Raw genomic sequence first — 72,089 nt, 5'->3', positions numbered from 1 at the left:
CAACGTACCCTGAACATTTGTCAGTGACAAGTCAAGGAAAACGTGCACTTCTATGAAAAAAAAATTGTTAAATTTTCTTTATATTTTCCTAATATCGTTCTACACATGTGACAATCATATACTGTAGTAGTCTTCTCATCCAGCAGTGACTGCACAGATATATGTACTTGAAAAATTCATAACTTTTGAAAGGATTGTCAGATTTTCCCTGAACTTTCACTGATGTGTTCTACTGATATTGCTGCATTCACTCAATCCACATTTATGTGAATGTGGACTTGTCCTTTAACTTCTCATATTTGACTCGGCTTGTGCTTGGAGTGGAGTGTCCCCTGTAATCCTGCAAGTGTCATCCTAACATCCTTTTCACATTGTATGGAAATATATTGCCCAGGTACTGAAATAGTTAAGCCAGAATGAAAAGGGTGAACCTCCATGGTGAAGAGACTTTCCCTCTCTGTTAAGCAGAAATGCATCATAGCCTTGCTTGCAGCTTTACCTACCGTCAAATTATGACATATGTCAGATCTCTCTTTGTGTTTTAATTTGTTTGTTATGCTCTGACAATGTTGCAGTGGCTCTAAAAAAATTGCACTGCATACAGGCACAGTGACAGACAGTCAGACAGTGATAAATGACATGATTGCAATGTTCCTTTAGAGGGCTATCAATCTTTCTAGTAATCTGTTTGATTCTGCAGAAAGTTGTATGTTCACTCAATGCCCAATAAGGAGCTCACCAAGCTTGCCATTGTGATTTACATTCCCCAACTTTCTTTTTTCCCCGCCTATACAATGTACTGTATATACATGTATGATGCTTTTACTGCAGGTCATATTCACATACAATTGATGTGACTTGTACTTATACATTTATTAAGTTGATTGTACAATACATATCTACATGTATTAGTAGAGGTTTACTAGGAATATGCAAAGTTGTAAAACACAGTTTGTATCAGTGTGAGGAAATATGAGATTGTCAGATTCCTGGCCGTAAGTTGGATGTCCTGAAGCAGAGGCGGATCCAGGAATTCCGTAAAGAAGAGGTGCGTTTAAAAATTAAAGGGGGGGGGGGGATGCACACACCCCTCCCCCATTCTTTTCCTTTTATTTCTTTTGTTTCAACAAAAAAATAAAGGGGAAGGGGCGTGCACCCAGTGCAGTCCTCCCTGGATCCGCCACTGTGAAGGTGTCTTGACATCAGTCCCAGAGACTCCAACCCAAAGCACCTTCTGATCTGGAGATTCTCCCGCCTGAAACCCCAAGCAAACGGGAGACTCCAAGTTGATGTGTGCGAAGCGCGAAATTCCCAGGGTTCTAGATGCTCTCTGGTGCTATCTAAGGCTTATTTTATCAACATACGATAGAAATAGGTAAAAATCCTTTCCAACGGGAGACAAAGAGCCAGGGCGGGAGAAATTAAATCTCAAGCGGGAGAACGGGAGATTTTGCAAAAATGGGTTTTCGGCGGGAGATCTCCCGTCGAAAACGGGAGAGTTGGAGTCTCTGCAGTCCTTGAAGTCTTCTTCCCATTGTCTCAATGAATGTGATAAAAGCAAGGTTTACCTTTCTGTGTGTGTACAGTGTAATATGACAGTTCTTCAAAGAGTGTACTGAAGTTGTGCTTGTGTTCTCATTTGTTACTAGAATAAATGTACAAACAATACAGCAGATATTTGTGTGTTCCATGCAGTATAAAGTACCGTACGAGCTGAAATTTTTGCGGTGGTATTATTTTCACGAATTTCGCGAATCGCCTTTGAACCGCGAAAATAACAACGCGCAAATAAGTAAGTTCAGTTAGACCCTTGCAACCATGAAATTAACAACACGCGAAAATGTCCTCCAAGCAGCAATTCGCGAAAATATCTGTACGCAAAAATTTCAGCTCGTACAGTACCAGCCAATTATTTGAAGTTGATACATTGTTATGTATCTGTCAGAGCCAATGGAAGCATCCAACAAATCAAGCTTATCACACAAAAAGAATCTCATTTGACAAGTTATGGCAACATGACAAAGTCAAGAAATATGAGGTAATTGCATAATCAACGACTACAGTATGCACTTTTACCATGTTTCTGGTGAAAGGTAAACTGAATGCAGGACACATAAATGGGTTTATGAACAGTAAGTTTATGAACAGTACCCGGTAACATTTTCCACCCATAATAGATGTACACAGTGAGCCCCAGTTCCAGGAAACTCTTGTCCAATCAATAATCTAGTGCATGCACAAAGACAAGAGAACAAATAAGAATACACATGTACAGTACAAGGATTTCTTTTTATACCATTCTTTTCTCTGTACAGTACAGGGCTGTTCCTTTAATCTGTATCCGTATCTGTAAAACATCCACTGAAACACTGGAAAAGAGTAGTGGAGACTAGGACACGCACTTGATAATACAGTCAACCTTGTATTGCCTACATCATATCTACTGGGTGTTTCAAAAAACATTTCCCACTTTTGATCATTAATAGCTCAAAAACTATTCATCCGATAAAACTGTCATTGATATAAATAATAGCTGAATAGTGTACAATTTGGTTGGAGGTAATTTGAATGTGACAGCATAAATCAGTTTCATTAAATCTAAGATTGATTTTGAAGTAAGGTTTCAGATTTTGGTCAAATTTTAGCCCTCTGTACAAAAATGAACTTTGCACAGGAACCAATGATGTGTATGTGAGTGTGTGCTGACAATGGCCCTGAACAATAGACATGCCTGAACCACCTGTTGACTAGGCGTCAGTCTCGTGCTCCCAGGCACATGAATGCTTAATCAATAATTCATGTGGATTGCCTTGGGCACTGCTAGTCTGGATTCATGCACGGTAAAGGGTAAACTGCATGCACATGGAAAAAGGAAGCACACGTTTCCATGTGCTTGCAAACACCACATTCCGTTCCAGCTGTCAATCATTTGCAATTTTTGCTTCACATATCACTAAATTTGGGATATAGATAAGCATAAATGATCTAAAGTTCCTCATTTTAATGCAACTGTCTACTAATTAAATAGTCTGACAAATTTTTCGCTTTTTGATAAAAAGAAATCATTTTTGGTAAAGAGTTCAGCAGCATTTATCATTGGGGCGATATGTTTCACAGTACTGGTAGATTTATTTAAGGCTCTATTTACACAAGTGTATACTCTAATTGATTTTCATTGCTTCCTGTCACCATGTTTACGATAGAACAGAAGGTATTCATTGTAATTTCGTTTTTCAGAAGTAGGGAGAGCACTGTCGAGACTTTACACAGATACTGCCAGAGGCTGAATAAAGACTAGTTATGATAGTGGAATTTCTCGTGAATAAATAATGAAGCATTCAAACCCTAACCATTGTTTAGGACCATTGTCAGGGTGTTAACCACACACTCCCATACACACCCATTGACCCCTGTGCAAAGTGAAATTTTGTACAGAGGGTTGAAAATAGAGCAAAATCTGGAACCTAACTGTGAAATTAATCATGGATTTCATGAAACTGATTTATGTTTTCATATTCAAACTACCTCCAACCAAATTGTACACTATTCAGCTATTACTCATATCAATGACAGTGTTATCTGATATATAGTTTATGAATTATTAAGAATCAAAAGTGGGAAATGTTTTTTGAAACACCTAGTATTTGGACTGAAGAAAAAGCTTTGACTTACAGAAAATTCAACTTATGAGAGATTAAAATCATTAGAATATTAACCCATAGAGGACGGTTTGATTTTGCTACTACATGTACACACATTTCCCATAGACGCTTGCCCTAATATACTCAGGACTCATCCTCAACGGGTTAAAAAGAGGAATTGAAAAGACCTTCGACTGCATGATTATTCAACTTATGAGAGGTTGACTTTAAGCAAAGTTGACTGTACATGTACATGTATCTTGTAATACATGTAGTTGTTTCGGAACACATAACTCAGAGAGTGACCCTAGATACGTGTACATAAATAAAACAACATTGTTTTTTGCTGTTGTTTTGTTTTGTTGTTTTTTTATTCCTTTGATATACAGTACATACGCCATACAATGCACTCCTATTAAAACAAACAGGGTTATAGTAAGAATTCTGGCGACAACGAAGTAAAAATTCTATGTTTGGTTATTACGAAATTTCGATATGACAGCAGTCCACTGTATACAGATTATCCCTGTCATAATGAACACAGATACGTATGTACAAGATGTAGTATGAGAGGATTTAGCTGTAAAACTCATTATTTATCCTTCCTTGTCAATTCTAACAAAATTTTATTGTGATAAAGCTTTAGGGTCCTAACTAGCCCCGGAGACCCGCCGCTGTGCGGCGGGGTCCTGGCGGCTACCCCGCAGTTTCGTTCAAGTGAGAATCACGAACAACTCCCTATTGCCACATATACGGCAACTTCACAAATAAACCATGGCTAAATGTCCATCATAAACACAGTAACAATATAAAATGAAATATACACTACCCCATTGCCTTGGTCCTTCTCACCAATTTATCTGGAAACTGCATAATTTTCCACATTTTTTAGGAGTAGGCGGTCTGCCCTAGTGGAGAGCTTTGCTGCTATTTTGAACGTGTATATCCATCAGTATGCATCTACGCATGCGTAAACAATGACGTCGCTGTCAACGTTACGGACGCAAAAGGATATGAATAATGCATCATCGCACGGTGAATATGCATCATGTAGCGAGTAATACAGCTGTCAATGCACTGCACTGAATGCATTGTGTGCGCATGTGCAAGTGATTGTGAGTTTTAGTGAGCATCGGTGAGCTGAAGATATTTGCCTTATAAGACAGCATTTTCTGCATCATAAGCAATGAAATGCATCAAACAGTCGCCGATGTGAATCATTTCTGGTTTAGTCGACCCATGTAAGTATTCCCAGTAGTTTTTGTTGAAAAATTAAGGAAATACAGCGCCGGAACGGCACCCGTTTGGTACAACATTAAAATATCGATGCCAAAACGGCGCAGCCCCAACACTGTACGTTGTACGTTGAATTGGGGCTGCTGGTCGCAGTTAGGTCCTAACTATCTTGCTGAAACAGGGTTCTTCAAACCTTGGAAACGATATAAATTGCATCTGTATTACACATGCCAATATTTTTGGCACATTGTTCATTTCACAGATGCTGGTTTAAAACCGAACCCACCATGGAATATTTGGATTAATTATACACAACAGTATTCTCATCAGTTACCAGTGTATTGTACATTGTATGTCAAAATATCAGAATCAGATTCACTTCTCTGTTTCTTTGTGTAGACACTACATAGGTCAGACTGATTTCTACACCTTATGGCTAAAACTGCTTGATAAGACATGATCAACTAGAATTTTTTTCCATACAGGAACACTCCTTACAGGAACAAATACAACATGTATTCAATTTCATTTCACAAAAGTAATAACACGTATGAACATGATGCTTACTACATTACACAGAGAAGAGAAATACAGGTAGCCCTTCATTTCTCTCACCAGCATACTTATCTTTACAGAGATTTTGTTGTTGCTCTCCTGTGAATAATGTCTGGTCCTTGATAAAAATAAAAAAACCAAACAACCCAAACGAACTCCCCTCATTCTTATAGGCCTACTCAACTTTGCTTTACAAAATCAGCAACATGCACACTAGTTCCCCCACTGACTACGTAAGTTGCCTTTTTCTTTCTTTCTTTCTTTCTCAAGAAGCAGAGCTCTACACTGTACTTGGCGTGCAGCAAAGTAACTTGTGATAACCTTTTGTTCTATAATGTAGTATGCAGAGGCCCATCAGTGATGGAAGTGCTCCTTGCACCTCTGCTGGAGTGGAGAGCTTTCTCATGGTGAATGACCATTACTCATAATGGCACAGGATCGACAAGTCAGCACACGGCATTCCCCCTGGTCATTTTTTCACAGGGCCAGGCCGATGGATGGACACCTTACACTGTTCAGTTTTCAGAGGAGATAGTCAATGGTTTTGTGGGATCTTGATCATGAAACATCCTTTGTTGCAATCTTACATATCACAGCATCCTCCAAAGATCCAATGTCCAATTCAGCTTCTGATATCTTGTACCTCTGCACAGAGAGGGGAAAAATTATGAGGGAAAGTAAATACAGTGGACTTGATATAACGAGATCTGCTATAACAAAATACCTGATATAACAAACTAATTTCTCCAGTCCCAATGAATGTATTTCCTTTGTTTTGTATTGTGTATTGACTACTGATATAACAAAATACATGTATATGATATAAAGAACAAATTCTCTTGGTCCCACGGATCACGTTACAATGAGTTTCCACTGTATCCCTTTGAACACATACAGTGCACTCCCGTTATAATGAACACTAACAAAATTCCGGTTACAATAAAGTAAAAATTCAGACTACATTATCTGCTCTTTGTTTGGAATTGTGTTTTCATTCAGTTATAACAAATTTTTGATATAACAAAAGAAAACTGCTGGTCGCAAGAACTTCCTTGTAACCGAAATTTTGTTATACCGTGTTCGTTATAACAGGAGTGCACTGTAGTACAAGGTTGTTTGTTTTGAAAAGCACTTGTACACTTCACTGCTTGCCCGGATTTAGTACTGCATAGACTAAAAATCTGAATTAACACCAACTGATACAAAACTTTTCAAATGTGGCATCATGTGGTTGTAAGTGTGCAAGATCTGTACTCAAGTCCAGTGTATACTTGGGTGACCCGCACCTCGTCATAGTTAATGTTTGCCCATATTTGAATCACATTTCGCCACTGAAATTCCTCGAAATCCAACTCACATACAGGAAAAAATGCTGAAAATTCCAATGGAATGACAAGTTCACTGATCGATATTGAAAATTTGTAGCTATCGTCGTCAAACGCGAACGATGCGAGAAAGTTGTGCGCTAAGGAAGGGGCCCGCAACTCGTCACCCGGTCTCCCATAGACTTAGCACGTAAAAGACGTGTGCGGGTGACCGTGATGTTCCAATAGACATACACCTAAAAGATGCGTGCGGGTGACTTATTACACGTATTCCTATAGCCCTATTAAAATTTCAGATTTTCGCGAAAAACTGTTCGGTTTTTACAACAATTTGCTTGGTTGTGGTAGCCCTGCCAAGTTTCAAGTGTACTGAACACAGTCCCGGGCATACATTTTTGTTTAGTGCGCTCAAAACAATTTTAAGCGGGGTGACGGTATTCGGGCCCCTGACGAGGTGCGGGCACCTCACTATACATATTTGTCAACCTTACCGCTTTCATTAGCTCTTCATCAGTGTGGTTGGATAAGAGGTGCAGTGGGACACACTTTCCCGCAATCTGCTCCGCGATGCTCTTCAGCTTTGACTGCTCCCTATCATCATTCAGAATAACCACGACAGCTGCCGTGTCATCTGCTGCCATGGCATGCCTCTTGAATGATTCACTGATCTGGAGGAATATATTGACAAAGCACGCTCGATTAAAGGAACTACACAATGCAAAACACATGTGGACTTCTGTTGGTTCATGATATCCTCAACATCAGTTCTGTGGCCAAATTAATATTTATGCACATGCTATATATTTCATAACACTTTCTCCTATTTCAATGTTACCAATATGATTACCAAATACATTGCAGGGAAAATGGGAGGTATGATCAGTCTAGGGAAAGGTGCATTTTAATGTCTTGTGATAATTATACTAATTTAGTACTTTACCAGTGAGTGACAGGTTATGTCATTGACAGAATCTTGGTTAGAAAGTTGCTTTTTTGTATATCAAAGTAATCTGAAGGGGAATAGTAGAAAGATTAGTACCGCGGTATAGAAAATAAGGCACACATGTACATATACAATTTTGGCCAAATTAGTGATGATCAGGGTATTATGAATCAATACAAGTCAACATGCATTTGCACCACTTAGTCCCTTTAAAGTCTAAATATGCAATGTAAAAAAAAAAGAACAGAACAGAAGTCAAACACAAGACTCTTCATTGGTCAATTAGGAATTGTGATTAAATGATTTTGGAAAGAAATTCACTGATTTGAACCATCAAATACCTTGAGTTCCCTGAGCAAGACATACAAAGGAAAAATTTGTTTTTGTTTTTGTAACTTACATATGTTTAGATGTAGAACATCCATTTCAAAAGTTTTGTGTAGTGGAAATTGCATTGGGCTTGAAAAAACAAATGGTTTAAAGGAAGCTACATTTGGCAGCTTCAGATTCTGAGGTATACATTCCAACTGATATCACTGTACTCTAGTAGGAGTGCCACACAAAAACAGCTCTACTCAATTACTTGGATTTGTTTGTGATGAGGATTCCTCCCTTGAAAACATTTTACAAGCTGTGCATGCACAATATCAACAAATGTCTCACAGATACATTCACTGTGATCTTTCACTCTAAATTATAACAATACTGATATCTGTATCCACAGATGGATTTGGTACAATCTGACATCAGCACTAATAACTTTCAAATATTTGTAGTAATTGGAAGAGTTCAAAGTGAGGCCCCAGATTTCAATCAGGTCTTTGAAAACTGCACTGTGTATACTCCACAGTACTCACATTGCTTGATGGGGACAGGCTGAAGATGATCTCTGAGTTGACATTTTTTGTCTTTGCGTGGCCATTGGAGTGGGCGTGCATTGCCTTATTGACAGCAACCAGCACCTGGATGGGGCTGATGATCTGGTAAGTGAAAAAGGAATCCAGAAATATATAGAAAGGAAGGCAGGGAGTGAGGGAGAAAGAGAGGAGAGAAACATGGAGTCAACTTAGAGAGAGAGAGAGAGAGAGAGATTCTCCAAAAAAAAAAAAAAAATACCGGTAGTCCATACCACATTTCACCTTGTAGTGTGCCCTCTCATTTATTGCTCAGAAGGCAAGATTAACAGATATCAAATAAGTAAATGTTGAGGTCCAGATCGATATTGGCTAGAGGGGGGAACATTTGAGAAAATTTGAAAACCCTGCCCATGACCTTAATGCACTGTACAATGACATATATGAGCCCAAGCAGTGAAAATAATTAACATCATACTTTCATGAGCTCACACATTAAAATGAACCCTCATGCTCATTACGTGCCATAGATAATAACTAGATACATTGTACAATACAACATTTGTACATGTATACATTTGCAATGATCTCAATTAAAACCTGAAAGCTCTCTGCAAAATCATTCAACATCCAACATTTTGCTTGCTTATTCAAGAATTTGCAAGATAAACCATCCAAGATTTCATCTCTCGAAAGAATCCATGTCATAAAGAAACACATTTTTAATCAGGTTATGATCTAAAAGCTGCTTCAGTATCACATGTGCTGCTCTAAAACCATAACACTTGATATAAGAATATATTTGTACTACTTGTAGCTGAGGTAGAGAGGCATCTGATGCAATGGCAAATAACTGGCAGTGGAAGATTAGCACTAATCTTTCTTCTATAAAATACTGAGGCCATGAGGCTTGAAGGTTCCCCTTGCACTAAGAAAATTTATACTTGTTATGAAATTCAAGATTAAACTGAACATTCATCAAAACTCTGCAGTACTGATGACTTGAATGTTATTACTAAGGGCAATGCAATAATGATAATGATAATAATTAACATTTATATCGCCCTTAATACACAGTTTCTAAGCGCCTCACATGTATCATAATTATACCAAAACATAATCTTTCATGATTCAACATAACTATAAAAATCTACAATAATTTACATTACTCAATATACTTGAGCAAAAATCAAATACTAAAATTAGCATACTTAATACACACACAAAAAAAAGGAAGAAAACATACGATCATAGTAATTTCAACTTATATTGACTTCATTAAATGTGTATTCAGGAGGCTCTTAAACATATCTAGCATGGGTGAAGATCTGATGTGAAGGGAGAGCTTGTTCCATAGTTGAATACAATGTATGAATTGTTCTTCACAACTGCACAAAAGAAGCTTTGAGAACTAGAAAAAGAATCAAGACTATTGCAGAGACAATTACAGAGACTACTGTCTACATATCATGATATAAATGGTATCCCGGGGTACTAAATAAAAATCAGCCATTTTGTTGAATTATTTATAAATTTTTGTAAAGGTTGTACCCTGGGTGCCAAAAAGTGGGAAATTATTTTGGTGCTGGAGCTAGCGCGCACTAGCCACTGCACTGCACTGCACTGAAGCACACGTTATATTGCTAGCACAGTACTTAGTATACCATGCATGCATAGAATTGCATGCAGTGGCATGGGAATGACTCTACACGCACACACAGTGCATGTATTTATCTGCAGCTGTCCTCGAGTGGACGTGAGGTGGCGCTACACAACGTGGTACCCAGGGGTACTACCGTACCCCGGGATAACGCGTGATGCATCATATATAAATTGTATGTTATACATGTACTTCTTTGGAATGATCATTCAAATTGTCAGATTTTTTGTGAAGAGAAGTAAAGTGTTCCTTGTAGTTGTAATAAGTTTAATGCAGAAAAGGTCTATATATTAACAAAATGGAATGATAGGATGATTAGAACAAACTTACAAGTTTTGGTGTTAGCATCGCAGCTTCTATCTCTCTGTCCATCAGCTTTTGTTTGAGTTCCTGAACGTTTTGAATTTCTTCGAAGAAGGCAAGTGTTGCTCGGGTACCAGGGAACAATTCAAGGTCAACAGTTTCTGACAGAAGTGCCATGGTCGCTCTATGTAAAAATTATTTGTATGACTGCTTGAAATGTGAAATTTTCAAGCATGAAGCACCACAGACACAGCTACAGGCCACAGTGCAGCATGCATTCAAACCAAGTCAGCATGTATGCTATGGAGTCTGACGAGTAGGCAGTAGGCTGAGCTTGAGCTATCACACACATCTGTTGAAGTCATGAGACGATTGAGTCAGCGATCAGCTTCACTCACTCAGCATCACGCTTCAGCTTTCAGACAGCCGTCAAGGATCTAATTAACAGACAGACAGAAAGAATACAACTAAGTATGGGTTTATAAGACTAAATAAATCACAAGCATATTTGCAACATTTCAGAAACAACATAGTCTAGACCACTCTAGATCTAGACCAGACGTAGAAATCCACTACTTAGGAATCTACATCCAGAAAGATGTCCGATGGAATAAACAATCCCAACATGCCTCTTCTAAAGCAATGAATACTCTTAATTTCATAAAGAAGCATTTTCATTACTGCTCCCCCTCTGTTAAGGAGAAATTGTATACTTCCCTGGTCCGACCACATCTGGAATATGCTTCGGCATCCTGGGACCCACATACAGTAAAAAACATCCAAGTTTTAGAAAAGGTGCAAAGACAGGCAGCAAGATTTGTAACCAATTCATACTGGAGGGATATACAACTGTAAGTGTGATGCATCTTCTCAATAAACTGGATCCCTCTGAAAGACAGACGAGAGGTACATCGACTCACATGCCTGTACAAGATCCTCCATGGCCACCTGGACATACAGTACAATAACATACATGTACTTAGAAACAAGTTCACAAGGGAAAGAAGGGGACATACCAAGCAGTTTGTGATAGATCAAACTTCATCTGATGTCTACAAGTTTTCTTTTTTTCCACGCACTGTAAAAGCATGGAACAACTTGCCATTATTCCTATTGTATTACTTGGCCCCATCTACTAAGTACCGGTACTACATTTCCCAAACAAAAGGACCTCCCTAAAAGATGCCCTGTTTGACTTTGAGGACCCTTCCCTCTCATCCTTTCTCTGAAAGTCCACCCTCTACGCAACCTCCAGTTAAAACTCCACAGGAGATGTTTGGGAGGTCTACTTATCCAAGATCCAAGATCCAAAAGCCAAGACGTTTCAATTATTACAAAGGTAGGTATAACACAATTTTAAGGATGTGGGACTACAGTCGTAGTACAGATATTGTGTAGCACTGCCAAAATTAAATTTGCACGTGCACGGCATTCACGTACACGTGTGGAATCAGTGGCACTAGAGCAAAACAGGTGTCGCGATTCTGACGCTAAACCATACATACATGGATTTCAAACAGAAATACAGTAATATTAGATATCAGAATAGATTTAGACCTACGTTGTGAGGTGGACGGCTCGATGTACCTTGGCCTTGGGATGCTGGTGTTCTTTTGCTCGTGCTGCTGTCGTTCTATAGCCTTTCTTCAGTCGTTACATTGACGTCCTACGAACTCACTGAAAATCAGTGGGCTCCCATGATTTCACTGGAAGGTAATACAAAACCCCTTCAAGATGATAGGATAGCAACTCTTGGTGGAATGTCAACTTCCCATAGCAACAGCCAAGCAGGGAGCTGGATTCCTGTTGTTACCATGACAACTGTCATTTTAACAAGAATTGTTATCATAAACTTTACCTTTTCAGTGAAATCATGGGAGCCCACTGATTTTCAGTGAGTTCGTAGAACGTCAATGTAATAGGATAGCTGATGAATCGTAAATAATTTATCCTTCTACTCACCATTCGTTGTTTCCATAACACACAGTATTATTATCCCGCTCTGCCGAGCTGCGCCTGGAGTCGATGATGATGTACAGGAAATGGTCCTCCAATTGAAAGTTCAGTTATTGCACTTCTCCAGTTTGGCAAATACTCAAGAACGTAACGCGACACAAAATATGAATCCAGTGATGGTGAATGAGGTGAAATAGCACACTTTGATGTTGAATTATCCACGAGACGGGGAAATTAGAGATGGAAAGAGAAATGGATAGATTGAGAGAGAAGGGGAGAGAAGGGGAGAGAGGGAGAGAGAGAGAGAAGTTCGCGATGATGAAGTTTGGCGAGTTTGCAACTTGACGTAACCGTGCTTTCACGTCGAAAGCTGGTCAGAAGTGTTGTGAGTGCACATGTGTGCATTGCTGAAGTTGGAAAGGATGTCCATCTCGCGTTGCCATGGTGACCGGAGTGACAGGAGGTGAAGTGTACGTTGTTCGAGAGGAATTTCGGACAGATGATATTATCAAGGAGCTTCAAACACACAAGCTCCTTGATGATATACAGATGATATAATGAGTGCTCGCGATACAGTGGGCCAGAGCGGTCGTAAAATTGTGTTCATTTATATACATGTACGTTGGTAGCATCATGGACCTACATGGTAGCATGGATGCAGGAAAAGCTTTCTTTCTACCTCCCCCCCCCCCCCCCCCCCGATCGACGCCCCTGCCCACGAGTCAATGATCCACGAGTTCGACATGAGACATACAGGTCATGAGTTCGACAAGAGGCGAATAAGGCCAACACTATATAAACTATAGGCAAACAAGGACCCATGAGTTTGACGCTAGGTAAAACTATGGGATAGGCTTATTGCTAGTATGATTCAAAATGACGTGAGCTATTCTGCATATTTTTACAAATCGAAGAAAAATGCGGTAACTTTTAATTCATACCGCAGCCGATGGTATCGCCGGACACCGCATGTTTGACTTCATCAGATGTCACGACGCTGCATATAATGTCCTGAAATATTTTGTTTGCTCTGAATTAAGTATTGTGAGCTGTACAGTCTATTAATCACCAAAGTCCTCTGCCGACAAAGAGAACATGCATCTTTACAGATTATAATACCATGGAGCTATGGAAATACCGAGTTAAAAACACATCTCAAAAGTATAAATAGAACATGGCAACTATCATGTTCAAGCTGACGGAGCTGTCACCGTTCAAAAGGTGAAGTACCTGGGACAAAAAAGATAGATAAATACATAGTTATAAATAAATAAATACATACATAAATGAATGAATGAATAAATAAATAAATAAATAAATAAATAAATAAATGAACAAATAAACAGTAATGAATAGATTAATGTATTAATTGATTTAAATAACTTAATGAGTAGATAAATGAATACAAATCCATGAATCTCTGCAAACTTGTTATTTGATATCAAGGAGCATGATGAAGGAGGGTATGATGGATGAGTTCCGGGAAGTTGGACGGGATGCAGTGGATATTAGGCCTACATGTATGGGACCGCCATTCATCCAATCCTATACAAGTTATAGGTCAGTATGTTTTGTTGTTTCTGTCCTAGTTGATGATGATCGCATCCATTAGAATCGCTGCCCCCTTTTCCCACTCCACCAACTCGGTTTTTGCCTTTTATCAAAACTGTTATTAGTATCCGCAAAAGTCACGTTTGCAAGCTACTCAATCCGATAATTCCCATCTCACCCCTACAAGGATATATATTTTACGTTATCCATAATGTTTTAGTTGTTCCTTCAAAGTTTTTTTTTCTGTTAAGTTATTCCACAATATTTATCATTATGGTTGCTATAGCCTATAGATGCCTATATACTTTATGTGGCCTGAAAGATACTATTACACAAGTAATACTAAAATGTACTATTATTCAATCGACTGACAGATCGTTTTCAGTGGTAAAAACTGGGATTTAGGCCTACTTTTTGAAATCATATCGTCAGACAGTCATAACACAAAATCTATTATCTCATTAATGTCTTAATCATTCTGAAATGTAGGAAATGTTTATTTTATGTTTCCATCATGCAGCATTCAGTATAACTGCTGATATTGAAACTACAAATAAAATGGGGAATTCGAGACGTTTGGGATGATGATGATGATGATGATGATGATTAAATATTACCGATATTTGTATGGTGCCATAACTATATTTGTTGAAGAAAAAAAAAACTAATATTATTGAATATGTGTATTTTCATACAGTACAATTTGACGTATTGTTTGGAAATGAATATAAAACATGAATGAATGAATGAATGAATGAATGAATGAATGAATGAATGAATGAACGAACGAATGAATGAATGAATGAATGAAAAGTGGCAAAAGAAAATAGTCTTTCCTGCAATGCTTGATTTAGTGTTCTTCTCTTCATGACAGACACCTACGAGTATATAGGGGTATATGCATCGTATCCAATATTAATGTCGTCGGGACAATTTAGGCCATGCTTAGTCATATAAGATAAATCTAATGTATGCAATTACTGTAATAATGAAAAAACAATCTTTTCGAGTGCAAACAGCTCAATCGGTACGTACTACTGCTATAAACAGTTGTACTGCAACTCACTGCTGTGGTATGAACTATACGTGAATGTGTGGTAGCCAATGTGTGGTAGATGTTCGGATGGATGCTGGTGGTAGCCACGATGTTCGGATACCGGCGCTGTACAAAATGTATGACGCCATCCAAGGGAAAGGGCGACCGCGATTCGCTGATGCGTGGTCCAAACCCCTGTCCCCGCCCACACTTGTTATGCACGCATGCATCAAAGTTGACTCGTTCTGTGTATAAATTCTATGGGCATTGCCATTGGAGTACCGGTACGCGGTATTTCATTATCCAGCGGTTCTGTATACATACAACGTATAATACTGTGAACGCTCATCCTCCGCTGCATGCTTCTCTGAACAATGCTGACTCTCTGCACCATCAGTATTATTTCGCTACCCCTAGCACTACTGTACATATTCTGGCCTTCTAGTGAGGAAGGAGAAATGGCTGAAATCGAGACGAAAGAGGAACTGCCCGAAGGCCAGAAGGAGAATACGTTCATCAATGCCGATAACCTGAAAATCTACTGTAAATATTGGTACCCCAAGGAGGATATCAAGTGAGTAAACATGCAGCACGCGTATGAAGCCAGACTCTACCTCTACTCGACTAGCACGACCAGACGGGTATCGGGTGTACAAGACGCCTAACGTAATAGATGTAGCGACAGGGCTATAATATACAGTAGATCTAGTATGTATAATTTCGTGGGGTTTTGTATGCGCAGTAAATTACTGTACTAGGCCCTATAGAATTTAAATATTGATAGTAAGAACATGTAGGTCCATGGTAAGAATTACCCACGGTAGATCAAGAAGGTATCTTTGGAACAGTCTAACTTTAAATTAACAGTAGAACACAGGGTGATACTACCTCTCTAAGGTCATTTGGACTGTTCTAAAAAAGGGTTTTCGTTCAGTATTGCCCAAACAAAATAATGTGTATTACACTCCACAGGGCTGCCAACTCTCACGCATTGAGCGTGAGACTCGCATATTTTGGTCCTTTCTCACTCTAAAACTTTATTTAATTTGCATGCATTTCTATTGATCTCACTCATTTTGACTCCTGATCTAGCATTGGCGTATAGGAGTCTCACTCTCAACTAGTTTCCAGTGTGGCAGCCCTGGTATTATCTAGGTGTGGGGTTATAAAAATTCTAAAATGATGAAGCAGGTCCTTGTCATTTAAAAAATAAGTAGGGGTTTTACATTCTACTGCAGCCATTTTTGCAAAATAGAACAATGAAATCTCACCTGGTCACCATTGGGACTATAGACAGAAAAACTGTCTATCTGACTGATTTTTTGTTGTTTTTTTTAACTTAAATTACAGCCCTCCTCTGATCAGTATAGGAGGGGATTTCGTGAAGCAAGACCTAGTCTCTGCAGCAATAATATATATACAGACCTATGTTGTAGTCAAAATGGTGACTTGAAAGTGCTAATGACCTATATTTTAATACTAATGACCCATATGCGAAATAACATGTTAACATATTGTTCAAAATGCATTCCTAGTCACATGTGTGCACTCGACCAATCATTTGATTGGGATCTGCTTTGTACATCAATGATACACGTATACTTTCTTAGCTAGTGTCATGTAGTCATGCTCTCTTCAGCAGACTCATTTCATGTTCATGTGTGCATAGCAGATAGGTTGACATTGTGGCTTTCTTTGATACACTTTTTTATCTTTACAAGAAAAAATGAAAATTTCTGTTAACTTTAATTGTTAGTAGGATTCACCAAGGAAGGTTATGTTTCATTACTGTTGGTTTGTTTGTTTGTTTGTGCGTGTGCAAAATAAATTTTAAAAAATTGTTATTCGGATTTGGACGAAATTTACAGGGAAGGTTGAGATTGACACAAGTAACAGATGATAAATTTTGGTAGTGATCCAGGGATTTTTTATGGATTTTATGAAGGATTTCCAATATTTTGGCCAGTAGGGTCTATATGAACTTGGGAGTTCAAGCTCCGTATTTTTTATTCCTAAATGCACTACTTTGATTTCTATCAACCCATAAAAAGCCCTGCCTATGAACTAGGGACTGACCTTTTGCATTTAGCCAGAGAGCATCATTTTATTATAGTTCAACCCATGAAGTCACAGAAAATCTGAAGACTACCCCCTCGCTTGTGCTGGGCCTCACAAAGTGCAATGTGTCACCACAGGGGACGCAGTCTTGATCTTTGGGTGTTTAGGGGGTCTGCCACTTGTGGATCAATAGGAAGAGCTCTGCAGTGTTTTTACACTGACTGTGCATGAATCATATACATTATGCACTGTACATCATGATGTTTTCAAGTATACACTGATGATGTCACAAATATCCTCCTTTTCCCCCCGTACCTCTAGTGAGGAAAATGACTAATGAATTATGATTCAATGTCTAGTATAGAGTGGCTCACAAGGTCATTGGGATATGAGTGTAGAGATTTTTTTTTTTTTTTTTCACAACAGAGTCAATAAATACATCCAAAGATCACACTGTGTAAATAGACATCCTAAGTAGGCCAAAGGAAAGAGTTTGTCTATACAGAGGAATGCTGATATGTGTGTGTGGAAATAAAATATATTCTACTAAACAGTCATATCAGTGTGGTGTTCCACCACTATCTTTGAATTTGGATGACAATTTTTGGATCATAGTTTTGTAGTCCTAGTATCTCAGTTGTACATTTTCTCAATAAATTGTCAAATTCTGCACCTACCACAAATGCATCAAAAGGGCGTTGTACACATTGATGACATACCCAGACATTGCTACCAGCACCCAATGTCTGTCTGTACCAGTATGTGTGGGTCTGTGGAAATATCAAATCAATTTCTATCACTTCCTGATGGTTACCCCATCAAAAGAGTCCTACTTTTATGCCAAAAATAAGTTAATTGGCAGCTGTACTGATATGATGAAGTTGCAGCCATTTTTGAAGGCTCTTACACTATCTAGGAAGTTGCTTTTAAAAACACTGTGTGATGTGAACAAATATGGTCTATTAAAGGGACTGTGCAGTACTGCTTGAGGTGGGGATTCATGTTTGAACATTCCTATAAAGTGAGATAATGAGAAACCTCTTATGGAATATGAAAGAGCATGTAATTTTAACAAGGATTCATCATATTTGATGAAAATTGGTTTTCAAATGGCTGAGGTATCCCAAAAAGTGATAATAATAAAAGGCTACAGGCCACGCCTTTTATGAAGATCTCTGTGTTTCACCTTGTTTTGGGATATCTCAGCCATTTCAAAACCGATTTTCATCAAATAAACTTTTGACACCCCTTAGAATTGCATGCTCTCTGACATCTCATAGAGTGGTTTCTGAATATCTCGCAAAACGTTAAAAGCTAAATCCTCACCTCAGCCAGAACTGTCGAGCTCAAGCCAATGGCATGAAGCAGGCAGAATTGTACTGCTACTGCTACAGTTTGCATTGCTTGAATTTCCCTTTCCCATTTTATTATTCCCAAATATGTATTCTGATGATCTGGAGGTAAAGCACGTCAACTTTATCAAGTTGCACATTGATTGAAAATTCACATCATACGGTATGTGGTCTACTAGTCCAGTTGCCATATTTACTGAACTGCTGCTTTTGAGTCTGTTTTCTTCCAAAACCTGCTACATTGACTTGCAAATAAAGGCAGCAAGTGCAAACAATGCTCTGACATGCAATGCAGAATTTTGTCTTTGAAATACACGTGTGCCAGTACTCCTGAAAGGACAGAGCAGAATATGCTGGCCACAAGATAGGATGTACTGTGTCATGTGATGTAATAAAGTGTATCATATGTTTCTTTGTTTTTTCCTATGTTCTAACTGATGTTTAGGGCTCTGGTTCATATCATCCATGGCCTCGGAGAGCATTGTGCAAGATACGACGCCCTTGCTGAATCATTCAACAAGTTGGGCTGCCTTGTCTTTGGTCATGACCACAGTGAGTGTCGTCTGTATGAATTGCGGTATATATTGGGGAAAAGCATCCATAGAGAAACTGTTGCATGATTTCAACTCTTTCATCTCTTTTTCACAATCCAAATGTTGTGTTGGAGGTGAGGACCTTCATTGTCATCAGAGAGATGCCAACTGTTGATTTTTTATTTATTTAGTAACTACTATTTTTGTGTTTTGTGGTTGTTGTTGTTGTTGTTTTTTTGGTCAAAAATTACTGCAGGTTTCTATTACTACACATGTTTTTTGCAGGAATGGTAACAATACTGTTTTCCGCTAAAATATGCTTTTCCAACCCTCAGAATGCAGCATTAATAATGTTTACAGTGGTGGGATCCCAGCCATCATCGTGTACACCATCATTACCACCATCATTACAACTGTAGTAAAGTTGTACTGATGGTGTAATTCATTGTACCTGCTTTTAGATGTGATCTTCAAGATCTGTGAAGATCTGTTCACATGGCTTTAACACATGGTGTACACGGTAATTGCCAAATCTGGAAGCCATTTTACAGGACCGGTAATCATTCTGCTCAGATCGTAAACCGTCCATTGCAAAATGGATACATTTTTTCTTTTTCTTTTCCTTTTCTTTGATTTTGATTGTGGATAGACAGGCAATGTAATCAGAATCCAGAGCATGGAAATTTGACATTTGTCATGCACATATTTTGTGTAAAAGTAATCACCCCAAAATGTTGACTGCACAATTGTTGTTTTGAGCAGTTTTTCACATACAGGATTTTGTCTCAAGATCCTCGTCATACGAGTCTTCTCAAACGAGCAATCCTATCTTTCAGATAACATATCACTTCCAAACTACTCTATCAGCACTGCTAGGAAGTGTGCTGTGATAAGGATGATATGCAAGCACATATTTGTTAGTGCGGCACTCATCAGTAAGTGTGTCTGTTCGCATGTAGGCATGAGTTACTTGAAATCCAAATCATGATGCAATTCTGAAGTTGATATCATAGATGATGTAATCCTATCCTGGAGCTGGATTGACTTGACTTGAAAATTATGGTTCCACCAATATATCGTCGGTTGAGAATGATAAGGGCGTTAAGTTGCCACTAAACCCATAGTGTTTGAGACAACTTAAAGGACAAGTTCACCTTCATAAACATAAGGATTGAGAGAATGTAGCAATATTAGTAGAACACATCATTGAAAGTTTGAAGAAAATCGGACAATCCGTTCAAAAGTTATGAATTTTTGAAGTTTTTGTGTACTAACCGCTGGATGAGAAGACTACTGCAGTGTATGAATAACTTAGATGTCACATGCGTACAACAATACAAGGAAAATATGAAGAGAATTTCACAAAATTTCATCTTTTGAAAAAAGTACACATTCCCTTGACTCGTTACCGACATATGTTATGGGTAATATTATTCCCCCTGCCTTTAGAAAGAGGCAAGTCAAGTGGTCTTTTATTATGCGAAAAAAGTGAAAATATGTTGAATTTTCTTTACATTTTCTTTATACTGTTGTACGCATATGACTCACAAGCTGTAGTAGTCTCCTCATCCAGCGGTTCCAACACAAAAATGTTAAAAATTCATAACTTTTGCATCTATTGTCCAATTTTCCTCAAACTTTCACTGATGTGTTCTACTTATATTGCTGCATTTTCTCAACCCTTATGTTTATGAAGGTGAACTTGTCCTTTAACGCCCTTCTCATTCTCAACAGACGATATATTACTTCCATTAGAATGGGTTTATAGATACTGTATGTACCTGTACATGTAGAGGGAGAGGCACTGATAGTAGACTCTTCTTTGTTTTTAAGTGAGCATGGGTGACAACAGCTGCGACTGTGCTCTTTGTTTTTGTTTGTTTGCTTTTGTGGGGTAGCCTTGCAGTATGCTGACATCGAAACCAAAACTTTACTCTGAGACTCTTACTGTGATAAATTACATCATAGAATTATATTGTAGCTAATTTGTTTTCTAAAAAAAAAAAATGTCGGCTTCATACCTCTTCATATTGCATCAGATTTCAAGTGCCAGTCCACAAATATGCATACGTGCATACAGACAGACATCCATTAGTTGTACATGTACATAAATACACACACATACATGTGGTGTACATATGCAATACCTTGATCAGTTATCTGGATGTAATCCAGTTGACAAGAGCTTTCCAAGAAATGAAAGGCTATGTTTATGTACTTTCTCATATTTGAAATGGATTTCAATACCCACGATCAAAATTTGTACGCAAACCCCTTTCAGATCGCGTTCCACAAGTTACATTTATCAACTCTGCCGTGAGTTGATAGAGAGGACTTGTTACTGCACAGCTCCATGCACAGTTTGACACGAGGAAGCAGAGATGCATAGGTGGCAATGGTTGGCATTGGCCGTTCCGAGCTATAACATGTTTCAAAAGGATTTTACATTTATCAACTCTACAGAAACGCATTTCTGGCTCAAATGTACTACAATCGCACTGTTTAAGGTGTGTCAGAACTTTGTTTTTAACCCTATAATGAAAAAGCTTTGCATTTATCAACTGCCCAAACTCCCTGCATCTGTGCCAGAAATGAGTTAATAAACATACTGTACATGTACCTATAGAGTCAAAGATACTTTTTAATTGAATGTGTGCATAGAAAACAAGTGCATCAATTGTTTTTGCTGTGAAGATACTGCCATCTCTTTTTAAAAACATCAACACAGCTGATGATGATGGTTACTGTTTCATCTTAATCTTATTATGGTATTTGTCAATGATATTGTGCAATGCACAACACTAGCACTATACCATGATAAACTTTAGCAAGAACTGCTAGAGCCATTGACCCGCTTAAGTTTGTGCTGCACCATATGTGGAGGGCCACTAGAGGATAATCTGTGTAGGATGTGTGCATGAAATCTTTATTTAGGATCACGTACCTGCATTTTTGCTTTTAGGTCTATTTGATACCAGTAAAGATACAGAAGAGAAGATCACTTACTTGCCTGGGCCATCTTCTCGGTCAAGCACTGCTTGTGTAGGAAGATGATCCCCTGCACTTATGATTATTTTCTCCAAATTTCATTCAGAGTGTTAGCTCTGCTAGTGGTGAACCTTCTTTATGACATTGCTTTAATATCTTTACTTTGCACATTTTTGTACAACAGTAGGCCTATTGCTATGCCAACACTTGTTTATTTTTTTTCTTGTGCAAAATTACAAAGCTTTCATATTTCAGGACTCTTGGTATTGTCTATGCTATGATTCATGTTAGAGTTTTGAATTCAACTGCAGAAGGGAAGTGCCTTATCAAATTATCCAATAAATAATATTACCCTTTGATTGTTGACCGTCAGGTTCAACTATGGATATATGGCCTATCCCCTGTCTTAGTTGCCTTTATGAATTATCCGTTTTCTCCTTTCAAAGTCCTGTCAGTTTGTGTGCTGTACATTATTATAGACATTGGAATTACAAGGGTATATTATACCATTGTAATTCTGAAGTCTGTTGTCATCAATGAGATTAAAAATGAATAAACCAAAAGGACTGAAACAAAGTGAAATCTACTCATAAGGTAATCACATGCTGTCTGCATGTCATGAGATGTTTGCTAAAATGCCAACTCAGGAAATGAAAAAAAAAAAAGAAGAAACATTTCCTAGTCTTGAATCAGGTTGCAGTGTGAATCAAATAAATTTCATTATTAAAGAAATTACTTAAATTTGAAAATTTACTGCAACATTAGATCGAGTGAAAATTGAAAGTAGATGTACATTGTACTTGTTTTAATCAGTTTTGAATTTTTTAAAGGAGATTAAGAGGCCAGCACACCTCTTGTTACATGTATTACCTCCAACTTTTTTAATGTCTTACTGGAAAGTGATGATTTTACCTAATGTAAACCTATAATTTTGCTTGTCGTAGCATGATATCTCTTAATAATCTCTTGTTTCTTTCATTTAGATAGGATGTGAAAACATCTACAAACACAAATTCCAGTGTAAACTTGTGGTTTAGAGAAAGTGTGCTATCATTGATAAGCATACATGTACATTACAGTTTGTTTTTATACAATGATTATGCAAGTGATTTGTTATACATTTGTGCATACAAGTATGGAGACAGGATGCATTATAGGGCAATATTGCTAGATTTTTTATTGGAAACATTTGTGCTATAACTGTAAGCATCTATGACAGAGTTACTCGTGTTTATATTGCTGTGTACTCTCCTCTTTTTTCTTTTCTCTTTCTCATTCTTCACACACACACACACACACACACTGCACTATATTCTGTCATTGTCTGCCTGTCTGCTTCTGTCTTTATTTGTGACCCGCTACAACAAAAGGATCCTAAAGTCGCTGACGGGTGAGCCGAGAAAATTCGAGTTTGAAGTCAGATCACCAAAATCTGTCAAAACATTCGGATTTCTGTTTTAACATAATTTTGTAGTTTAATGTATCTTCTATCATCTGCCAAAATTTCGAAGCTAAATGATCAAAGGAAATGCCTGAAAATAGCATTTTTCTGGGCCATGCTTGGCTCGCCCGTCAGGAACTTTAGGATCCTTTTGTTGTAGCGGGTCACATTTTGTTTCTCTCACACATGCATACACTTCTTTCTGGATCTGTCACTGTCTCTTACCGTCTCCCTTCTCTTCAAATATAGTTGGCCATGGACGAAGTGGTGGTGCGAGAGTGGACGTGACGGCATTCCAGAAGTATGTGGCAGACTGCAACCAGCACATTGACATAGTGACCAAAGATCACCCAGATCTCCCCATCATCATCTTCGGTCATTCCATGGTCAGTAGCGGATGGACAATGGCAAGATTTGTCTTTAGTTTGTGATCTTGATGTCATCTAGCCAATGCAGTAGCTTATCTTGCCACTTGAAATGGCTGCCTTAAATTTGTGTCTCTCATAGATGCCATTTTGATGCCATTTAGTCTGGTTGAGTTACCGGTAAATGTGATTTAGTTGAGCTTGATACTATACAAATGTTTCAATTTGCTTTTTTTTTCAGATACAGTGCATTTCTGTTCTAACAAAGTCCTTGTGCAGGACTAGCGACTTTCTTTCGTTGAAATTTTTGTTATGTGCAGCAAAACAGTAAAGTACATAAAGCTATGTACAAATGATAACATTGGGACTTGAATTTTTACTTTGTTGTATCAAGGGTTTTATTCTGTTTTTTGTTTTAAAAGGATTTCAGTGTAGAAAAATGTCCAAGAATAGATACTCAAGTTATCATTAGTTATACTAAAGGCAAATAAAAACTTTCCTCTCAGTTGAAATTAATAAATGAAAAATGCTGTAAGATTAATGAAAGAAGACCATTCAGGCATAAAGCTGTTGAAGTCGAGGTATATTCATCTGTCAGGTCAAAGGGTCAAAAGAAACAAGGGTAGGGAAAGCAAAACAGGACTCCTCTACGGAATATTGAGTGTGGCTGCAACCTTTCCAGTTAGAATCTAACTAAATGAAACCACAGAATGCCTGCCATAGTGAAGTGTTCAAGAATCACATGAAACAAGAAGTGAAACTGCTCTCTCTCTCTCTCTCTCTATTTTTGTTTTGATTTGCTTGGGGCATAATTAACAGAGAGGGAAGTGTTTGCCACATCTATCTGAAGTACTTTCACGAGGGTAGGAATCCAATGAAAACCATGGTTTAGCTGTAGTGCACAGTGGAAATCATATAGTAGTGAAGTTCTTGTACATATCGTAGTCATAATTAGGCTCGCCTAAATTTTGTTCATTATTTTTCAGAGGGTACTAATACATACCCCCGGTACTAAATTCAGCAAATACGCTGTTCAAGATAGTCTCCATTGCTTTTTCAGTGGAAGCATATTTAAATTGTATTGGTAAATGCTTTTATATGCAATTACATACTATGTGAGATCATAGTTGTGCATTCCTTTTTATCTTTTTTACAATCGTGTATCAAAGCATGTTTACGTTTGCTTGCAAAATTCAGGAAAAATTTGGAGGAAATCATATCACATTTTGATAGCTTCCCCATTTCTCAGGATGATACTGGTGTCTTTCACCTAAGTACAGCATTCTAAAATCAGTTTATAGCATTCTTATTTCCTTGAGATGAGCAGATTAACTGTATAAGCAGTGTTTACATGGTAATAGCTGAATATCTAAAGCCTTTAAAACTTGTATTTGAAACTACAGGGATCTAACAGAGTAGGGAGGAATCACTAGGTATCATGTTCTACCCCCATTGTAGGGAGGCACTATAGCCATTCTCTTGATGAACTCGGCCCCTGAGAAGTACGCCGGTGGAATCTTTATGTCTCCTGCAACTAAACTGAGTGGTGTTCAAGGATCTTCAGCTGCTGTAAGTTTTATATGTTTTGTCTTGTTTTTTATTTATTTATTTATTTGTTTATTTATATTTATTTTTGCCAACATAAGAGGAAAGGTGTTCACCACAAGACACAATGTAAAAATCTTACACAGGATAAAGGTGTATGAGTCAAAGGAAATTTTACTCCATTATAAAGTTGACACTGGTACAGATAGTCAAGTCAATCAAACACAAATGTACCAGTCTCATAAAATACTCAGATTAGAAATTTAGTATTGTTGAAATGAACAGTATTTTAATGTGTATTCTGGCACTGATATTGGTCACAAAGACATAAATAATTAAATGAAGTGATGAAAACACCGCTTTGCATTTCTCTCGTTGGATTAGAAATAAAAATGCATGAAAATCAGCTTTTGTCATGAATTTAGCAGCTGTAGCAACCTCATTATCCTGAAACCAATACAATCATGGCATGGTTTCATGTTAGGAATTTATTTTTGTTTCATTTCAAAGAATTTTGATTGAGGGAAACCCCATATCCTAATGACCAACTGTTTATACTATGAAATGAGGAAACTGGTGAATAAATCTTGGCAAATCCTGTGCTGCCTGTTGTCCAAATTTCATGGACTTGTTTGGTGTTTTTTCTTTCTGAGAAACTTTGATACTAGCTAGCATTTGCTTATCACCGATGTGACTGGGTTGTTGCTAACTCTGCATAATTCATATAGTGATATGCCCTAATTGGCTTTTAAATAGTTTTAACAATTTGTGACTGTTCATTTCTGAATCACATGTGAGATATTAAGTGATACCTGAAGTATGTCAATTTTATTTGCTCATAATGGATGGTCAATTCATGAAAAAAAAAAATTGTTTTGTTGACATTTATCACTGGACTATTCTTACACTATCAGAAAGACTCTTTACAACTTGCTAGCCAAAGGAGCCACAAGCACCACTACCTTGCAGTATTAGGATGGACTTTTTCATGCATTTTTGTGTATTTTGACACTAGTGCAAATCCGAATAAAAGTACTTGCAAATATTTGGTTTACTGTAGTGGGCACTACATATATGACCAGTACCAAGTCTATCATCAGTAAAATAAGAAATATGTGAAATTCACCTTTCTCAACATTGCTTGAAAAGTATAACCTCCACATTGATGGTCTTCTGTGCACTCTTTGTTTTCTTTGTAGATATACATGGGTGAACTGATGACCAGAATCTCCCCACATATGCCCATTGGACAACTTGACATTTCAAACTTAAGTCGTGATCCAGCTGTGGTAAGTAGCCCCCCCCCCCATCCCCCAGATGTCCCTGAACATATACTGTAAAATGAAGAATGTTTGCATGCATTTTAATTTCGCGAGAGCCAAGACTCATGAAATTAAAATGCATGTGAAAGTTATTGTCTACACTTCATATATTGAGCGTTAGAGGCAACTCGCAAAAATGTCATGCCGCGAAAAAGGCCGTCGGCTCCAATTCGCAAAAATTTCATGCCGCAAAAATGTTCCGGTTACAGCAAACATGGTTCTATGATGAAATTTCGTTACGACAAAGTGAAAATTCAAGTCCCCAGAATATTATCAAGGCCAACTATGGGTGCGTTCGAGTGCTCTCCTAAAGCAAACTGTACCGTACCGTACCCGTGCCAGGGGAGCGCTCGAATACTCCTAAAGTGTACTGTACCGTACTGTACCGAGCCAAAAGTGGACCACTTCCCGATGTGCACCAAAAGCGTACCCAAAGCGTACTAAAAGTTCGCTGTAAAGCATGCGCATATCGTGCGCATACGTCACAATGCAAAGATATCATTCTCTTTGTTCAGGACAGGTGTAAGTAGTTTAAGCGCCAGGTGGATGACATTCTTGCTACAAACAAGCATGACCTTTTCTAAAAATAACTCATGAGGTACGCTTTCTCAACAGAGCGCTCGAACGCTCCAAAACTGGCACAGTTCGGTATGGTACGCTTTGGTTCAGTTTGCTTTGGTTCACTTTTGAGCGCTCGAACACACCCTATGATGCAAAGTTCCCTTCAGTTGAAACAAGATTGACATTACAAAAGAAAACTACTTGTCCTGAGGACTTGTTAAAATGGGAGTCACCTGTATGTATGTATGTATGTATGTATGTATTTATGTATGTATCCATACTGTCAAAACTGCTTATAGTGACTGCTCAAAGGATACATGATGTGTTTTCATCATAGACAGGTGGTCATTGTAGACAGGTTTGATGCAGTTGCCATTGTGATAGATATATCAAAAGTCCAATATGCTGACCTGTAGACCACGATACTACATAAGAATACAGACTGTATGTATTCCTTTTGAATGTTGATTTGTTCTGCCAGGTGGAACACTATGTCAAAGATCCACTGGTGTGGCATGGTAAGGTGAAGGCACGCCTGGCTGTGAATGTTGCAAAGGCTTGTAGGAAGATCCAGGCTGAGTGCAACAAGGCCACATATCCATTCCTCCTCCTCCATGGCACCAAGGACAAACTTTGTATCATTGAGGGCTCTGATCTCTTTGCCAAGAAGGCTGCAAGTCAGCGCAAGGTCTACAAGGTAGGTACATACAAAGGGCAGGGGGCAGATTCCCCCCCCCCCCAAAAAAAAAAATCTTGGCCATCAGTGCGGCGATCGCGATGAAATTTGGCACGCACAATACCTCCGTCATAATCTACAAGATTGTGTCTTATGATTTTCTTTTGAATTGTAAATTTCTAATTTAATATTATTGATTATACAGGTTAATCCCAAGATCTTATTTTAGCCTGCTAAACACTATTTAAAAACATTGATAGTCTGATTTTTGGTTTGTATATGTGTTTGAACATGTTCAACAATATTGTACATCACACAAACTTTCAAAAGTCATTTCAATTCTTATGTACTTTGCTGTTTTGGGAATTTGTTATGTATTTCTCTGTTTTTCGATTTTTATTTTTTGGACCTTTTTTTTCCCTTGTTTTTCATTGGAAATTGCCACTGACCCGTTTTCTACCATAATTAGCATAAGATTTATCAATAAAAGTGATTAATAGGGAAAAAATTCAAGTTTTTACAAGTTTCCTGACAGAGCACTATTTTCTATAGGAAGTGTGTAAAAAATCACAAAATTATGCCTGTTTTGGGATGCAGTTACAAAAATGGCGTGACTTCGTAATGGTACAGGCAGACGTCACAGATTTGGTCTCAAAAGTTGTTTGCTGTTCATGTACAATTGTGCCTCTACAAACCAAAATACGGTAGTTTAGTACCTTTGGGCAGTTTGGTGCAATAGGGCAGTTTGGGTACTATTGGGCAGTTTAGTACTATTTGTGAACATTTGAAGGAAAGTGTTGAATTATGCTCCCCATTTCAACTAATCAGAATCAAGGATTCATTGAATGAAGTACATGTGTACTGTATACACTGAATATTTCCTGAGGTTTTTATTTTCGCAAATTTTACACGATTCTCCAACTTATGTGAGGTTGACTTTTCTGTTGAAAAGGGAATGAAATGGTATGCCAGGTTGACTATACATTTTCAACCCTCAGAATACTGCAGTGCTATTTACAAAGTAAGGTATCCCTAGACAATGCTGTCTAGGTGTTTGTATCGTTTTGTAGTATAAAATGGGCTCAAGAATCTCTGCAGTCTGATTGGTCCATTATCATGCATTGATTTTTACTGATCCACACTGAGCCTTGCATCTGTAAAATTCGAACACATGGCCACGCATCTGGTAAAATCTGAACGCGTAGCTCAAGCCTTGTATAGTGACTGTTGTAGGTGTACAGGATGCATGATGGGGAAAAAGGTTGAGTTTTATGAATTTAATCTTGTAAAACGAATGATGCAAAGGCCTGTTTTGTGGATCAGTGAGAATTGGATGCTCTCATATCACTTCGGAAGCAGTCTAAAACCCACTCGTTTTGCTTGTGGGTTTAAATGGTTCCATAATTAAACTCGTACATCCTATTGATCCACTCTGTCCTGTGCATTATTTGTATAGTGTCACTCTGTGAGGGATGTAGATGACAATTTCTTTCATCTCTGTCGTTATTGTTTTAATATATTATGACATTGTTATGTCTTCTCATCACAGAGGTACGAGGGCTACTATCATGAGTTGGAGAAGGAGCCCGAGGGAGAGAGAGAGGTTGTATTCAAGGACATTGAAGAGTGGACCAAGGAGATTCTTTCCAGCATCAAATCATAGTGGAATGAAGAACTCAGGGAGCTTTGTGCAAATCCGCCGTTAAATGAATTTCTTTGATTATAATCCAGAGACCTTGTCCGTGGATTAGCAAGAATTGACAGCACACAGTATTTTTGCAAAGAGGATTTGTAATGCATAGAATCTTTTTGCCTAGTGTATGTCTTTCACATTCTTTTCACCAGCAGTTGTTTTGCTGTTCATGGCATCTAATATCTGATATGCTATATTTATTTTTTCCTTAGAACGGGTTTGTCATATTGTTTTAGACATATGACTCTTTGGGTATTCATTCTAAAGGTATGATAATACTTCATACTGTATACCTTATTAATTGCAATTATTCTTTTTGTGGGTATGTATCGATGGTATTGTCATGTGGATCTACATCGATCAATTTTAACACTTTTGCTGCTTTCTCTCTATGTTTTGTAACATGTTACTAAGTACTTTGCAAAGCTGGCAAATTTGAAAGTCTTTGGTTGTCAACTAAGTTGTGACTTTTAAAACATTATATATAGTTGTGAATAAGAGTTAAAAGACATGTCTGTATATAGTTTTATACAAAGTGGAAGATAGGTATGTTCTATCAACACTAACTGTAATATTTTTTGGCAGAGGTGTGTTTGCATCTGCTGAAAGACTACAAGTAAATATAAAATTCCAGGAACTAATATGGTAAACAGATTGAAAAATCTGCTGCTGTGAATGGAAAGACTTTTGTCTGAGGATTTTCTGTAAAAGCAGCTGTCAATTCAAAGAACAGCTACTATTGTGAAAGTGAATGTTTACCCTTGGCTGCTTCTGCTGCTGCAGACATGAATGCACTGTCACACTGCATTGCTTGAGCTTTTGTTTTGTTTTGTCCATCAATCTTTGACAGATTTTCAGAAACAGTGCTTCATTATAACCAAGGGGATCAAACTCCAGAGGTATAGAGCGCATGTTGGGTACAGGCGACTCCCATTATAATGAGGCCTTGGGACAGGCAGTTTTCTTTTGTTGTATTGAAATTTCACTATAATCCAAAGAAACTGCTGCTGCTGCTGTTGCTACAGACGTGGATGCACTGTCACATTTTGTTTCACTCTTTAGTCTATCAGTCTTTCACAGATTTTCAGAAGCACGGGTTCATCAATGCCAAGGGGCTCATATCCAAATGGTATATGAGCACATACACCTATGGGGTACAGGCAACTCCCATTATATTGCAGTCCTTGTGACAGGCAGTTTCCTTTCGCTATATGAACATTTTGTTGTAGCCAAACAAATAAAGTATGTAGACATATCAAGGTGATAAAATTGAGACCCAAATTTTTACTTCATTGTAACAACATGTCATTATGACATGTTATTTCAACGGAAGCACCCTGTAGGACCTATAATATATAAATGGGGGTGTTAGTTGTAAGTGCATGGTAGTTGCGAGTGGTGACATTGAATGATGCAGTGACCAAAATGGGCTTTGTTCACTTAATGAACGACGTGATAGGAGTTTACAACTGTATGAAAGATGTATTCAACCATTGGTGCCAAAGGCTGCACATTGTATTACTCAGTTGTGAATCAATGCAATTTGAAAGTTTAAATGAAATTCCTCAAACTGTATCATACAGTTAGATTACCTTGTTCACGTTTTAGAGGCTTATTAACTCATAACTAGTTGTTGTATGAGTTGATATCTAGATATATTTATGTTGCCCATTAGGGGCAATATGTCTTCAAAATGCATTCTCCAGTTCAGTTTTTTCAGAGATTGGTGTATTTATTTATTAGAAAACTTTCAGCTTTGTAAACCTGCTTGTAGGATATAACTATTTGAAGTCAATTTTATGATATATATAATCACTCATGTACATGTTTACATCATGAGCTGTCTTCATAGAATGTGTTTCTTTTTAGCATACTTTGTGTCATGTTCATACACTTTTTGATCTTCTTTCTATTTTCCATGTTGCATTGTCATGTACATTAAACCACTTAATACTTTATAAGAGCTGTCACTGAACAATTTATGTATGGTAATTCCACATCAAAGTCTCAGGACCCAATAACTATAAGCATGAAAGTTGCAAATTTGTATGTATGTTCATTGTTTCATACCAAGTACAGCTATGTCTGTATTTTCTTTTCTCAGGCCTTATAGGAAATCCTAATTAATGTGACCCTCTTATGACAATTGCTTTGAATTAGATATATTAATTAGGTTGACCTACAGTCTTAAAGGGATGGTATAGTATTAGTTGAGGTGAGAATTCAGCTTTTTAACTTTTTTTTTTGCGAGATACATGTACCTAGAAAACACTTCATGAAATGCTAAAAAGGAAACAATGCTAAATGGAATTAAATTTTTATTTGATGAAAATCGGTTTTGAAATGGCTGAGATATCCAAAAACAAAGGAAAAGAAAGTGATCCTTAAAAAGGACCCACCTTTTATTAGGATTGCTTCGTTTTGCACATCTCAGCCACTTCAAAACCAATTTTCATCAAATAAACTTTGAATTCCTCTTAGAATCATATGCTCTTTCATATTTAATAAGAGTCTTCTCATTATTTCAAAAAATTATCATCAATAAACGTGTGAAACCTTAAGTCCCATCTCAACCAAAACTGTACCATCCCTTTAAATTAGTCAAGTTGATTAACCAGCACAAGCTAGTATAAAAAATCACATATTGCACCCCTTCAGTTCAATGAAATCATCTTTGATACAAGTTTTATATCATGTTCCTACCTCATGAAGTCCTGATGTCATTTAGTTTTTCTCATGTTGCTTTACTGTTACTGTTAGTCTGTAGTCTTCTCAAGTTGCTGCTAGTGTGATATTGTCATATGAATTGATGCAACCTTTCAGCAAGATATTTGGCATGTTTGCAGTAAACAGAATGCATTGGAAGCATAAACAATTCTTCTTTATTAAAGATAGAAAACTTATCTCTCATTGCATCACTGCAGAGTACACCATTCTTACAGGACAAGCATCATTTTAAAATCACACACAACCTATAAAAAGCCCATTGTCATCCTTTACAGGATGAAAATTTGGTTGCATTTCATACAAAAGCAGGTTTTATACTCCTGCTTAATTCGCCGCTCAGGCTAAAAAATAAGAATGCCTAGCCCTAGCAATATTTTTGTGTGTTAATGTGAAATTGACATACACATGAACTTCAACCTCCATATATGAAAAAAAAAGTCATGAGTGCCTGTGTATGTATACCTTATATCTCTTCATCAACTATCAGTTGACCTCGGGGGGGAAAAACACAAAAAAGAACAGAAAATGCTGCATGCAGTAGATGCAATGCCTGTATATATGTGTGTGTATGTACTGAAGACTCTGAAATCAGTGTATTTGAGGCTGTTTTTTATCAGTACTCCATATATAAAGTAAGTCATCCATCACTCGCTCTCTACTCTCTATATTTTGTCTCTCCGCAAGCAAAAACCATAATCATGAGCAAAAAGGATAGGTAGAAAAAATACCCACTAAAGTGTTCATATGGAGTCTACCATTTTTCATTGCTCAAAGGTTGAATAAATCTCTGAAATTGTCATCACCAATATTCTTACTGATACCGTTATAGGTTTCCTTATTTTTATGATAAAGTTGAAACCAGTTACAATGTTGATATCGGTATCATCAAAGAAGAAATTGTAATTGCGATGTCCACTCAGAATATATCTCAGTCTTATGATTATCACTTCTACTTGCCTTGGTTAAAAATATTGTTAATGTTTTTGTATGAATTTTCATGTATTTTTCATGTCATCGCTGAAGTTTATCATAATCTGCTGCACAATAGGAACTATAACTGCAGGCTTAGCAGACTGTGGGTGTATCACTTCATCGTAAATATAAAAAAATATCTCAGGCTCAATTCAACACCTTTTACTCAAAGAATGTTATGTAGAACTGCTAATGGCTTGACTCTATGGTTCATTCTCAGGCAATGTATGTATAGCATTGGCGTGCATGGTTTCAATGATAGTCATTGTGTGTTTTTCAGTCAGTAAATTTGTAGCAGTGCGAGTAGAGGCTCAATACATCTCTGCATTGCCCACGAGTTCAATACAGTGGTTGTGTCTGTTTGCATATACAGTGTATGTAGCATTTTTAGAGGCTCAATACAGCTACGATGTATCTCTTAATCATTTGAGTAGCATTGTTGCAGACTCATTATACTTGGGTTGTAGCTCTCCTTCTCTACTGTGCTGATCAAGGCCCATTCACACAGCCACCAATAGTCACGATTATTTGGGTCCCAATTCAAATCGCAATGCAAAAAACATTTTTTTTTTTTATGTGTGTGGACATATAATCCTATTAAGATTCAAATCGCGATCTTCGCACCAACAAAAGTGTAATTATCCTGAAATAGTTGTGCTTTTTTGTGAATACATTGTAGTTGCAATTATTTTCGGTGCGATAAGTGTGTAGACGAATGCTGTACAAAATTACATCGTTTATTTTTTTTTTTATCCCACAATGCAATTCAGGCGTGTCCTGTGTGTTGTTGCGCCCTTCCTGAGTAATCTTACGTGTATTTATTATATGCCTTGCATACAATATGGCCTACATGTTGAATTAATGTGTGGCAAGAGGAGGAGATCAGGTGCAGTGCACTAGTCGGGTTGAAGTCGGCTCAAACTCCAAGACTCATGTGTGCGTAATTTGGCCTCAATGGAACTGTTGCCATTTGGAACACATTTTCTTTTTTTTTCCTGTAGGTGTGTTGCATTCTCGGTGTACAGTGTAACATCTTTTGGATGATGAGAAGTCAGGGAGTCAACAGAACAACATCGTAGCTGAGTATATCTATTTTCAGGATCCAACTGGACCAGTGTGTTTGTTTATTGGCTACATGTGAGGGAGTCCCTGTTCTGAATTGTCTTCCTCTCTCAACGAAAACATAGTTTAGGCATTTAGCCAGATCACATAAGCAGGATATTGTCTATCCTCCCTTTTTTGGAGTTTGAGTGAAGGACATGCATTTTTGGTGGTCAATATAGACCAATGATAAAACAGAAATTCCAAAATGAATCACCAATAATGTTTACATGACCTTTACAATGTGCTAGATCAGTCACATGCATATGCATGAAACATTGAGAAGTATTGTTTGCAATAATGCAATTCGTTCACTGCGAGTCCATGTAAGTTTGTGTTGTGTTCACGGTTTAAAATCCTGGTAAATATTATCAGTCCAAACAAACAGCACATTTCGCGAAAGTCCAAACAAATGGCAGATCTTGCAACAGTCCATCAGATATGTTGTTTCGCGACAGTCCACAAAAATGTTTCGTGACAGTCCATCAAGATATTGCTTCAATGAGTGATTCAAAGCAAACCGATGCAAATAATCAAATTTTCCATGCATGCATGAACAGAAAACTGTCTTGTTTTTTTTTTTTTGCATAAATCTGCGCAATTTTCACAAATAGTTGTACCCAAAATGCGACAATTCTCCTCTTTTTGTCTATTTTTTTTTTCAATACCAAAAACCACACGAATTACGTCTTTTTTTAATAAACTTTAAAAAAAAGAAACTAAAAACAAGGCCAAAATAATTTTTGGAATGTCTTAGAGGGGAAATCCAGTCCAAAAAGAAGTTAGTGTGATAAAAAAAAAGAGGAAAATCTTACGAGTTCAGCAGTAAAAATTTGACTGAAATCAGACGAAAAATAAGGAAGTTATGAAGTTTTGAAGTTTTGCTAATTTCTGCAAAACAGTTCTTGTACAGTAGATGTGAATATGCAAATTAGTGAGCTGACATGTCATAACCTTACAATTTTCCATTGATCGTGTACAAAAAATGACAAAAATTCGATGTTTCTGTCATTGAAGTCTGAAACATAATGTTATTCCTGGTTGAATAACTTCAGAATAGTGATCAGTTAGATATATCAGGATTTGAGCCTCGGGCATAATTGCTTTTGAATGAAAAACCAGAAATTTCAAAATTTTATGTACAAACTATATGGCAAGTTGTGAGGGGATGACATGCTCACTTTGCCATTTGCATATTCATATTGACCGTTCAAGAACTGTTTCCTCAAAAATTACCGAAACTTCAAAATGTCATAACTTCCTTATTTTTCATCCGATTTCTATCAAAAAAATTTTCAGTGAACTCGTTATATTTTACTCTTTCTTATCAGTCTAACTTATATTTGGACTGGATTTCCCCTTTAATGCGGTACAAAATCGTTCAGCTTTGCTGGGGCTCTTCTCTGGCGGCCTGACCGTCTGACTGGAACGGTGGGTGGTTTCCCCTGTGGCCTGTAGACCTCAGATGTGATGTCACCCTGGTTATTGCGGGAACGGGGCTGGTCTCGGGAACGGGTAGGAGTTGGCTGGAACCGGAGCTGGAACCGGCACCATCACGGGAAACATTTGCCACTGGTCGCGAGTCTGTCTCTGGCTTAGTGGTAACCAGCACAGGGTCGTCTGGATCAGGTGGTTCTCTGCTGGCCCTCGGATGCTCTCTGTTCCGTCTATCGGTGGTCTACCTCATACGATCCTTCATCCAGTCTGCGGAGTACTGTTGCCTTCCTCCAGCGAACCTCTCCTGGGTGAAATAGCTCCATCCTCACCACGTCACCCTCAGCAAGATCAGGCAGTGTCTTGGCGTGTCTATCAAAATATTTTGCCTGTCTTTTCTTGTTCAGCTCTAGTTGCTGCCTTTCATGCTTGCTTTCATGTTACGAGCTAGGCTGTAGGAGAGACCGACTTGTAGGGATGACAGTTTTAGTTCGTCGTCTCGAGGAATTGTGCTGCACTGGAGCAAGCCCAAGGGAGGCGGGGCTGCTGGGGGTGCTGCAGCACCCCTGACTTTTTGGAGCAGGGGGGCATAGCACCCCTATGAAAAATAAACGTTGGGGGTGCTTCTGCACCCCCAACTTTTATCTTTTTATTGGGTTTTTTTTTCTTCAGATAATTGTCCAAATATCCCATCCAAAGTGTGCATCAAATCGCTGAATTTCACTTCTGAAAATGCAAAATCTCCACAGTGTGGGAGGTGTGTCCCCCTCCCACACTAAGCTTATAAATGCAGATAGCACTATTTAAGCATTCCCATTGTCCCAGGATATTTACTTTTCCTACTTTTTATTGAAAAATGCTTCAAATATGCTACCTGCATGAAGGGCTCACTAGATTGCTGAATTTTAATTCTAAAAATGCAGAAGTTCCCTCGTTTAGGGGGAGGGTATCCCCTCCAGGGGAGCGTCGATGGAGGGGGAAGGGGAGCAAACATCATTTACCACAGTAATTTCCAAGATATGATTATTTTTTTTTTAATTCGAAACTGTCCCAATCTTTATCACGAAGGTGGTACAAATGAAACCATGGTTTAAACCATGGACAAAAACCATGGAGCGCCAAGTGTCGCACGGAATATTTCGTAACGAAATTGGTCATTTCGTCGACTAAATGACCGTTTCGTTAACCTATATCTGCCTACTGCGTTATGCTTAGTAAACGTCATTTGTACCGAGCCACTACAGACAAATATTTGCACTCAAAGCATTTTCAACTTCACATCTCTTTCAAAGGCACTAAGAATAAAGAAAAGTTGACAAATTATGTATCAAAAGAAAGAGCATAAAATTTCCTTTATTATGATATAAATTTTCATGCATTTTGACCAATCAGAAAATTTACCAGTTGACAGAAATCAGACATGATTTATGAAAATATGAATAGACATCATATTTGATATTTATTCATAAATCAAAAATATTTTCTTCCTTTGCATGTAGATTTGAATATTATTTTCAAAATATTCAAAGCAAGAGCTTTACAGTGATATATGATACATGCATATTGTGATCTTTTAAGTAGGAATGATTGGAGAAGTAAAAATATAATGCAATCGCTTTGTTTATGACAAATGGGTATTTTCCATATATGCAAAAATATCATTGACTGATGGAAAGAGACTGTTCTTTACAACCTTCTCTGAAATGAGATATTACCACATCCATCCCAATCATTGCATCTCATTTCAGGAGAAATAATATCAGTTTGTGACCAAAATATCTCACAAATATATGTAAACAAATGTCATAATTACAAATGCAAAAATGACGTTAAAAATGACGTAATTTCAGCGGCACACAAGCTCGACTATGGAATTTTCCGTACTTCGGTGATTGCACCGTTCGCGGCTTCTACGGGAAATCCCGTAGATTGGCGGATATGGGTTAACGAAATTATAATTTCGTGGGTGAAATGTTCATTTAGTTACAAAATGTTGTCATTTCGTTACAAAATAATCATTTCATGGAAAAAAGGACTGATTTCGTAACGAGATATGCCATGCGACACTTGGTGCTCCATGGTTTTGTCCATGGTTTAAACCATGGTTTCATTTGTACCACCTTGGTGAATTCGGGCCAAAGTGTGCACCAGTCAATTCTAAAAATATCGGTGTTGTGTTGGAGGGAAATACCCCCTCCCACGATATTTTCCTTGCTATTCTAGAGTAATGCAAAAGCTCCCTCATATGCATGGGTGAGGGGCAGCTGCCATGATATTACCCCCCTCCCAATAATTTTCGGGATGTCGGAGATTTTCTTGCTTCTTTGATGGAAAACTGTCGGAATTGTCGCAGTTCAATTCTGAAAATACAATACCTCTCTCACATGGGAGGGGGATACCTCCTACCACAGTTTCCCCCTTTGTTACTTTCCCATAGATTTAGTGCATATCTTTAGATTGACATATTTCCAAATGATTATTTCATCAAAAGATCTGTCATTTCAGTTCTAAAAATGCAAAAGATCCCTCGTGTGGGAATATAATATCCTCCTTTCATTTAGTCCCTAACCATTTCTCCCTCCATACACGTAGTATACCACAGTACACTTCAGGGACTGGTAATTTCCCAAATTCCATCAAAAATGTGTTTACGAGATAATGTCAACTGGATTCTAAAAATGTCACAGTTTCCTCGTATTAAATGCCTTCAATCCTGGAATAAAAATATTGGGTGAGGGGCTATGCAAACACATCACTTTACCCCCATCCTCCCCATCCCCCTCCCCCCCCCCCAAAAAAAAAAAAAAAAAAATCCCCACGATGCGGAAAATTTTCTTGCTTGTTTTTGATAGAAACTGTCCAGATATTTCATCAAAAGTGCACCAGATTGTTTAAGTTCAATTCTGAAAATGGAAAATGTCCCTAGCTTGGAGGGATACCCCCTCCCACACCCTCCCCCGTTAGGCCAACTTCCATACACTTAGTAGACTTTTGAGATTGACACTTTCGGAATATTTCATCAAAAAGTGCGCATCGGATCTGTCACTTCAATTAAAACAAATTCCAAATTTCCTCCATGGAAGGGGATATCCTCTTTCAGTTTACCTTTATTTCCCCACTACATTTAGTAGGCTTATGCTTCGTTGTTTGATAGTCTTTCAAATATTCCATCATAAATAAATGACTATAATTGTGTATAGGCAATATGTTTTCATTTCAATCCTTGAAATACAAAGGCTCCCTCGAATGGGAGGGGTTAGGGGACACCCTTTTCCAAAACCCTCCCCCTTGCTATATTAGCCTCCACCCAATGCATTGATTATGGCTACATTACATTACATATTCCACCAAAAGCGTGCGCCAGAAATTCCATATCTTTAAATTGCAATCATAAAGATGCAAAAGCTCTCTGATGTAGGAGGGGGGATACATCCTCCCATCACATCCTTCCCCCACTTGGTCTCCCTCCATAGATGACTTATGACACTTCTCTGATACAAATTTCAGGATATCCCACCAAGAGTGTGCATCACATCGTTCTACATTGTATTTCAATTCTAAGAATGCAAAAGCTCAGTCGTGTGTGTGTGTGTGTGTAGGGGGAGGGCTGCCCCTCCCATCCCTGCCTCATCAACTTCCATATAGTTATAACACAGTGATGATGCACATGCGGAACAAGAGCTGATTATACCCAAATTTAATGGTCATTCACATTTCTGTGAATATCTATTTTTCATACTTTGTAAAAAATTTCACCAAAAGTGTGCGCCAGATCGCTGAATTTCAGGTCTGAAAATCCAAAATCTCCCTCGTGTGGGAGGGGGATACCTTAGGTCCTCCCCCTTTAGGTCCCCTTCCATGAACTTATACAAAGTGAAGACCCACACATGGAGCAAGAGGTAACAGATACCACTTTCAATAACATTTCATCCATGAACATAGTCCATGAGTATTCACTTTTCTTTCTGTTTTGATTGAAGATTTTCAAAATTTACCACATAAAGCGTGCACAAGATTGTAAAATTTCACTAAAAATGCAAAAGTTTCCTTGTGTGGCAAGGGGCTTTCTCACCCTCACTTCAATGTCCCCATCCCCTCCCTTCACCTCCCGCTGCCCCCCCCCCCCCAAAAAAAAAAACACAATTGTGGACAGTGCTGGTATGGCCTATGTATCCCCCCCCCCCCCCCCCCCCCCCCCCCCCCCCCCCCCCCCAACAATACTGAGACGCTGCTAATATGGTCCGGCAGCGAACGGGTGGGTCAGGGGTTCAGCACCCCTGCGAAAAAAGTTGCTCCCAGGGGCCTGCACTGGAGTCAACACCTTGGCTTGGTGTGTTTCTCAAGTTCGGGAGAAGGTGGTGTCACAGGGCGCTGCCGCCGCACCGCCCCGTAACTGGATCAAAGGCTTTCTCTTCTGAGAGTCTACAAAGTAGGCGAAACAAATGCTTCTTCAGTTCAATAATTGCGTAGTTTATTGTACTGAATTTTGAAACATATCTACAACATTGGAATAAAAATGGCGATTAACAATCATTGTCAAAACTATTGCCAATTAAGAGATACATTTAAATGTTATCGCTAAAGTCAGTTGGTTCTTGTTCTCGGGATGAGATCATCTGTCCTTGCCCATGGGTCTTAGTTTCATTAAACTTGAGTCCCCTCTAGACGGAGTCCCTGTTACGGCACATTTTGGTAAATTGCACATTTTGGTAAATTACCAAAATGTGCCGTAACATAGTTATGGCACATTTTGGTAACTGCACATTTTTGTAAATTTACCAAAATGTACAGGACATTGACGGCACATTTTGGTAACTTTCTGCTCCTCCACAATCAAAACTAATTGTAAGTGCAGTTGGTTTTTGTCCCCACCGAATGAGTTCGATATAGCCTAAAGGCCGTGTCACACCTTTCCGGGCAAGCTACGCGGGCTTGTTGAGAATAAGGTTTTTCCAGCACGCAGGAAAATTATCTCGCCCGTAGTTGCCGGGAGCTGCGCACGCAAGTCCGATTTACCCGCAGTCAAGTTTCGAGCAGCACCTCGCAGGCAACTCCCACGCAGGTACTTCGCAGTCCCCGTATGCGGTCAGCGCGGCCAAGATAGTGACATTCTGTCATTTCTGTTGGACTTCTGCCATTCCTTCAGATGAATTTCTGAGTTGTCAGCCCCCACCCGCCTGGCACTCAGGTCACACAGAATACCCGCAAGAAGAACAAGAAGAGCAAGAAGAACTTGTTGCGAGTAGGGATTTTCCAGCACGCAGGAAAATTTTCTGCGGCGGACAAGAATGTTTACGAGTTTCGCACTTGTGTCTTATTTGCTAGACGCGTGCTACTTACCTTCTACTTGCATGTATTCCATTTGACTTGCGTGAGAACTTTGAAACCGATCCGTTTTCTGTTACGAGCGACTTACGGGATACTGCGAACTTCCTGCGTTGGAGTTGTGTGCAACCCCCGCGACTCACTCGGAACATATTTTGAACATGCTCAAGGCCTTGTCATACTGTATCTAGGGAAGTTTGACTTGCGGGGAAGCAAATTTACTATAACCCGGAGCTCTCCGCAGTTGGTCCGCACCTGACAGTACCTACCGCGTATCTCGCCCGTATTTGCCCATAGGTGCGCACGCAAGTCCGATTTGGCTAAGTTTAGCATGACCAAAACTTTTTCCGGGTGAGTCGTGAGAATTGCCCGCAGAGGTACATGCAGAATGCCAGTAGGAGGCCCTTAGCGGCAGCACCTCGCAGGCAACTCCCACGCAGGTATTTCGCAGTCCCCGTATGCGGCCAAATTAATGACATTCTGTTGTACTTCTGCCATTCCTTCAGAGGAATTCCTTCACTGAGTTGTCAGCCCCACGCACCTGGCACGCAGGTCACACAGCATACCTTCAGCTCGGGTGAGCTAAATAAGTGTCTTGCCTGTCTTTACTGCAGGACCATCACCTTACCTCCTTCACCGTATCATAAATCTCAAGCCCATCCATGGGTTTTTAGTTCAGTTACCAAAATGTGCAGATTGTCCAAAATGTGCAGGCAAATCCACTTTTAACTGCACATTTTGGTAACAGTTGATCCCGTCAGGTATAGGTGCACTATCTGCACATTTTGGTAAATTACCAAAATGTGCCGTTAAACTGCACATTTGCACATTTTGGTAATTTACCAAAATGTGCCGATTTACCAAAATGTGCCGTAACAGTCCCCTCAATCCCTCTCTAGCATACTCTGCAGTCCAATACAGTTGGAGCTTACTCCAGCCTAAAACTCCTTGCTCCCACCTTAAACTCGGATCCTTGCTCCGACATTAACCGCCCTGTCAATTACAATGAGTGACATACACTCATAAGTTCAGTAATCTTAACAAAACAGTATTAAACAATTGCTCAATGAAATTGTTCCTTCATGAACGAAACACCTGCATTTCATGAGTTTAAGACAGGTTTCGGCTTGTATGTTTACATCAACAAATCTGTCAACGCTGGGTTAGCCAGCATGGATTAATACTGTCATGGAAACTGTGTCCCCAGTTATGGCCCTATAGGCCTAGTGCTAGGCCACTGGTGCAATAAATCTTTACGGTCTTTTAGCTGAGTATTCTGAAATGGCTTGTAGTAGCTAGTACTGGCTAAACTATTAAACATTCCCTCACTCTTACACTGATGCATGTAACAAAATACTGTGAGGCAATAATGACATTAAAATATTATATCTTGACTCTTCATCTTATGAAGGATTACATAATTACATGAAAATTACAATGAAAAAGATTGGTCAACTTACAACTTTCGTTGGCGTTTCTCCCCTTTCTGTGCAAGTTACTTTCTCCCTGGCCCCTGCCGCAACCTCCTTCGGGTTGAGAGATTTCTCTGGTGCTCAGACTGTCAAACGTACACTGAATGTGGCCTTTTGCCACCACAACCTTTTTCTCCTTGTTCCAAATTCCAAAGGGTAAACCAGTATGTCGGCGACACTGATGTACACCGAACCCTCCCGACGAACTGGATACACACGTAGTGATTTCACAAACAATTTTGTGCTCTGGTCTGAAGAATTTTGGGTTTTGCATCCCGGTTTTATTCTCCAAAATTTCCTTCTTAACTACACTTGTCTATGTAGGACCAATCACTGTATATTAATTTATTAAACAAGACATCAGTTATCTTATTGGAGGAGGGGGTGAGATGGTTCAGAAAACTTTCTACCAATTGGTCAGAATGGACACACCCCTATGAGTGACTTTTCCTTAATTTCAAAGAATTGTTTTTGAACATGATTTCCAAAGAAGGAGGATATTCCTCTGACATTAGCTGACCACTGCAGCTGGGTGTGACTATCAATTTCTTAACCTATGCCTCTTCTGGGCTGTCCTCCCACTGGTGGACATTTGGCAGGTTTATGACCCTCGCTCCTGGTAGCGGTCCCCACTTGGTGTGAGTCACCCACTTGGTGTGAGTCACCCTCTCCCTTTATGTTACGCTATATTACCCTCGTGCCCCTGACGTAATGAAGGGCTGCGGGGTTACTTCCCTCTTGCTTCCTGTGCAGTGTAAACTCATTTTAATGGATGCCTTGCACATAAACATACATTTGATGTAAAAGAGCTGATGAGATTATCAGTGGGACTTTCACATGGACAATGTAACCTACCATGTCGTGACAGGTGGGCTTTCATCTTCTGATGAATGGCATCTTCTCAGCATTTTCTGCCTCTGCTTTCCCATTTGCCTTGCTGTTGTAATGCGATATTGTGTGGTGCTTGATTCCCAGTTCTGTCACAATTATATGCATCGAATTCCCTGGATGCAAATGGCAGACCATTGTCACTCACAATGGTGTCTGGAAGACCATACCTCGCAAAATGGCTCCTGAGCTTGTTCATATTGCATCGCAGTAGTCTTGTGAAGTTTGTCTAGCTCCCAGAAGTTAGACTGGTAACACACCGTCACCATGTAGTCTTTTCCTTCCAGACTCAGCAAGTCTACATGCCAATTTTCTCCCAAGGCCGGTCCGGCACATCATTGTGACGTGAGAGGTTGAGCTCCTGTGCACTGGCATACTTCATGCACGTCTAACATGTCTGAATCCACTCGGTGATTTCCTGTTTCATGTCTGGCTAGTAGACATATTCTCGTGCAATTTCTCAAGGTACTGTCAAGGAGGTGTGGTCTCACCTCCCTGGTTCTGTCTACTCCATTGTGGCCAACATGCAGATCTCCTTTGACTTTTCGCCACATTGCCTTTGGGACGATGAGGCGCTTTCCTCTGAAAACATGACCGTCTACAACTGTCAATTCATCTCTCATTCTGAAATACGGCGTTACTAGGGGGAATAGTTGGCTCTTGCATGTGTTCAGGCAAGCCCTGATTCAGAATAGTCTGCTTCAGTTCCTGGAAACTTGCGTCATCAGCAGTATGTTTTCTCATCTCAAGAATCTGTTCATCTTGCAGTGACAACTGAGTGAGTGAGTTGACAACCCCAAGGTCTTCCTGTCCACTCCGATGTGGAAGAAATGCTCTACTCAGTGGATCTGCTACATAGTTGTCCTTTCCCTTCAAGTACTGGACGTCAATGTCATATGCCATTGCCCTGAGCAGCATATTCCTTGAAGACGCTTGGGTGCTCTGTCCAATGGCTTTGTGATGATGCTCTCCAGAGGCTTGTGGTCTAGACTGTGACTTCCTGACCGAACATGAACTGGTTCCACTTCTCAAGTGCGAAGTCTATTGCGAGCATCTCTTTCTCGATAAAGTACCGCAACTCAGCATCCCTCAGAGCTCTGCTGGCATATAAGCTATCGCGGTCTGCCTCCCTGTATGATCACTGCACCTAAGGCCGAGTGCACTAGCATATCTGACCATTGTCAAGACTCCTGAAGAAGGCGAAGGACGCCGAAAATTTGAGTCAAATAAACTCGTGCTTTATTGGCCAAAAATGCATTTCCAGTTTGTTCCTTCATTTATATATATATATATATCTATATATCTATACAGTGTATATATATATATATATATACATACACACACATACATTCATACATAGACATACATACACATAAGTTGTATGTACAATTTATCAAATTACATCCAGTGTATAGCCAGGGCTTGATATTGGGTAGCCCGGCGCCACTAAAAGTTGGCGTCGGGCTACCTACACTTTATCTTTTGATGGCCTGATCAGGCAACTTCACGTTGTAAGATTCAAAATGGTTTGTCACTTTTGCTTTTATTTTGGGCCACTGTATATCTTTTTTTTTTTTGGTCACCAATACTTCAGTTGATTTTAAGATTTTGGTGGCCCTAATGAGTTACCAGATGAAAAAGTTAATGTCGAGCCCTGGTATGGCTATTTAAAGGGGGAATGAAACCCAAATATACATGTGGATTCAGTGAATGCAGTAATATTAACAGAATATATTAGCGAAAGTGAGGTAAATCATTCCCATCCATTATAGTCTTAATTTCTAAGTGACATGACGCCACAAAATGTTGTAGTCTTCTCTTCCAGTACATAACTTTTCTACGGATTCACGATTGTCCAATTTTCCTGAAACTCTCATTGGCATGTGTTCTACTAATATCGTATCGCTAAACAATTCACTCAATCCACATGTATATTTGGGTTCATTCCCTTTAGGTTGGCGTCACACTGTCTTGAGGTTGCCTCAAGATGGCCATAGGAATATGGGATTGTCAATTTTATGGAGTTATCTGTGAACTTGATTAAAAGCCGATCTAAAGCCAAAGCAAGTACGATCTTCTGTTAGCAGCCTGAGACAATGCACTGGCATTCATACGATGACTTTAAATGCCCTCCCAAATAATCTAATGTATCTATATACGACCACAGCCAAATTTGCGCATTTCCTTCATTGTTTGTCTGTCTTTGCTCAACTATGGGACAGTATGAGGCCTACTTTATGAAATGTTCATGACAAGCTTATCCAAGATTTGGTCAACAACTACTCAGTAATTCATGCAGGTCAAGTAAAATGTGCATTGTGATTGGTAGATTGCATCATGTGATCGTGCAAAAATGTTAGTATGCCACATGTCCCTCCAAAAAAAAAAAAAAAAATACAATGGGACTTTCTGCAATGATAACCTTACACTCTTAAAACATCCGAGTCAGAACTGACCCGGAACTGGGTCCGTTGGGGTCACACACCGTTCCGGGTCAAAAATGACTTGGAATTTGGTCATGAAGACCCCGAATGGGGTCACCCTGACCCAATTCATGACTCTGAATGGGTCATATCTGACCCCATTCCTTGTCATTTCTGACCCGGAATGGTGTGTGACCCCAACGGACCCAGTTCCGGGTCAATTCTGACTCGGATGTTTTAAGAGTGTAAAAGTAGTGAATCAGTCAAACTGCAATTTCAGGGTACAAAACTATAACTCATTATCTACATCCTGCAGAAAACCCTATTTACTTTGCTTCAGTTGTCACAGAGAAAGGGGATCTTTGTAAAGCATGTCAGAAGTCCCTTCCCTCCAAGTTTTGTGAGATACGCTCACACCTTACAAATACCAAGGTGTTCATTGTGTTCTCTGACAAAAATCTCTTGAAAAAGTGACAGCTTGTTTTTCATTTTCAACTAAAGAAATGAAAAATAAATTACATAAAAGAGGATGTAGATTTCTGAGATTTGCAGGTATTAGTGAGGTGTGAAAATAAATGACTTGTTGAATAAGAAATGAATTTATTAACTCATTGAAGACTAGATTGAGGTCTTATTCCTTTCTGCCTTTCTGTTTTCTTATTATTTTTTTTTTCCATCAAGATGATCGATCATGACAACAATGTATATTTACAAATTTGTATACTCACATATTGTTATGCACAAAATTTGAATTTATTTGTGGGTTGCCCTGTTAGTTGTGAGCTGAATATTTTCAGTCATATGGATGCCAAGTGCATATCGATCCAAGTGCTAATCTTTGGAGAAGTGAACCCATAGCATGAATTATGAATTATAATTATCCACATTCTCCACGACCACTGAACCAAATTGAATGGGGTTTTCTTCTGCAAGATGTACGTAACAAGTTACAGTTTCATTCCCTGAAATAGCATTTAGATTGTTCTAATTATTTTGAAAATTATCAATGCACAAACTCTGTAATTTTATTTTTTTTTTGATATACTGTAGTGCACAGTCGTGCTTCAACACAGTAGCAGCGCGTGGCCATGCTTTGTTCTGCAGCAAATATGCAATGGGAGGACACGGGTGTAGGACCAGTCTAATGCCTTTCAGTGTATGCGTAGAGCACAGGATGCAGAAAGTACGCAGTTTATATATACAAGTCTGCTCAACACTATGCATTCGCTGCTGTTCATAAACAAGATTGTCTTTATACATTTTTACTCTGCATGCATGAAATCAGTAGCAGAGTCTCCATCTAGTATGGCCTACACCTTCGGAAAATGCATGTAGATCGAGTGGTCTATAACAGTTTGTGTGTTTTCTATTTATGCACCAGTACCAGACTATGGAACTCTTATGGAACAATACTAAATTATGTCTTGCTCAGCTCTATTTCACCTTGGCCTGCAGCCTCTGTGAAACAAAACGGCACTTGGGATAATTTAGTATTTGTCGTTCATACATTTGTGTACATGTATGTAGGGCCTATATACGTAGTCATATACATATGGTCTAACATTGAGCAAAGAAAATGGGTTTCCATCGGGATTTGAACCCGAGACCTACGGATTCACATCCTTCGGGTTTATGTGTGTGTGTATCACACATGCACTGTAGCTTCTGACCATACAAGCATTGAGAATCAAGGGTTTATGGGACGACACTACTAGGGCTTTCTATTGCTCAGTCGGTAGAGCACCGGTCCAGCGATCCGGAGGTCTCGGGTTTGAATCCCAATGCAAACCGATTTTCTTCGCTCACAGTTGTTACTAATAAATCATTTGTCTCTTGTTAATTTTCCCTTTTGTTTGTTTTCTTTATATATATATATATATATATGTATATATATATATATAAATATAATATATATATATATATATATATATATATATATATATATATATATATATATATATATAATATAATATATATATATATATATATATATATAAATATTATATATATATATATATATATATATATATATATATATATATATATACATATATAATTAGCAGCAAAACTTGCACATATAGACTTGGCTGATGTCGGATCGCACCCCTTTATTCAAGCTTTCGGGCGAAATGCCCTTCTTCAGGATCTACACAGTCAATGCATGACAACAACGCACATATACAAAATCAACCTAAATATTATATCATACTAAACTTCAGTATTATATATTCCAAAATATTCTCAACATATCAATAAATACAAAACATACATAATTACAACACATTTTTAAACAAAAAACAAACGATCATACTATTACTGAATACAATACACGTGAACAAACAGATATCAACTGCACGCAGAATTCCTGAGCAAATACAGAAAGAGAGGCATTGTCCCCAAAGGACTCCTCTTATAGAAGACACCTGCCTTCATTGACAACAGCTCACAGGAACAATGGCAATCCATCTTATTCAAAGCATCCTGTCAACTGAGAGACTTGTCCAATAACATACTCACCTGCCACCGCCAAACTACCCCACATCACACACAAACACCACCATGCAGACTCTACAACTATCTGACAACACCTGGGAATTATTCCCCAAACCCCCTACCATCTCCTTCCGCTGTGGACGCACAATAAGAGACCTCTTAGTTCGGGCCAAAGACCCCTCCCCCAGCACGCCATCACGCAAACCTAACGGATTCTACCGCTTCAACTCACGAAAATGCAACCTCCACCAACATATCGTAGCGAAGCAATTGAAAGCAAAACACACAACACAACACAACGCCGAGAATCCTTCTGGATTGATAAGTTAAAGACCCTCCACCCAAACGGAATCAATATGGAATCATTATACCACCACTTCACATCACCTCATTCACCACAATTGTTAGAAATTGATATGTATGAGTAATTGTAGAAATGGATGTAAGTATGTATGTATGTAAATACATTGTGTTGTAATTAATTATTTGAATTATTGGGGAGTATTGAGTAGATGCTGTACGAAGGTATATTACATAGATATAGATGAGTAGAGATAACCTAAATGTATATAATAAATATTTTGTTTGAGATGGTAAGAATATTATTTAGGTAGATAGGAATTGAGAATATATGTAGATATAATATGTAATGTAATTATGATACATGTAATTGGGAAGGTTGAATTGTTGTTAAAGTAATGTGGGTGTATGTATAGGTATTTGGGTAAATAGATTTATGTGTATGAATTATTTATGTATGTATGTATCATAAGAAGTGTATTAATACATGTATGTAGAAATTGTAACTGTTAATTTGAAAGTTTTTATATTGCCGGATGGTTGAAAATTGAGTACTGGTAGTTTTTGACTGACTAAATGAGAACGAGCCCCCCATACACACAAACACATGTAAGATACATCCTACCGTAATTTTTACACAGACATCACAAGACTGCACTCAGCACCAATACAGCAAGTTTTGTTCCGAGATTGTATTCAGTAATAGTATGATCGTTTGTTTTTTGTTTAAAAATGTGTTGTAATTATGTATGTTTTGTATTTATTGATATGTTGAGAATATTTTGGAATGTATAATACTGAAATTTAGTATGATTTAATAATTAGGTTGATTTTGTATATACTTTGTTGTCATTGACTGTGTAGATCCTAAAGAAGGGCATTTCGCCCAAAAGCTTGAATAAAGGGGTGCAACCCGACATCAGCCACGTCTATATGTGCAAATTTTGCATGCCAATTACATCAACTGTCCTTGCACCGCCCCGCCATGTTGAGGTAAAGTCCTTTGCTGTCACTATATCTATATATATATATATATATATATATATATATATATATATATACATATATATATATATATATATATACATATATAATCATATATATATATATAATATATATACAGTATATATACATGTACATATATATACATATATATATATATATATATATATATATATATATATATATAAATAAAACACTATTTCCAGCCCTATCACGGGGAAATGTGGAATGATAATTTGGGAGAATTTTGAAGCATGAAAATATTCAGAAAAAATGCAAATATTGCCCTTTTGAAAAATTATGTATTAATATGTGCTCAATGCAGAATTTAACTGACAAGAGCGCAAAATGCATCTTATACTTCTAAACTCTGTACGTAAATGAGAAAATACAACCCTTTTTTTAGAAAAAGCAGCTATACCTAACTTCCCCCTATGACCCGTTTTCTATGCACATCCAATATATACATTGTACACCCATTTTTATGCATCCTTGCCAATCTCCCCTAAATTGTATTGATGGTACAGTTCTCAATCAATACACACTATGCCATCTGTGCCCTACTGTGGAGTAATCCCGAGGCCCCAGATCAATGATAAAGCTCTGAAAAACATTGTCTAAACCTCAAAGGGAATAAAAAATTTCCCCTTTGGAACTAATTCCCCTTAAAGATACCTCGTTTTCAGAAGTACATGTATATTCCCCCTATGGACACTTTTATACTTATATATACAGTATATACATTAACAGTAAAATGTTTCTGCTCGGAGTCTAAGACATTGGCTCACAACAGTAGTAATTATTAAAGGAATCTATGTGAAAGACATTGTTTTAACAAATTTTCACCCCCAGGGCTTTGTCAAGTCAATGGAAGATTTTTTTTTGAAGATGTATAAGTCAAAATAAAAGATGTGTCATCAAGTGGTAGTGCTCCCATAATAATTTGCGCACATATACAAGTAGCGCACAAAACAGAACAATATATATTTGTGTGTGTGTGTGTTTGTGTGTGAACAGTTGCACATTATCAGTTGAATTTCTCACAAAATTTAAAGGTTATAAACTGGAGATGTTTCTTTTTTCAATGTTTGTTTTTTTGTTTGTTGTGGTATATAGTTTGCGACATTTGCAAGACTACTACACAGAAAATCAAATATGTCATTGTTTATGAGCAACTCTAGTTCAGTATTATTTTGTTCTTGTCTGGAAAGTATATTAGGTACACAGAGTTTCAGAAAAACAATTATGCAATACACTGTACTTAGCATGAGACTTTATAGAACAAAATAACCTGGACACATTTTCCAAGAGTTCTCATTTATTTTTTTTTTCACTTTCACTATAAGAAATTTCATATACTAGTAGCTAATAAACTTCATAAAAAGTCATCTATATTTTCTATTGCCTTTCTCCTGGCCAACAAATAATACATATATTCAAATGTACCACGCATATAATAAGTTAAACTAGCGTGTCAATCTCAACAGAGAAATAGTTGCAATACATTATCAATGACAGGTGTCTGGCTTTATCTAGCAGCATGGAGTTGCTACATAAATTATACATACAAATAGTATATACATACAATATATACAAATGGTATACAAATAGTGAATGGTCACGAGTGCAATGGTACAAGTCTTCGCATGAGGTGAAAGGTTAACACGCAAAGTTATTTAGGCCTGGACAATTTATCTCGTTATAGGTGTATTCTCATTGTACCTATTTCCTTATAATGGGATTCCCCCGTATATAGTTTTAGAATTTCAGAGGAAAAGCACAGTGCTAATAAAACACTACATGCATGTGTTCAAGGGCTTAATTATGGGGCCAATGTGTTAACATAAGGCTGCGACACAGTATAGGATTATGTACATTTGTACAATTAAAGGTGCAGAATACATGCATGTTATATACAGTATTTAAATCATGAATGAAACAAAACATTCACCCGAGTGTAACACTTATAAAAATACCCAAGTGTTACACTTATGAAAATACCCGAGTGTTACACTTATGAAAATACCTGAGTGTAACACTTATGAAAATACTACATACTAGAAAACATTCAATTCAATTCAATTCATTTATTCATCTCAATCATCATAAAAACAAATACAATGTTTTTAAAGACTATTCTTTTGATCATTTCCCTAAACACAGTGGGAGTAGCATTAATTTCTACATTGTATATAAAACATTAAAAGCTGTCACTTCTACCTACTCATAAGGGTCATGCCTGGCCACTATTTTCATTTGTATTATTATGCTGTTTTCCTTTTTGTTTGATTTTTTTTTTTCAAATGGAAATACAGTGTAAATAAAATATTCTCTTAGGGCCATCTCCTCAAATTGGCATATATACATTTTACTGTACAAACAAATAAAAAAATGCCACAATTACAAAAGAACAAGTAACCGAGTACTTTTTGAACTCTTTGAATTCCTGAGTTCTTAGAGCACTTGGAAAAAGGAAAGACATTGATATAAGGCACCACAATAAATGTTTAACCTAGCCCCCTCCCCACCCCCCCCCCCCCCCAAAAAAAAGAGAAAATATAATTCTCTGCAAAAAAATGTTAAAACATTTTCTTTCTTTATTCTCTTTCAATATCTTTGGTGATTAAAAAAAAGAACTTAAAAATGGTACATAGTACAAACTACATGCATAGTAACTAATGCATTTTGCATACAAACTAGACTCCTCAACAAAGCAACAACAAAAACTAAATAAACAAATAAAAATAACTACAGTTAAAAAAAAATACATATATTGTACACACATTATGGTATCAACTACAACTGTGGATACAAATCCACCTTGCACACAGCCGTCCTCCCATCATAACAAACATGGTTATAACAAAGATTTTGTTACAGCGAAGTAAAAATTCAGGTCCTAAATTTAAAGCTAATGTGCTCAGTCATGCATGACATTTGTTAAAAGGATCGTATAGTTCTGGTTGAGACCGAATTTCAGGTTTCAAACATTTTTTGGTGAGATAATGAGAAACCTCTGATGAAATATGAAAGAGCATGTAATTCCATGAGGAATTCAAGGTTTATTAGATGAAAATTGGTTTTGAAATGGCTGAGATATCCAAAACAGAGTGATTCTAATAAAGTGTGGGACCCACCTTTTATTACCATCACTTTGTTTTACTTTGTTTTTGGATGTTTCAGTCATTCCAAAACCCGAGTTTCATCAAATAAACTTTGAATTCCTCTTAAAATGGTATGCTCTGCACTATTTCATAAGTGTTTTCTTGGTATCTCGCTAAAAGTTAAATGCCCAATTCTCATCTCCACCAATACTGTACCATTCCTTTAACACAATAAGCCAGTTCGTAGTTAGCTCATGTGTACGACGGGCCTTATGTGCCGGAATTCAACACAACCATACAACTATAGGCCTACAGCCATGGATAGATGTCAGATTTCAACCAATCAGAACGCAAGAATTTAAACCATACAACTATGCAACTGTTCAACTATGCAACAGTGCAACTGTGCAGCCCTAGAATGCCTGTATGGTTGTCACTCGTACGGCCGAAGTGCCATTAACCGAACAACCATACATCCCTGCATGCATTACGGAATGCCTGTCGGGTTTTAGCCAATCAGGACGCGAAAAACTCGACAGACATACATAAATACATGAGTGTAGGAACAGCTGTAGGGTTTTAGGCAATCAGGACGCGAAAAACTCGACAGACATACAGTACATAACTACATGAGTGTAAGGGGAATCAAAAGTTTATTTGATGAAAATCGGTTTTGAAATGGCTGAGATATCCAAAAACAAGGTGAAATAAAGAGATCCTAATAAAAGGCATGGCCTGTCACCTTTTATTATTATCACTTTTTTTTTTTAAATCTCTGTCATTTGAAAACCAATTTTCATCAAATAAACATTGAATCCTTCTGAAAACTACATGCTCTTTCATATTTCATAAGAGGTTTCTCATTATCTCACTTAGGAATGTTATAAACAAGAATCCTCCCCTCAACCAGTACTGTACAGTCCCTTTAATTCATCACGGGGTTTTCAAGAAAAAGAGGAAAATCTACCATTTAGGTCCCAATTTAGACCCACCTGCCCCCCCCCCTCCCCCAGGTGGGGGGGGGGGGGGGGGGCATGGTGCCCATTTGATGGGAATGAGATTCTATCCCCCTATGGATGCTACCTGCCAAGTTTGGTAAAAATTCATCATGGCATTTTCAAGAAAAAGATGAAAATTTACAATTTGGGCCCTATTAGGACTCCTCCCCACCCCCTTCCCCTGGGTCCCAAGGGGGGCACCCCTGATTCCGCCATGAACAAACTTGAAACTACAGTCATCAATGTACTAACTCATGGTATTAACTAATAGCTCTATCACTTCTGGTTCTAAGAGAAGAAGTTTTTTTAAGATTCCTTAATGGGGGGGGGGGTTGGGTTGGGCCCCTCTGGGGCCCCCCAGGTGGGGTATGGTGCCCACTTGATCAAATTGAGATCCTATCCCCCTAGGTATGCTACCTGCCAAGTTTGGTAAAAATTGGTCAAGGGGTTCTCAAGAAGAAGATAAAAATGTACACAAATTATGCATGGCGGACGCCGGACAAAGAACGATCGCAATTATATAGCTCACTTGAGCCTTTGGCTCAGGTGAGCTGAAGAATTAAGAGCAGTCTGTAGGCACCATGAGGATCATCTTGTCAGGTTGTCACACAGTCTGAGTGGGGCAGACCTCAGGGGCAGACCTAGCAGACATCTTCTGCTGGTAAGATCTCCATTTCAGTTGGTAAGACCTCCTGTTTCACTGGCTGCCTTTTCTCTTGGCTGAAAGGACACACTATTGGAGGGTAAAGCATTACAGCCATGCAAAGTGTGAGTATTTATCCAGCCCTTGATACATATCACCTTTTCAGAGTGTTCTCAAAACTCTAATTGTAAGAATAGTTTGTTACATAAAATTTTATACACACATTCACATAAGCAACTAGAAATGTCTCTATGGCGACTGGTATGCCTCCGCCATAATGCATTGTTCTCCTAATAGGTCTATAGTACAATGTCTTGAAGATGTGTGATGACAGTTTGACATAACTCGCAAAATACTGAAATGACAGGTTTTAGTGGGGGGGCGCAAGGGATTTTTGGTTCAAATTTTTCCAAAAGCACCAAAATTTGGCACACATGTAGCCCAAACCATACTATTTCGATTTTTGATGGGCGCCAAGAAGGGCGCCCTCTGGGGCGGCCATATTGGCAAAATCCAATATGGCCGCCATATAGGTTTAAAGGTCACTTGCATTTGAAAACATAAGGGTTACAATCATTTAAAAAGTCAGGTTAAGAGGTTTTCTGGGGCAAGGAATTCGAATCTGAAGTTGTTTTTATGGTCTGAAGTCAATTTTTCCTTATAAGGTCACCTTAAGGTCATTTAGGGGTCAAGCCATTGTAATCATAACAGTTTATTGAAAAAAATGGCTTGCCCATGGTCAATATTCCAGGAATGCCAGCCTTAGTAATAGAATTGAGTATGTGAATATAAGAACGACCCAAGTCCAATTTTTGGCCAAATTCAGTTTGACATGGGAAATTAGTGTAGCTTATGCATGGACTCATCTTGTGTATAAATGATAAATCCTAATTACCCCTGGAAGTGCCTGAAATAAATGAGTTAAATCTTATATGAATGTAAGAATGAAGGACTTGGGTCATTCTTACATTCATATTATAGTGCCCTCTCTCGTCCTTCTCTCATCTCTATAGCAGAATATCATGTATATGAATCAAAGAATGACCCAAGTCCATATGAATCAAAGAACGACCCAAGTCCATCACACAAAATGGCCTCTCCACAATTAATGTTAATGTTAATCGTCATAATATATGTTCTAACTTGTACATACAATGTTGCCTTCCCATCACAGTTAAATAGAATATTATTGGACAAACAAAAAAGATATGAATTTTTTTTTAGTTTACTCGAAATGGTCTTCCATGGACTTGGGTCGTTCTTATATTCATATACTCAATTACAGTTGTCAACGGCTAAAAAAAAAGGGCGTATTTCTTGTGAAGGGCGCCCTCAGGGGCGGCATATTTGCAAAATCCAATATGGCTGCCACCTACGTTTAAAGGCCAGTCCATAACAAAAAACCTTTAAAGTGTTACAACAATTTGAAAAGTCAGTTTTAGAGGTTTTATGGGTCAAGGAATTCGATTCTGAAGTTGTTTTTATGGTCTGATGTCAACTTTTCCTTATAAGGTCTCCCTAAAGGTCATTTGGGGTCAAACCATTACTAGTATATTCACAAGAGGTAATTTAGAAAATGGCTTGCCTATAGTCAATATAGGAGGAATGCCAGCCCTGCTAATAGAATTGCAGTTGTTGAGGGCTGTGGGAGAGGGAGAGGTGGGCTTTCCCACGAGTAACATCAATATATCTGCTTGCGTGTTAAGATTTCAAACACTAGGTATACACTCATGAATTATAATAAGAACCCCTTTCTTAGAGTAATTAGGTTTAAGGGATCTAACTCAGATCCTTATTTCACAATCAAATTTGAAGACTTGGTAACCCTTCAATTTCATTTTTAATGATTACTTACGGTAATTTTTTTTCTGCATCATTTAAATTATGGCCTGTTATAATATGGCTACACAAGCTTTTAAGTGAGGTTCTGTCCAAAGCTATGGAATATCATAGTTCATGTCACAATCATTCCATTGATTATTTTTACATTACAGGCGCTATTAGTAGAGGAAATGTCCTCACCGACTGGTCATATTTGCGGAATTCAATATATTTGCATTTGCTTTAATGACAGCCAAAAGAGCTAGTTAGAATAATGGGTAATGCCCTTTAAAAGCGTTTTCAAGATTTGATTATTGGATTATTATTTTCATCTTCATCTGCAAGGAATGCAATAACATACATATATGAGAAATAGAATCCTATTGCAACCTAATATATTAATCGTTTAGCAATAAGGGGGGGGGGGGGGGGGGCTACTCTCTATATTACCAGCGTCCTTGACGTTGCCACTAAAAAGAGAAGTGTTTTTATTTCTCTGTTGCAGTTCAGGGATCCTCAATCACAATAGATATTCATAATTCAGATTTAAATTCAATGGAATAATAATTATGAAGATCACTCCTAATCTGGATGAAAAAAAAAATCTGTTGTGTTTAAGAGAGTTTTTAGTACATCAGGTTGGCATCAATTTGCTATTTTCGAACTTGTGTAAGAAAGTTCGATTCTAAAGTCCTTATAGGAAATTTATGTGCCTCCACAGCTAAATATGCCGTTCAGAGAACATGACGGTCCTGGTGGCGCCATGTAGGGAACAAGCATACTTCACAGGTGCCACAGTGACACCATTAACAGGGCTCAGATTAGATATGCTATAGTACAACTTTCATGACACCTTCTAGGGTCTATTAAGATTTTATCCAAAGTGCTTGAATGCAAATTGGTATGATATCACAAGACTTTATAAGTTGGTATCTCGTCGGTCTGAAGACTATAGGTTGTAACTCTACTCTCCGCAACATCTCTACGACGCACGTCTCCTGGAGACGAGCCCAATCTCCAGGATTCGCAGGAGAATCGAACATTTCCGATTTTTGCAGAGACTATTGCCGTCTTCCAGCTTGTCTCCTAGGCGTCTCTGCGAAGTCTCCATCACTGTGGCCATGTCGTGGGGACTTAATTTGTCTGCAACATCTTCGAGATGTCCCCGCATCTTGTGGAGACCGTAATAACATAAATGGCGACGAAAGGGAGAAATCGCTGAGAAAAGACGTCTCTGATAAGTCCCTGCGACTGCAAAAGCTGTGCCAACATCCCCGTGACTTCCAAGCAAATAAGTTGTCCCTTTGTTTGAAGACGTCTTGGACGTCGCCCTGGAAATCGCGTTAGTTGTGACAGTGATAATTTCTTCAAGACGCTGGCATTGCGACAATGTCTCCTCCTGTCAGATAGGCCCTCAATCCCCTCCCCCCCTCCCCCCACTTTAAGTTTGCAGCAATATCAAACTACTGATTATGGCTCGTCTGACTCCTGCTCTACATTGTGCATTTTCACCTTCATTCATTCATTCATTTCATTATTTTTTTTCCATTTCCATGTTTTCCACCTCCCAATGCATGCCTTGAAACAGCTGTGGTGCAGAAGAATGAAATTTGGTACTGAAGCATTGCGGAGAGTGGCTGATAGTACTAGTAACTGCCATGTACCTGTGCCATCTTTCCTCCAACTCCACTCCCTGAAGTCAGGAATCACATCAGATAGGGTGGTTTCTGATGATCTGCTCCCACGTTATGACGAGATGATGCCTACCCTTGTTGACGCAGGCTGCCCCATAAACCTTGTTACTCATCAGTCCTTGCTGGACATGAGCACGATTATTAAAGGACAAGTTCACCTTCATAAACATAAAGATTGAGAGAATGTAGCAATATTAGTAGAACACATCATTGAAAGTTTGAGGAAAATCAGACAATCCGTTCAAAAGTTATGAATTTTTGAAATTTTTGTGCAGTACCCGCTCGATGAGAAGACTACTGCAGTGTATGAATAACTTAGATGTCACATGCGTACAACAATATAAGGAAAATATAAAGAGAATTTCACAAAATTCCATCTTTTGCAAAAAGTACACATTCCCCTGACTCGTTACCGACACAATGTTGTGGGTAATATTATTCCCCCTGCCTTTAGAAAGAGGCAAGTCAAGTGCTCTTTTATTATGCGAAAAAAGTGAAAATACGTTGAATTTTCTTTAACATTTTCTTTATACTGTTGTACGCATATGACTCACAAGCTGTAGTAGTCTCCTCATCCAGCGGTTCCAACACAAAAATTTAAAAAATTCATAACTTTTGCATCGATTGTCCAATTTTCCTCAAACTTTCACTGATGTGTTCTACTAATATTGTTGCATTTTCTCAATCCTTATGTTTATGAAGGTGAACTTGTCCTTTAAAGTAGTTAATGTGTCAGTGAGCTCTGGTTTGCTGACCCATACTACTTAGGCATTTTGCATGCCACATCAAAGCAAGTCTGAAGTAATGTCGCACCCTGACAGTGCCTGATGTTGGGCTCTGGAAGAGAGGTATGCTGTACAGGAAAGAGCTGAAAAGGCCTTTATCTTTTCAATACCACGACCCACCCGTAACTCCCTCAGATCAAAGGGATTAAAAAAAAAGCACACTACCGAAAATGTGATGTTATGCTCATCCGTGCAATTGTATACTATTTTCAGAAAATGCTTTCAGAAAACATATGTCATCCTTTGTAAGGATATCTTTGCGTAGATCGCATCTAAGTTGTTGGAAAGCTGAAGGGTTGTGAGATCACAATTCCTGTTGGATATTTCCGTCTCGAATCAGGTGCTCAGGATGAGTTGTCCGTCCCATTTATTCTTGGATATCTGTGCGCTGATAAATGAGGGCAGTTCTTTATTTTTCAATCTTAATTTTCAGGAAGCCGCTACGCTCTTCCAATCATAATCTGAGATTTGAGTGGTGCCATCACCATCTCTTCTCAGAGGACTGCAAAGTGTTGCTGCGAAAAAATGTTAAGATTATTTTCTTCACGATCAGTATCCCATACAACATCAATAGGTGTTCAGTTTCCCTAGTCATTTGCGCTTTCAATAAAGAAACGGTTTCGTTTGTTAAAAAGAGAATAAAAAACAGATAAGAAAAAACCTTCAGCTGAATTGTCTTCACCTACTCTGATACGATACTGCCATTAAAGGATTTTAATGATCGAATTTAGTTAACTGCCCCTAGAATACTGGTATGACCTGGATTGAGGAGCTCGATTCCCCGGAAGCAAGGGAGAACAGGCATACACCAATTTCAGCAGGAGGAGAATCATATCGCTTGCCAACTGGAAAGTTATATAATTGACCATGAAAGGTGACGAGGTGGCTCAGTCGGTAGCGTACGGCTTGCGGTCTAAAGACTTGTGTTCCGGCGCGGGTTCGAATCCCACTTATCTCAAGTCTAGCTGAGCAATGGTGTGTGTTGTCATACCGTCCCCTCTAGTAGAGGCACAACACTTTGCACCTCATCACTTGGATATAAAAGTGGACCCTTGTGCGAAAGAATAACAAACCCAGACACATGAAAAGATCCCGAATTGGCATTCCGTTGTCGGAAAACTCAAGGTGCATTAACCGGTAAAGTGGTCCACCCCAAGTACATACAACTGACCAGCTAGTTGCATACGGGCTATCCTCTATCTCGTCAGAAGGAATAACGAAGACAAAATAAGATTAGGCGTGTTTATTACCCTCTTTGCCATTGCACCCTGATTCGGCACCTTGGAATAGGATGGCGGCCGTATTTAAGCATGTACATATATATATATATATATATATATACATATATTGAAACAAAGAAAGGAAACACTGACCATACAAACAATTGATAAATAGGGAAAACTTTGAGCAAAGAACATGAGAAAAGAAAACGAAACCGATGGAAGCCCATTTTCTGTGCTCAAAATTTCAACCTTACCTGTTTGAAGTTTGATTTTTATTATTTGAGTAATAGGAGTGTGAGTTAATATGAGATCCCACTCGTACGCATGCGCAGTCAATATTCGTCGCCCAGGCAAATCTCCACCTAAGCAATCGGACTGTCTTCCGACGTCTAATACATAATGTCAACTTAGGTGAGAGAACTGAACCAAAGACCCAACTGGGTCAAGTGAGATTTGCCTGATCCATGAGGAAATGCGACCACTGTCACAATCCCACAATCTGGAAATACACTGTAAATTGACGGAGTAATTAGAACATTACCTTGAAGTTTGAATTGAGGGTGGGAGTGGAGGGCATATTAACTCACACTCCTATTACTCAAATAATAAAAATCAAACTTCAAACAGGTAAGTTCTCGTTTAATTTATTTATTATTTTTCGTAATCTCCGTTGTTCGTTAATATGAGATTTTGAAGCAAGTGGTCGCATTTCTGCAAAAACCAAGCAATGTATGGTGATAAGAATGACATAGTAGCTCACCAATAATACTCTTTCTCTTCAATGATTATCCAGTACCGCCATGGAGAACCTACATGTAGGTCCTGCCCTGATCGACGGCTTATCATAGAACCTGTTGAAGGTTTCCTCATTAGACCATCCGGCCTGTTTCAGAATGTCCGCTATGGGCACATCTGCTGTCTTTGCAGTAGAGACTGCTGCAGCCCTTGTAGAATGCGGTTTGAAAATTCTAGTGTCGATACCCGCCGCACTCATTGTCTCCTTTATCCACCTGGAGATGGTTTGCTTACTGGCTCGTTTGTGAGGTTTCCTATGACATATGAACAGGTGCCTTTCCGTATCTCTCATCACTTTTGTACGCTCAATGTACTTTTTCAGGTAGCGTACCACACAGAGTCTCTTCTCTGAAGGATACTCTTCAATTGTAGTCGTACTCCCTACTCTGTCGGAGGTCTTGTTCTGTTTTACCAAGTCACTGACATGAATCTCTAGGCCATCAATATGAATGTAGAACAAAGTCTGTGCCCTTTGTGCCGAAGTGAGTGCGAGCAACATACACAGCTTATGAGTAAGTTCACACAAAGATAGCTTACTGGCTGGTGACATTTTGCGGAGATGATCTAACACGATTTTAACGTCCCAGATATGGTTGTACCGTGGCAGCGGAGTTCGTAAATGAAATACACCTTTCATGAATCTTGTCACCAAAGGATGTGTACTAATTGTACAGTTGCTGTTCTCCAACAGCACCACCGAGGCCAAAGCACTTCTGGCACAGTTAATAGCACTGTAACTCAACTTATGTACATGAAACAGATAACTCAAAAATTCTATAACACTTTCTACAGCAGTGCAGTGACTGTTCAAAGTTTCCTGTCTGCAATACTCTTGCCATTTCTTAATGTAAGTTCCATATTGTGTGCGTGTAGACAGTCTCCAAGATGCACACAACACGTCCACAGTCCTGTCCTGTAGTCCCTTTATCTCGAACTGTGAACGCCAATCCTGCAACAAAGAAGATCGAGTTTAGTGCAGAGTGGGTGGGTAGCCTTAGATACTGGTTGTGTCAGCAAGGATTTGCTTCTTTTCAAGATCAAAGGTTCTTCACTCATCATACTTGTCAAGAGAGGGAACCAGGCCTGTGTAGGCCAATTTGGTACCACAAGCAGGCCATGTGCATTGTCTTCTTGTATTTTCTGTAGGCATTTTGCTACCAAACAGAAAGGAGGGAAGGCATAAAAGAGTGCAAATTTTCCCCAGTCTAGTGTGAAAGCATCAACTGACTCTGCATTGGGATCTGGCAACCATGAAATGTACCTAGGTAGCTGAGCATTTAGTCTGGATGCAAACAAATCAATTACTGGTGTACCATACTTAGCCACAATCTTCTCAAAGCTATTCTTATCTAGCATCCACTCTGTTCTGTCATTAAAGTGTCTAGACATGAAGTCTGCCTCGTTGTTCTGGCACCCAGGTAAGTGAGCTGCTGACAGCCATATATTGCGTTCTATACACCAATGCCAGATGTCTAACACTACCTGATTGCACGTTTCTGATTTCAGCCCTCCCATGTTATTAAGGTAGGCAACAGCCGTAGTGTTATCAATCCTCAATAGGACATGTACATTTCTCTTATCTGCACAGAAGGATTTCAGAGCCAGTCCAGCTGCCAGTGTTTCTAGGTAATTAATACCCGATGTTTGAGCTGAATGTACTTCCTCTGTGGTCCACCTGCCACCTGTGTGAGAGGTTAAGTCTGAAGCACCCCATCCCTCTGCACTGGCATCTGTACGTAGCTCCAAATTGACCTTTTGTCTGACAACATGATTAAATGACTCATGAATATGTTCTTTCCACCATATCAATTCATGTCGTGCCTCCATGGAAAGAGTCATGGGCCTATCAAAATGACCACAAGCTGCCTTAAGGGCCTGTACCTTGTCTCTCTCTAGATATCTGTAATGCAGTGGGCCATACTGTACTGCAGGGAACGTGGCAACTATTTTCCCTATGACCCTAGCAACCTTTCGAATGGATGGGGTGGCAAGGGATAAGAGGGAGGTGCAAACCTCATAAATGTCATCTTGTTTTTCCCTTGGCAAAGTAATGTGCATTGACCTAGTATTCAAAAGAAACCCAAGGAACTCTAGGTCTAGGCCTGGGCTAAGTACTGACTTCTCAGGATGAATTAAGAACCCCAGCTCTGTTAGAAGCTTAGTGGTAGCTGAAACAGCCCTTTGGGTAGCATCCTTAGATCTCCCAATTATCAAAGTGTCATCAAGATAACCCATAACTACATGTCCTTCTGTTCTAAGCTGGGCAAACACTGGCTTCAGCATTTTTGTAAACAGTCTGGGAGCCGAGCTGAGACCATTAGGTAAGGCCTTGTATTGGTACAGTTTACTTTGCCAATAGAAACGCAAAAACTTTCTCGATGATGGATGGACGGGAACTGAATAGTATGCATCTTGTAAATCAATAGATGCAATGTAGCAATTTGGGCTGAGCAGTGACAAGGCTGTATGTATGTTGTCCATTTTGAAATGCTGATAAAGGATGCCTGTATTAAGATCAGAAAGATCAAGGATAACTCGTAAGGAACCATTCTTTTTGGGTCTCGTGAAAATATTGGAGATGAATTCTCCATTCTCATGTTCGCAAAGTTCAATCACATTTTTAGCTAAGAGGCGAGAAATCTCTTCCTCTATTTGACTGTTAAGCTCTGAACTGCGAGATAAATTATACAACTCTTTCCCTCTTACAGTAGGGAATTCATTAGGATCAAATTCGAGTTTGTATCCTTTGACAGCATTCAAAATGTATGGATCTGAAGTCAGGCTTCTCCATTTGTCATAGAAATTTTTCAGTCGTCCACCCACCATTGAACAAGCAAGATTTATGAGAGGGCATGTACTCACCTCTGCAGAGGATGAGGAGACTGTTGGTTTAACATGCTCAGTTACTTGCGGGCCCCCGCAAACCCCCGGTATTGAGGGCTCTGTCGGCCGCTGCCCTTGTTGGGTCTGGTCATCGGGGTGGCAGTGTGTGGCTTCCACGAACGCTGGCCTAAAAAAGGCCGCTGTACCGACCCAGCCTGTACGGTTGGCGTGGTCCACCCCGCTGATCTCATTCTACGGTAATTAGCTTCCGTCTGTCGGCGGTAAGGGTGATAATGAGACTGTGACTGCGAATATGGACGCTGACGGGAGTTACCTGTTGAGAAAGGTTTTGAGCCTTTCACAACACCGGCTGCTGCTCTTTGTTCTTCCTGGATGTCTTTGACTTTCTTTCCTAAGTCATCACCAAACAGCTGTTTGGTCACAGGGTTCTGAGGCTTGCACAAGTGTGCAAATTTTGCATTCAAGCCAGGTTTAATGAGGTCGTTCCTCAAAGCGTTCAGCTCAAAATTAGAGCTACACAGGAGTCCGAGAGCGTCCTGCTGTTTTTCTGACAGCTCCGAAGCAGAAAGGGTCTGCGCAAAAGCAGTGATGCCTTTTACAAGAGCGCTCTGAATACGCTGTAGCTTCAGGTCCCTAGCCCGGGTAGTAGGGTTGAGATTCTCCCAAATTGTCAAGTTGACTTTGGGCACGTCAAGTAGTGGACAGTTTTCTGGGCTAGTGTACTTCTTACCAGTCTCCTCTAGGGCAGCCTGTTCAAGAGTGTGGCTGACAAGGTAGGATACCGACCCAGCAATATCCTCATCTAAGGGTTTCCCCACGCTGAGAGGCACTGCGAATTTTGCTGCGATAGCTGGGATTGCTACATTCTTGCCAGAGGCAGGAGTAGCATTACTATCTTCAGTGCTTGTTTCAGCACTGAAATCAGAAGTCTGTGAGTCAGACGCTGGTGTAAGTTTACAGCCAAAAGGCCCATCATCTTGATCGCAGTCATACTCATAGTCAGATAAAAGGAGATTATCATCCTCATCTCCGAGACTTCTCGTGTCATGACTACTACGAGTCTGTGGATGAGAAAGTGGCAAATGATCCACCAATTTTCCCAGCATCTCTTCCAGTTTATTCAGACGATGTTCAAAATTTGAGCCACCAACACTAGTGCTTGGTCCCGACTTCGAGGTCGTGGTCTGTGGAGGCTCTGCACGAATGCAGGCCTGACTGTCCTTCTTTGAAATAGGATCTGCACGAATGCAGTCCTGGACAGCCCGAGAATCTTTGGCTAATAACTCAGAGTCAATCATGATCGAGGGCTTCTTAATCAAAGGGTCTGAGACCTCAGAGGTAGCAGCCGACTTGGCGAACTTCCGTGCAATCACGGGAGGAGGAGAAGTAATCTTCGCCTGTGCTTTGCCTTTGGCTTTCCCCGTGCCTTTACCACCGCGGCTAGCCGAGCTCGCCGCTGCCGTCTTACCCTTTCCCCCCGGATCGCTGCCGGGGGAGGGACCCGCTCGCGGTCCGCTGGCGATGCTGGTGGAACCCGCATCGCGAACCAGCTTCTCGTGCGGGAAATTCGGCTTCGTGGAAGAACCCGAATTCGCTTCCATCACTCTCCAAAAATACTACCAAACGATCGGGGAGGTAAAATAACCTATGAAACCCCGAAAACTAGAACGCGAAAGATCGCAAAGTGAAAGAAAATCGGCGAAATTTAGAGCTCAAAATGGCGACTTGACCGCTAAGAAACACACGCAACGAATGAATTGACTGCGCATGCGTACGAGTGGGATCTCATATTAACGAACAACGGAGATTACGAAAAATAATAGGGGTACCAGTGAATTGCAGTTGAATGCTCACAGACGCCATTTCGAAAAATGCACAAAATGACTGATTTGACCCTTATTTGACCTTGAGAGGTGATAGTGACCTAGAATTGCAGAAATGATATTTAGAATCACATCCTCTAACCCCGTAAAATCTTCCACATGGGATTCATAACATTAATCAACCTTTTCAATTTGTAAACTGCAGTTGACCTTTAAAGGGAAGGTAAACCCAAAGAGCAATGTGGATTCAGTGAAAGCAGCAACATTAGTAGAACACATCAGTGAAAGTTGGAGGAAAATCGGACAATCAATGCAAAAGTTATGAATTTTTAAAGTCTTGGTGTTGGAACCGCTGGATGAGGAGACTACGAGAGGATATGACGTATGAGTGGACAACAATACAAAGAAAATATAAAGGAAATTCAACAAAAATTCACTTTTCTAGAATTATGAAAGAGCAATGGACCAACCGCTTTCAGAAAGCAGGGGGAGTAATTGCTACCCTTAACATATGTCAATATCAAGTTGATGGAATTTGTAATCTTCATGGAAAATTGATTTTTGTAGTATTTTCTTTAGATTTTCTTGATATTGTTGTCCACTCATACGTCATAACCTCTAGTAGTCTCCTCATCCAGCGGTTCCAACACCAAAACTTTAAAAATTCATAACTTTTGCATCGATTGTCCGATTTTCCTCAAACTTTCACTGATGTTTCTACTAATGTTGCTGCTTTCACTCAATCCTCATTGCTCTTGGGGTTTATCTTCCCTTTAACCTGGATGGCGGCCATATTGGATTCCACCAATATGGCAGCCCCACGGGTTTTTAGTCTTGGCCCCCATCAAAAATCGAAAGAGTATGGTACAAGGGACCTATGAGCCAAATTTGGTGCTTTTGGAAGAATCTGAACCAAACAACCCATTTTGAGCCCTTAGGCCCCCAACTATTTGTCACAAATGTATTGAATGTTCACTTTCCTTGAACTAGGTTTGCTATATTGTCTTAAGAGTGCAGGTACACGTACTTGGGGATTTGAGGATTTTTACTTGACTTGACCTTTGATAAGTTTATGCATTGAGCAATTTTCAAAGTATGAAGAAAAAGTGTAATTTCTGTATCAAATATAAAAAATTTTGCATTTTAGCCTGGCCTTTGACCCTTGACCTTTGACCCTAAAATTCCCAAGAGAATCACTGTCCGGTAGAACATGCATAAATATGTACTAGGTTTCATGATACCTTGAGTCACTTTCGATATGAAGGAAAAAATGAAATATATGGAGAAAATATGGAGATTTTTTATTTGGTACTACATGCATACATGTACACTAAATTTCAAGAAACTACCTTCAGGCATTGCAAAGATACGGGGGAAATAGTGACATTTTGAGCATTTGACCTTGACCTTTTGACCTTTGACCTCTTACCGCTTTCACTCAAAAACTACCTAATTGCTCCATCATGCTTCATCCTTGGACCAAGTTTGGTGAAATTTGCTTCATCCAGTCTTGAATTATTGCGTACACAGATAAATTTTAGGACTTGACTTTGACCTTGACCTTTGACCGTTGACCTCTGCCCGATTTCACTCAAAAACTACTCAAGTAATTGCCCCCTCATACGTCATCCTTGGACAAAGTTTGGTGAAATTTGCTTATTCAAGTCTCGAGTTATCGCGTAAATGGATCTACAATTTGATGACTTGACCATGACCTTTGACCCCTGGCCAATTTCACCCAAAATCTAATCAAGTAATTGCCCTATCATACTTTATACTTGAACCAAGTTTGGAATAATTCCACTCAATATTACTCCAGTTATCTTATAAACAAATGGGGACAGACGGATGGACGTTTTATTTGTAAGGACGGATGGACAGCCCGAAAACATCATGCCTCCAGCACCCTTCGGGCGGAGGCATAAAAACATACTAGCATGTACACATAATATGTACATTCATACAATCCTCACCATATAATCTGCACTTCGATAAGCAGCAACTCAGCTTACTTGACATGGAAATAGGAAAAATAATCCCATTGCATGTTATTCACCCCTGATAGTTGTAATGGCATCTGTATACAGCAGATACAACATATATAACTGACCCACCACGACAAAAGGATCCGAAAGTCACTGACGGCTGAGCCGAGAAAACCCAAGTTTGAAGTCAGATCATCAAAATCCGTTAAAACCATCAATTTTTTGTTTTTGGCAGAATTATTTAGTCTAGACCTAATGTTTTGTCTTTCATCTGCTGAAGTTTCAAAGCTAAATGATCAAAGGAAAAGCAAAAAATCAGCATTTTTCTGAGCCATGATTTTTTGACTTTCAACGGAACAGAAATGTGTCTGAAGATTTGGATTTAGCACTGCAGAGAGACTTCACCCCTTGCAACGAGGGAGTGATCTTATTGGTCAGTGCCTGGCATCCTGGTCACTGATTGGTCGTGCATAGACCGCTGGCGCTAAGCTTGAATGAGCATTGCAGAGGTTGCTAGGAGCGTACCTTCTATTGTCAAGAAGTAAAAACTGTCTTACCTCCCCTTGATCACAATTGAAACGGATGGAAAACTTTGACGGCGGTTTTCTCGAAACGCTGATTTCCAAGACAACTCGACATGCTCTCATAAAATTATGGATATCTCTGCAACCGAGTACTTTAATCTATGAGTCATCTTATACATGAAATTAAAGCAGAAGAGTTATGAGGGAATAATGTCATGCCATTTTCAGAAAATCGACCTCCCGCCACTTTTGGATCCTTTTGTTGTGGCGGGTCACACGTATTCTGTGAAATTTTCACTGCTAAATAGGGGAATAAAAACAAACATACATGTGGGTTGAGTGAATGCAGAAATATTATTAGAACAAATCAGTGAAATTTTGAGAAAAATCACACAATTTGTTCAAAAGTTATGAATAATTAAAAATTTTGGTGCGGCCATTGCTGGGCGAGTACACTACTAGAGTCAGTGATGTCACATGACCAACAATATAAGGAATATACATGGAAATTCAACATATTTTCCCATTTCTGGTATCAGAGATACATGTAATATCACCTTAACATATGTCAGTAACAAATGGAGGAAATGAGTACGTTTCATTAAAAAATCTAATTTGTTACATTTTTGTTATATTTTCTTTAAATCATTCTTCATATGTGATGTCAGAACTTTATAGTCAGGAACATCGGCTAAAATGACATACTCATCCCAGATACATTTCCAGTGAACCCTATTTTCACTGGATAATCGGGTGCAGATACAGTGCTCACCTATTAAACAGGAACAGCTTTAGCGGGAACAAAACTTGATGTTACAAATTTTTCATGTGTTATTTCCACCACTTAATCAGAACCATGAACTGCTTTATCGGGTCAAATCTGGCTTAAACACTTCCACTGTTCGTCATTAATGTCTAAAATAATAAATAAATCCTTAGACATAATTGCAGGGATTTCATTTCCTTACCAGAAGGATTATTTTCTAACCAGTTCCCGATAGATTATGTTGACTGCAATCTAAACATTTGCCGTTAGGCAGTGAGACGTACTGTAGCGCAGAGGCGGTCATCTTGTCGAGCATCGTCGGCTTCTACTCATGCACTTATACATGTACAACCTATCACCCCTTCAGTGCAAGACAGACAGTAACCTTTCCCCGCGTGCGGCTCATACTCTCCCTGTTCGTGCATAGTATGCATCTGCATGCAGTGCTTGTGTTTGTGTGTGACAGCATAACATGGGGGCATGAATATGAGAAAAATGTGTTTGTACGATCGTCGCAATGCAGTGGCGGATCCACAGGGGGGGGGGGGGGGGGGGGCGCACCGGGCACGCGTCCCCTCTTTATTTGTTGTTAAAACAATAGAAACTAGAATTATCACTGAAGGTGATTAATACCCCCGCCCCTAGTGTTACTTTATAGTATGTGATGTCACGAGGGCAATGACGTTAATACCAATTAAGTTTGTGCATTTGTCGAATTGGAAACAGAATAATTTTAGTTTACTGTACAATTACAGAGTTGACACTGAGTATAAAACTTACAGCAAATGGAAACATGCTTTCCCCCAGCATCACTACACTCAAAGACCATCATACCAGGGAGGTGTTACAGAGATGGAGTGGCAACTCTTCGTAATTCATGCAAACACATGTTTGGGTTCAAGGTGTTACCATGGGATGTCTAGCATTCCATTACGCTTTGAAGTCATGTCCGGCACCGCTCTAGTTGCAAGACGAAGTTCGGAGACGAAGAACGCATTTCACCTTTCGTTGAATTACAAGCTTTATTTCACCACAAAATTTTAAATGAAATACTCGAATTGATTTAGAATAGTTCAGGAAAGAATTCAATATCATTAACATATATTTCTAGTTTCTTCGTAATTCGCAAATCGAAAGGAAATGAAAATTAGGCCCTCTTAAAAACCTAATTTTTTCTATAATGCACACATTTCCGCATGTTAATTTTCTATCTGTTGATAAGGGGATATTTTGATCTTTCAAATAAAGTACTCCGATAAAGCGTGTTCCAACGTGTTTTTACACTATTTGCTGTTAAAATTGTCAGTTTTACACTGCATTTTGCTTCGCTGCTCCAATTCAAGGTACACAAATTCATTGTAGCCATCACATTGAAAGAGAGAGCGAATTGCAGTAGGAGCAAATATTTCTAGATGTGACGGCGCTAGTCCCGATTATTGATGCTCTCTTTTGTCAAAGCACATGGGTAACATCTGTAGTTGAACGGGTAACACCTGTAGATGAACGCATAACTTCTCGGCGGTGCCGCGCATGACTTCAAAGGAGAGCTTTAGTTGCCTCTCCTTCTCTAGCACCTCCCTGATCATACACACCAAATTTGACCTTCATAGCTTGAATGGTTTATTTTGATACAAAAATGAGTGGTTACCATGGCAACACATTTTCCTTAAACTAACACATTGGTGTCTTGCAAAGCTACACTTCTAGATCATGATACATACTAAATTTGACTTTAATTGCTTGAATGATGGAAAAGTTACTTGATCTGCAAGGTTTTGGTAAAATTGTGGTTACCATAACAACGGTTTGTGTGACAAACACAAAAATTATGTGTTCCACATCTATACCTCAGGGCCATAATGCCTACCAAATTTGGTTTGAATTGCTTGAAAACTGTGGAAGAAGTTCACTCCACAGGATTAAAACTAGAAATGTCGCTATGGCGACTGATGCCTCCGCCATAATGCATGATTCTCCCAATAGGTGTATAGTACAATGTCTTCACAATGTGTGATGACAGTTTCACATAACTGGCAAAATATCGAAATAACAGGTTTGTCAAAAATATCTTGAATGTTCACTTTCCAGGAACTGGGTTTGCTATAATTGTCTATTAAAGAGTGCAGGTACACATATTTGGGGAATTGAAAATTTTTACTTGACTTCTGACCGACCTTATTATAAGTTTATGCATTGAGTATAATTTTCAAAGTATGAAGAAAGAGTGTAATTACAGTACAAAATACATTCTTTTTTTTCATTTAAACCTGACCTTTGACCCTTAACCTTTGACCTTTGACCTTCTGGCTGGAAATTTCCAAGAGAATCTCCATTAAGTAATACATGTACATATATTAAATCTTAAAACTAATAATGCAATCATTGCATATATACTAGTATATGTGGGAAATAGTAACATTTTGAGTTGACCTTGGCCTTTGACCCCCTGACTATTGACCCATGACCCCTAAATTCCCTAGATAATCCCTGCCAGTCAGTACATGCATATGTACCAAGTTCCATGAAGATACATTGAACTATTTGCGAGAAAAGTGATACTGCAACATTTTCACCTAACCTTTGACCTTTTGACCTTTGGACATGAAACTCTCTCTGAATAATCTTAACGCAGTAGTACACGTCTACACTAAGTTTCAAGGAAATAACTGCGGGCATTGCATAGATATGGGGGAAATAGCAACATTTTTGGCATTTGACCTTGACCTTTTGACCTTTGACCTCTTACCAATGTCACTAAAATCTACTCAACTAATTGTCCCATCATACATCATCCTTGGACCAAGTTTGGTGAAAGCTGCTTCATCCAGTTTTGAGTTATCACGTAAACAGATAAATTTTAGGATTTGACCTTGATCTTTGACCTTTGACCTCTGTCCGATTTCACTGAAAAACTATTCAAGTAATTGTCCCATCATACATCATCCTCCATGAAAGTTTGGTGAAATTTGCTCCATCCAGTCTTGAGTTATCGCGTAAACGGATACAATTTCATGATTTGACCTTGACCTTTAGCTGATTTCACCCAAAATCTAATCAAATCATTGCCCCATCATACTTCATACTTGGACCAAGTTTGGTAAAATTCCAGTAAATATTACTCAAGTTATCGCGTAAACGAAAGCGGACGTACGTATGTACGGACGGACAACCCGAAAACAAAATGCCTCCGGCACCACTTCGTGGCGGAGGCATAAAGAAATATGGTTACCATGGCAACACATTGTCCGATACAAATAGAAAGGACATTTTGCAAATCTACACTTAAAGAGCATCATACACACCAAACTTCACCTTCATAGATTAAATGGTTCAATTTGATACAAAAATGAGTG

At 38.8% G+C, this 72,089-nt stretch overlaps 2 protein-coding genes across 2 annotated transcripts; one reads left to right on the top strand and one right to left on the bottom strand.

Moving 5' to 3' along the window:
* Window positions 1-5,511: 5,511 nt before the first annotated feature.
* LOC139724083 (EKC/KEOPS complex subunit Tprkb-like) lies at window positions 5,512-12,192 on the bottom strand. Its single transcript, XM_071635285.1, has 5 exons — window positions 12,079-12,192; window positions 10,545-10,954; window positions 8,558-8,680; window positions 7,249-7,425; window positions 5,512-6,077 (listed from the first exon to the last, which is right to left on the bottom strand). Exons 2-5 carry the CDS (start codon window positions 10,692-10,694, stop codon window positions 5,991-5,993), a joined length of 537 nt encoding a protein of 178 aa, XP_071491386.1. The 5' UTR covers window positions 10,695-10,954; window positions 12,079-12,192; the 3' UTR covers window positions 5,512-5,990.
* A 3,299-nt stretch (window positions 12,193-15,491) lies between these two features.
* LOC139724082 (monoglyceride lipase-like) lies at window positions 15,492-29,759 on the top strand. Its single transcript, XM_071635284.1, has 7 exons — window positions 15,492-15,634; window positions 18,916-19,022; window positions 23,682-23,818; window positions 25,256-25,366; window positions 26,542-26,631; window positions 27,707-27,922; window positions 29,451-29,759. The coding sequence occupies exons 1-7, from the start codon at window positions 15,519-15,521 to the stop codon at window positions 29,562-29,564; spliced, it is 891 nt and encodes a 296-aa protein (XP_071491385.1). The 5' UTR covers window positions 15,492-15,518; the 3' UTR covers window positions 29,565-29,759.
* Window positions 29,760-72,089: the final 42,330 nt, after the last annotated feature.

The sequence above is a fragment of the Diadema antillarum genome, unplaced genomic scaffold (assembly GCF_040938485.1).
Source record: "Diadema antillarum isolate AM-2024a unplaced genomic scaffold, OU_Dant_1.0 scf00000207, whole genome shotgun sequence".
Taxonomy (NCBI): domain Eukaryota; kingdom Metazoa; phylum Echinodermata; class Echinoidea; order Diadematoida; family Diadematidae; genus Diadema; species Diadema antillarum.
Note: the sequence above shows the minus strand (reverse complement) of the source record. Positions and strands in the feature narration are given on the sequence as shown.

Bases quoted from the DNA above. Each gene is read 5' to 3' on its own strand.
- LOC139724083 (XM_071635285.1), bottom strand. From the start codon at position 10,694: ATGGCACTTCTGTCAGAAACTGTTGACCTTGAATTGTTCCCTGGTACC. The intron at 8,681-10,544 runs GTAAGTTTGTTC...TTCACTTACCAG, and splicing joins CGATGCTAACACCAAAACTT to ATCATCAGCCCCATCCAGGT. The intron at 7,426-8,557 runs GTGAGTACTGTG...ATATTCCTCCAG, and splicing joins GCCTGTCCCCATCAAGCAAT to ATCAGTGAATCATTCAAGAG.
- LOC139724082 (XM_071635284.1), top strand. From the start codon at position 15,519: ATGGCTGAAATCGAGACGAAAGAGGAACTGCCCGAAGGCCAGAAGGAG. The intron at 23,819-25,255 runs GTCAGTAGCGGA...CCCCCATTGTAG, and splicing joins TCATCTTCGGTCATTCCATG to GGAGGCACTATAGCCATTCT. The intron at 26,632-27,706 runs GTAAGTAGCCCC...TTGTTCTGCCAG, and splicing joins TAAGTCGTGATCCAGCTGTG to GTGGAACACTATGTCAAAGA.